We start from the raw sequence: 72089 nt of genomic DNA, 5'->3' as shown, positions 1-72089 counted from the left end.
TCCTTCTAAGTGTACAACCATAAAGTTATTTTGCCCAATATTTTATTCTTTTTTAATCCATATAATTCAACCCTAAGCCCTAGTTGAAACACTATAAAAGGAACATGATACTCTCACTCATCCAACTAATGTCAACTTGACTATTCTTCAACCTAGATGAGAGAGCTCATTCCTTAGTGATTTCAAACCTCCTTCATTGTTCTTCCATATTCGAAACCTTGAGTGAATGAGTGTTGTGCCAACTCATAGCAAGTCAAGTACTCAATCATAGTGAGTAAGACGGTGGTAACCAAACATGAAGGAGAGAAAGAGATCCAACTTCAAATCTTAATAATGCTTTGCTACAGAAAGGAATCAAGGGCTAGAGATCTTGAACGGAAGGAGTCATTATATTTCGCTACAATCAATGTAAGGTTTTCTTAAACCCTTATGTGTTTATTTTCATTGTTTTAGAGAATTCATATTTAGGATGTTAATTCAACATACTTGTTAGTAAATCTAGATCCTGGTAAAATATTCCCAACAAAGGTAACCCTAGAACTTATAGTTTTGTATTTTTGAAGCTTTATCTACAGTTAGTTATGCATATTAGAGATTTAAGGGCTGTTAGGGTTGGATTTATGTGTGGTTCGAATTCTAAGCTTAAATTGAGTTGGAAATAGGCTCTTGCTGCTGTTTGTGATGATTGTTTATGTGGTTTTTAGAGTTCTATTGGTTGGAATATATTGTGTATGCTCATTATAAGTGTTATGGAAAGTTTGGTGGCATTTGGGCATGTTTTGAGCAGGTTGTGAATTGTTTGTGGAAACCTAATGAAAACCGGTTAACCGGTTTGCCAGGACCTGTAAAACCGGTTAACCAGTTTTTGGCATATTCTCAAAACAACTCATTTCCTCAATTCATGTACATTTCAGTGCCTCGTTTGGGTGCTTCCCTATTTGCTAGGATATTGTAGTTCCAGTTAGTAATAGCACAACCTTAAGTTGTAGGTTCAGGCTTCTAGGATTAGGGTTTTGGCGTGTGATTTATGTGATATATATGCAAATGTATGTATATGTGAAATATTGGATTAAATTTTACCAGGATCTAGATTTACTAACAAGTATGTTTTTAACATCCTAATATGAATTTCTAAAACGATGAAAATAAACACATAAAAGGTATGAGAAACCTTACAGTGGTTGCAGTGGAATTAAATGACTCCTTCCGCTTAGATCTCTAACCCTTGTATCCTTTCTGTAGTAGAGTATCACCCAGATCTGAGCCCGATTCTCCTTCTTGTTGTTTGGATTCTTCACAGTCTTACATATTTTGATTGAGGACCAACTGGTTATGTGTGGGCATGCACTCAATCACTAATGGCTGAATTTTAGTTTGTGAAGAAGGTGTTGGAAATTAATTTTACGAGGATCTAGATTTACTAACAAGTATGTTGAATTAACAACCTAATATGAATTCTAAAACAATGAAAATAAACACATATATAAAGTTTAGAAAACCTTACAGTGGGTGCAGCGGAATAATATGACTCCTTCCATTCAGATCTCTAGCCCTTGATTCTTTTCTGTAGCAGAGCATAATCAAGATCTGAATCAGGATCTTCTTTTCTCCTTCTTTGATGCAGAATTTCCATAGTCTTACATACTATGATTGAGATACCACTTGATATGTGTGGGCACTACTCATCCCTCAAAGGAATTCGAAATTTTCTCTCTTCTTTCTCTCTCAAATTCGTGTGATCTGAAGCATGAAGAGAAGAGAACAAGGGCTGCTATATATAGGGAAAAGGGAGAGCACAACTTTCCAAATATGCAGTTTCCTCTTTTACTGTGTAATTGATTAACTGCCTTATTTAGTGTAATCCACCACTTTCCTATTATTGCTAGGCTTTGATTAGTAATTACATGGCAATTAAAATTGAAAATCATAATTGGGAAACACACAAAGAGGTGGCCGGCCATAGGGTGAAATGGGCCTCACTTGGATTTTGAAGTTTCCTCAATTTGATTTCTATTTCTCCAAAAATGCTATTTTTCCAATTCTAATAATTTAAATGCCAAAACTAATTATTTAATAACTAAAATAGATTATTAAATAATATTGTCATTTAAAATAATTATTAATTAGACATACAAAGTCTCTTAATTAATAATTAAACCTAGAAACCCTTTTATTTACGATTTCATCCTTACTAAGTGAGAATTCATAAAGTAGACATAGTCTAACTTTTAGAATTATAATTGATTAATTAAAATCAATTAACTGAGTCTTACAAGCAGTATGGTCTCAACTAATATGGGGACCATGGGTCTATATAACCGAGCTTCCAATAAGTTGAACCGAATTTACCAAGTAAATTCCCTAACTTATTAATTCCTCATTGAATCCACACTTAGAACTTGGAATTGCACTCTCAGTTATATAGAACGCTCTATATGTTCCATGATATAGACACGTCATTAGTTATCCATTGTTATAACCCTAATGTGATCAATGATCCTCTATATAGATGATTTACACTGTAAAGGGATTAAATTACCGTAACACACTACAATGTATTTTATCCTTAAAACACTTAACCCTGTATAAATGATATCTCAGCTAAGTGAAATGAGATCTCCACCATTTATTTTTCGTTTGGTTAAGCTCGAAGGAAATCATCCTTTACTTTCTATTTGCCAGATACAAGCTATAGATTCCATATTTATGTTAGCGCTCCCACTCAATTGCACTACCGTGTTCCCAAAATGTACGTATCACCCTGACCCAAAAGTAGGCTTAACTAACAAATCAAAGAACACGGATAACACTCTTGAGATTGAACCTAACCATATCAGGATTAAGATCATTTGATCTAGGATCAACAGGTGATATTGAATTGAATAGATATTGCGGTAAGTTTTAATATATCTAATCAAAGTTCAATATCGGTCCCTTCCAATGTATACTCCATACATCCGATACTGGTAAACTTTGTCAATGTCCTGGAAAGGACATAACACTTTTCCAAGGTGTAAGAAGACCTATCGCTGATTATACCATGTCAGTTTAAATCCAGTGTTCTGACAAATCAGGGAATAAACTTTTAAACATATAATTAAGATTATATTCCACTGTGCTGACAACACTATAATCTTTAACAAATTCATATGTTCTGGACTTAAAAAGAATTCATACATTGTATACATATAATCATGAAATAAATCATGTGAACCATGCAACATAAAATGTTATTTCTGATCTTTATTAATAAGTTTGATTATATTGAAATGAATTTTATTTAGGGCACAAAACCCAACAGAAGGGCTATGGTATTTTCGAATAGAAGAAGAAGAAAGGAAGAGGTCTCATCAACCTAGAGAGAAAACTAGGTTTTTAGCTTTGGAGGCATTAGTTGGATAATGAGACCATTGCTTTCCTTTTATACTAATTTCCATAGGGTTAGGGTTGATTTATTTAGATAAAAAATTGATAAAAATGGAGCAAAATAAGCACATATGGCAGGCCACTTAATGGGCCCCATACAAATTGTGTTTTTGCCATTTTTCTAAACTATTTTATTTTTTTTACAAATACCACTTTTGCAACTTCAACCCTAACCCTATGAATGTCAAAACTATTTACTCAATAATTAAAATAATTATCAAATAGAATTGTCATTTATAATATTTATTAATTAGACTCCACAAAGTCTCTTAATTAATAAATTAACTATAAAATACCATTTCTTCACAATCAAGCCATAACATAGTGAAAATTCATAAACTAGACATAGTCTAATTTTAGAATTAAAATTGATTAATCAAAATCAATTAACTGAGTCTTACAAGTAGTTTGTCTCAACTAGTATGGGGACCATGAGCCTATATAACCGAGCTTCCAATAAGCAGATCTAGAATTTTCCAAGTAAATTCTCTAACTTATTAATTCCTTGTTGAACCACTACAGAACTTGGAATTGCACTCTCAGTTATATAGAGCGCTCCATATGTTCCACGGTATAGATACGCTATTAATTATCCATTGTTATTGTAACACCCTAACTAACATAGGCGTATTACGTGATTTTTAAACATGCTGTGCAGCTCGTTGCTAATCAACGAGGTTTATGGAAAAACGTGATTAATTAAAATTTTTGCTTTTTAATTAAACTTATAAAATAATATTACAAAAGACTCGGGATCCCGATTATAAAATCATTTACAAAAAGATTTAACTGTTTATGCAAAATAATGTCGCCTAGCGACTAGTTACAAAATCAGCCTCGCTGTCCCGATGATCGTACGCTCCAGGCCTAACCGCCCCGACATGTACAATCTTCACAAGCTCGCTCACGGTCCATCAGCTTTAGCCTTGCCTTTACCTACACATAAACGTAGAACTGTGAGTCGACAGACTCAGTAAGAAAAGCATAATAATACTCATACATAAACCCGGTCATGATCAGACGTCCATACCCCTGATCATAACCCTAACTGCCGTGTCCAACACGATACTGAGTCCCGCTACTGTCGTGTCCAACACGATACTGAGTCCCGCTACTGCCGTGTCCAACACGGTACTGAGCCACTACTGCCATGTCCAACATGGTACTGAGTTCTGAACGTTCATAGGGACGGTACTATTGACACGTAACAGCCTGATCGGTCGAACCGGTCATACTCCGCTCTTGGTCATACTCCAGCCTGTACCGACGTGTTACTATATCCGCCTGATCGGTCGAACCGGTCATACTGCGGCTGTTGGTCATACTCCAGCCTGTACCGACAAGATACGTCAATAGTACGGAACCACCAACCAAGTGTCAGCCTGATCGGTCGAACCGGTCATACTCCAGCCTGTACCGACGTGACAGGGTTGGATGGTTCGAAGCCAACATACATAACTAATGTAAACTAACAGGCTTCCTACATGCACGCTAAACATGTAATCTACATATGCATACTGTTATACTAATCTTACCTAGATTCCGAATTCAGGTGTGCCGGTCAACCTGACTAGAACTTTAGCTGAGCGGCGGATTATAGGCTCCTAAACCATAAAAATCACAACACTATAAGTGACACACTAAATCACTTCCCGGGGACTTAAGCTAGGAACTAAAAGTTTCCCTATCGATAAAAAGCATGGCAATACCCCCTAAAACATAAAAACGAGGAAAACTAGGGTCCCTGAATTTTCCCCAACCAGTAGACCGGTTGCCCAACCGGAATTCCGGTTCTGGAAAATTCAGAACCCTCATCCGGAATTCCGGATGCACGGCGGAGTAGGTTCCTCGCAGGTAGCAAACCCAAATTTTCATAACTTGCACAAATCAACCCCAAATCACATGAAACCTTCCAGACCTGTTCTATACCTCTCCTAGAACATTTCCAAGGCATTAAAACAACCCAGAAACCACAGATACGAAAAATGCCATTGGAGCTCAAGCTTTGAGTTCTAAACTCAAACTTGAGCAAAACCCCTTAAACATGCATTCAAACCTGATTAAATCTACTTAAATAAGCAAAACTAAGCCTCTGAAAACAACTAGAAACATCAAGCAACAACCCAGCAACAGAATATACAATTTCTTTCAAAAATCACATTTTTGCATAGAAAAACTATAACTTGCTCAACCTAAGAATCATGCTTTATAAACAGCTCATTTAACTTCAATTAAACATGCTTAAATCACAAAATTCAACAACAACATCACAGCAGCAACATACTAAAATAATCATGCATGCAACATCATATTTTCATCAAAATTCAACAATTTTAAAGAAGAAAACAAGAGAAGCTAACCTAGCTTGGATTAAACACACAAAATCCTTGAATCCACAAGAAAAGAAGAGCAAGAATCCAGCTGCTCCTAGGGCCGAAAAAGAGAGAGGAAAAGAGAAAGCTTTTCTTGAAAATTTCTATTTTTTGACTAAGTGTAGAAAATGAGAAGAAAATGATTTTTAAGGCAAAAATACACTTAACATAAAACAATATTATTTCAGCCAATAAATCATAAATAACATTTATTTTTCATTTAATAAAAATCACTAAAAGACAAAATCTCATTGGGGCAAAAAGACCATTTTGCCCCTCCACACTAAAATCACATAAAACACACTAAAGGGGTATTTTTGGGAACTTCTAAATTCCCGGCCATTCCTGACATTCCCAATGTCTAATAAACCGCCCCAAACTACTAACATGCTAAGTTGTGATTTCTACTGAGCCAAACACCGAGTTCCAAAATACCGGGCACCGGAAATGCAAAATATGAAAACTACTGAATGACATAACAATGCATTTCTGAATTCCATAAATAACAGTATAATAAATTATTTAAATAGCTATAAATAATTTCATAATTAAACATAATTAACTGCTATTTTCGAAATTAACTAAGCGGGCTTTACAACTATCCCCCCCTTAAAAGGATTTCGTCCCCGAAATCTAACCTGAATAACTCTTGATATTGAGCTCTCATATCTGACTCTAGCTCCCAGGTGGCTTCCTCCACCTTGTTGTTTCTCCAGAGAACCTTGACCAATGCTATGGTCTTGTTTCGAAGGACTTTATCCTTTCTATCCAGGATCTGCACTGGTTGTTCCTCATAAGTCATGTCTGGCTGTAGCTCAAGGCTCTCATAACTGAGTATATGAGAGGGATCTGAAACGTATTTTCTCAACATCGAGACATGGAATACGTTGTGAACTGCTGATAAGGCTGGAGGCAATGCTAACCGATATGCCACTTGACCTATTTTCTCGAGAATCTCGAAAGGTCCTGTAAATCTAGGGCATAACTTGCCTCTTTTCCCGAAACGTTTGATCCCCTTCATTAGAGATACTCGTAAAAACACATGGTCCCCTACTTGGAACTCAACATCTCAGTGTTTCGGATCTGCGTAACTCTTCTGTCTGCTCTGTGAGGCAAGCATTCTAGCTTTTATCTTCTCTATTGCCTCATTGGTCCGCTGCACTGACTCTGGACCTAGGTATTTCCTCTCCCCTGTCTCATCCCAGTGGATATGAGATCTACATTTCCTACCGTATAACATTTCATAGGGAGCCATCCCTATCGTACTCTGATAACTGTTGTTGTAAGAAAATTCTATCAACGGTAGATACTTATTCCATGAGCCTTCAAAGTCCATAACACAAGCTCTCAACATGTCCTCCAATATCTGAATTGTCCTTTCGGACTGACCATCTGTCTGAGGATGGAATGCGGTACTAAATTTCAACCTTGTACCCATTGCTCGCTGCAAACTTTGCCAAAATTTGGAGGTGAATTTCGGAACCCTGTCTGAAACTATAGACTTCGGTACCCCGTGAAGTCTCACTATCTCTCTGACATACAACTCTGCCAACTGATCCACTGTAAATGTTGTTCTAACCGGCAGAAAATGAGCAGATTTCGTAAATCGATCCACCACTACCCAGATGGAATCAAATAAACCCGTGGTCTTAGGTGACCCGACCACAAAATCCATCGTGATATCTTCCCATTTCCATTCTGGTAGGGTTAAAGGCTGCAACAACCCTGCTGGTCTCTGATGTTCCGCCTTAATCTGCTGACAAGTGAGGCATCTCGATACGAATTCTGCCAAATTCTTCTTCATACCGCTCCACCAGAAGTACGGTTTCAAATCTTGGTACATCTTAGTGGTGTCGGGATGCAGAGAATACGGGGTAGAATGAGCCTCCTCAAAGATCTCATTCCTAAGTTCCACACTATTCGGAACACAAACCCTAGCTTTATACAAAAGCATCCCACTGTCCGACACTGAAAAGTCCTTGGCTTGACCAGCCAACACCTCATCTTGGATCTTCACTAACTCTGGATCCGTCATCTGAGCGACTTTTATTATTTCCAACAGATCAGATTATAGCGTTAAGTTGTGAAGCTGACCTACCACAAACTCAATGTTGGATCTAACCATATCCTCTGCTAGCTGAGGTGAGATTTGAACCATACTAGCTACTTGCCCGGGACCCTTTCTGCTCAGGGCATCGGCCACTACATTGGCTTTTCCGGGGTGATAGAGGATCTCACAATCGTAATCTTTCACTAATTCCAACCAACGCCTCTGTCTCATATTCAAATCCTTCTGAGTAAAGAAATACTTGAGACTTTTATGGTCGGTATAGATCTCACACTTTTCCCCGTAAAGGTAATGCCGCCAAATCTTCAATGCAAAAACCACTGCGGCCAACTCTAGATCATGAGTCGGGTATCGCTGTTCATAATCCTTTAACTGACGGGAGGCATAAGCGATGACCCGATCGGCTTGCATCAACACACACCCCAAACCCTGTTTGGATGCGTCACAATAAACTACGAACTTCTCGCTGTCTGAAGGCAAAGCTAGCACCGGAGCGGTAATTAACCTCTGTTTCAGCTCCTGAAAACTAGCTTCGCATTTGTCTGACCAAATAAATCGCTGATTCTTCTTTGTAAGTTCGGTTAGGGGCATAGAAATTTTAGAAAACCCTTCCACGAACCTACGGTAGTACCCAGCTAAACCCAAGAAGCTTCTGATCTCTGTCACTGTCTTCGGTCTCGGCCAATCCCTGACGGATTCAATCTTCCCGGGATCCACCTTGATCCCATCTTTGCTCACAATGTGTCCTAGGAAGGACACCTGAGATAGCCAGAACTCACATTTCTTGAACTTGGCATAAAGCTTATGTTCTCGAAGCCGTTGCAGTACCATCTGAAGATGTAACTCATGCGCCTCTTTTGATTGAGAGTACACGAGGATGTCGTCGATAAACACAATCACACAGATATCGAGGAAATCCTTGAATACTCTATTCATCAAGTCCATGAATGCTGCAGGAGCATTGGTTAGTCCGAATGACATAACCAGAAATTTGTAATGTCCATACCTAGTGCGGAAAGCCGTCTTCGGAATGTCCTCCTCTCGGATTCTCAACTGATGATAACCCGAACGGAGATCAATCTTAGAAAAGACCGTTTTCCCCTGAAGCTGATCGAACAAATCATCGATCCTAGGTAATAGATATTTATTCTTCACCGTCAGCTTGTTCAATTCCCTGTAGTCGATGCACATCCTCATAGATCCATCCTTCTTCTTGACGAATAAAACCGGGGCTCCCCACGGTGACACACTGGGCCGAATAAACCCTATGTCAAGCAACCCTTGGAGCTGAATCTTTAATTCCTTAAGTTCAGCTGTAGCCATTCTATACGGGGCTTTGGAAACCGGTTCCACCCCTAGTGCCAAGTCTATCATGAAGTCAATCTCTCGCTAAGGTGGTAACCCTGGAAGTTCTTCGGGAAAAACAACTAAAAATTCCCGAACCACCTTGATGTCCTTTGGCTGAATGGTATCTGGCCGAGTGGTGTCCACCACCACGGCCAGAAACCCTAAACAACCGCCATGCAATAAATCTCTAGCTGACATGGCCGAAATCACCGGGATCCGGGATCCCTGAACTGAACCAACAAACACAAATGGTTCCTTACTTTCCGGTTGGAAGATCACCATCTTCCTTTTACAATCAATACTCGCCGAATATTTAGATAGGAAATCCATTCCTAAAATAATATCGAATTCGACTAAACTCATCTCTATCAGATCAGCACTTAACTCTCTACCATCTATCCTGATCGGCATAGACCTAATCCACCTATTGGAGATAACCAATTCTCCGCCAGGCAAAAGGGTTCCAAACCCTGATTCATATCTATCGTACGGTCTATCCAACTTACTAAAGACTCTGGCCGCCACATAAGAATGTGTAGCCCCAGAATCAAACAGCACTGAATATAGCGAGTTATTAATAGAAAGCTGAACTGTGACAACTGATGGGCTGGCATTTGCATCAGCCTGAGTGATAGCGAACACCCTGGCTGGAGTGGGTATCGCTGGAGCTTTCGGTGCCTCTGATCGGAGCTGGGGACAGTCCCTCTTGAAGTGTCCGGGCATGCCACAGTGAAAGCATCCCTGACCTTTGCACTCACCCCGATGGTGCCTCTTGCAGCTAGGGCACTCGGGATAGGAGAATCGGGTCTCAGTACCACCAGGACGACTCCCTCTGTTCTGGTTCCCCCGGAACCTCTTGTTCTGACTCGAGCCACCGAAAGCAGTGGGTGCTCTCTTCCTCTGATCAATGGCCGAACCACTACTCCCCCTGCTAAAACCTGATGCAGGAGGGGTAGGAGCCCCGCCACTCACCGGAGTACTAGCTGAATCCGACATACACCCAACTGCGCCCTCAGCTCGCAGTGCCTTCTCCACCATCTGAGCATAGGTGGTGCTGTCGTCCGTGGTAATCATCAAGTCATGCCTGATCTTGGCAATCAACCCGTCCAGATACTTCTCCTTCTTGCTGAAGTCGGTCGACACAATTCCCGAGGCTAACCTCGCCAACCGGTCAAACTGAGTAGTATACTCGGTGACGCTCATATTCTCACGCTGGGTCAGGTGAGCGAACTCTTTCCTCTTGGCGCTTCTGACTGCCTCGTTGTAGTACTTCGCGTTGAAGAGTTCTCGAAACCTTTCCCAGGTCATGGTGGTGACGTCATGGATCTGAGACACCATGTACCACCAGACCAGAGCGTCCTCCTGGAACTGGAAAGTGGCACACACCACTCTGTCGTTACCGGTGACACCCATGAAGTTCAAGATCTTGGTAATCACCGTCAGCCATTGCTCGGCTTTCATCACGTCCGGACCTCCCAGGAAAACTGGAGGTGCTTGCTTCCGGAACCGTTCGTACAGAGGTTCCAATCTATTGGCCGCCACCACTATCTCGGCCTGGGCAGCAGGGGCAGGTGCCACTAGAACTACGGGCACTAGAACTGCAGGAGCACCCTGCTGTCTCAACCTCTGAATCTCGAGGTCTTGCTCTTCAATACGGGCTTGCATCTCCGCAAACCGTAACTCCCAGTCGGGCTCCACGATCGGCCGGGGAGCTCAGGCGCCTGTGGCGGGTTCTTATCACCCCGGCCACGAGCCCTGCCTCGGGGACCTCTACCTCGGCCCCTAACAGGTGGGGGAAACTGAGCTCCTTGTCCTTGGTTCGACCCCACTGAGTTGCCCTGACTCCTGGTAGTCCGCCTGGCGTCCATCTGATTAGAACCGCCTGCGAAACCAAGAGTTGGCATATCAGGTCGTATTCAAGGAGAGCTTACTAATGCCGCTTAATTTGGAAATTAAAATGAAACATGCGCCTATTCTACTATCAGGCTACTAACATGCTTCCTAACAGGCTTTTCTTTTTCATAACTGAATAAAATAAACTACTAAAGCAATAAAGGCTTACTGAACCGTTAAACGAGCTAACTGCTGATGATGATTGTACATGTCGTGACGATCTTCGAAAGACAACCTGGCGGCTCTGATACCAAATTGTAACACCCTAACTAACATAGGCGTATTACGTGATTTTTAAACATGCTGTGGAGCTCGTTGCTAATCAACGAGGTTTATGGAAAAACGTGATTAATTAAAATTTTTGCTTTTTAATTAAACTTATAAAATAATATTACAAAAGACTCGGGATCCCGATTATAAAATCATTTACAAAAAGATTTAATTGTTTATGCCAAATAATGTCGCCTAGCGACTAGTTACAAAATTAGCCTCGCTGTCCCGATGATCGTACGCTCCAGGCCTAACCGCCCCGACATGTACAATCTTCACAAGCTCGCTCACGGTCCATCAGCTTTAGCCTTGCCTTTACCTACACATAAATGTAGAACTGTGAGTCGACAGACTCAGTAAGAAAAGCATAATAATACTCATACATAAACCCGGTCATGATCAGACGTCCATACCCCTGATCATAACCCTAACTGCCGTGTCCAACACGATACTGAGTCCTGCTACTGTCGTGTCCAACATGATACTGAGTCCCGCTACTGCCGTGTCCAACACGGTACTGAGCCACTACTGCCATGTCCAACATGGTACTGAGTTCTGAACGTTCATAGGGACGGTACTATTGACACGTAACAGCCTGATCGGTCGAACCGGTCATACTCGGGCTGCTAGTCATACTCCAGCCTGTACCGATGTGTTACTATATCCGCCTGATCGGTCGAACCGGCCGGTCATCCGCGGCCGTTGGTCATACTCCGGCTGTACCGACGGGATACGTCAATAGTACGGAACCACCAACCAAGTGTCGGCTGATCGGTCGGGCCGGGTCATACTCATTCTTGGTCATACTCCGGCTGTACCGACGTGACGGGGTTGGATGGTTCGAAGCCAACATACATAACTAATGTAATCTAACGGGCTTCTTACATGCACGCTAAACATGTAATCTACATATGCATCTTTGTTATACTAATCTTACGGATTCCTAATTCGGGTGTCTTGGTCAACCCGTTGGAACTTTAGCTGAGCGGCGGATTACAGGCTCCTAAACCATAAAAATCACAACACTATAAGTGACACACTAAATCACTTCCCGGGGACTTAAGCTAGGAACTAAAAGTTTCCCTATCGATAAAAAGCATGGCAATACCCCCTAAAACATAAAAACGAGGAAAACTAGGGTCCCTGAATTTTCCCCAACCAGTAGACCGGTTGCCCAACCGGAATTCCGGTTCTGGAAAATTCAGAACCCTCATCTGGAATTCCGAATGCACAACCGGAATTCCAGTTCCTCGCAGGCAGCAAACCCAAATTTTCATAACTTGCACAAATCAACCCCAAATCACATGAAACCTTCCAGACCTGTTCTATACCTCTCCTAGAACATTTCCAAGGCATTAAAACAACCCAGAAACCACAGATACGAAAAATGCCATTGGAGCTCAAGCTTTGAGTTCTAAACTCAAACTTGAGCAAAACCCCTCAAACATGCATTCAAACCTGATTAAATCTACTTAAATAAGCAAAACTAAGCCTCTGAAAACAACTAGAAACATCAAGCAACAACCCAGCAACAGATTATACAATTTCTTTCAAAAATCACATTTTTGCATAGAAAAACTATAACTTGCTCAACCTAAGAATCATGCTTTATAAACAGCTCATTTAACTTCAATTAAACATGCTTAAATCACAAAATTCAACAACAACATCACAGCAGCAACATACTCAAATAATCATGCATGCAACATCATATTTTCATCAAAATTCAACAATTTTAAAGAAGAAAACAAGAGAAGCTAACCTAGCTTGGATTAAACACACAAAATCCTTGAATCCACAAGAAAAGAAGAGCAAGAATCCAGCTGCTCCTAGGGCCGAAAAAGAGAGAGGAAAAGAGAAAGCTTTTCTTGAAAATTTCTATTTTTTGACTAAGTGTAGAAAATGAGAAGAAAATGATTTTTAAGGCAAAAATACACTTAACATAAAACAATATTATTTCAGCCAATAAATCATAAATAACATTTATTTTTCATTTAATAAAAATCACTAAAAGACAAAATCTCATTGGGGCAAAAAGACCATTTTGCCCCTCCACACTAAAATCACATAAAACACACTACAGGGGTATTTTTGGGAACTTCTAAATTCCGGTCATTCCCGACATTCCCAATGTCTAATAAACCGCCCCAAACTACTAACATGCTAAGTTGTGATTTCTACTGAGCCAAACACCGAGTTCCAAAATACCGGGCACCGGAAATGCAAAATATGAAAACTACTGAATGACATAACAATGCATTTCTGAATTCCATAAATAACAGTATAATAAATTATTTAAATAGCTATAAATAATTTCATAATTAAACATAATTAACTGCTAATTTCCAAATTAACTAAGCGGGCTTTACAGTTATAATCCCAATAATCAATGATCCTCTATAGATGATTTACATTATATAGGGACAAAATTACTGTTACACCCTTTCAATGTATTTTATCCTTAAAACACTTAGCCACCTATAAATGATATTTTAGTGAACTAATATAATCACTAAAATGAGCGCTCTATCATTTATCTCTATTTAGCCAAGCTCGAAGGAAATCATCGTTTCACTTCTATGTCTAGATGGAAGCTATAGATTCCATATATATGATTAGCGCTCCCACTCAATTGTACTACCGTATTTCCAAAATATACGTATCACCCGGACCAAAAGGTAGGCTTAACTAACAAATCAAAGAACACAAATAACACTCTTGAGATCGAACCTAACCATGTCAGGATTAAGATCATTTGATCTAGGATCAACTAGGTGATATTGAATTGAATATATATTATGGTAAGATTATCATATCTAATTCAAGTTCAATATCGGTCCCTTCCGATGCATACTCCATACATTCAACCAAAGCTTACTTTAACCAATGCCCTGGAAAGGACATAGCACTTATCTAAGGTGCAAGTAAACTACATTGTAGATTACCATATCAGTTGAACCATGTGTACTGATAAATCTAGGAATACATTTAATCACACAATCTTGTTTACTTTCCACTGTGTTGACAGCACAATAAACAAGAATATCAATGTGATAAGGGTTTGGATGAATTTATTAATCAAATAAGTAAATAAATGATCACATGAACCAAATAACACATTAAACAAGTAATGAAATTAAATCTGTTTCTTTATTGATATTTGAATAGAAAAGATTACATTGAAATAAAGTTTTATTTAGGGCACAAAGCCCAACATGAAATGTATATGCATGCTTGTTATGGATGGTACACTACCAACACTTGTACGGAAATAGTACAGAGTGCATTGGTATAGTGTATATTGTTTAAAGAGTATATTACAGTGTTACCAGTACAAGTATGGGGAAGTACAGGGTGTGTGTGTGTGGTATAACACTTAGTGGTACTCAGGGTACGAAACAAATCCTACCAATACTCGTACAATGTTGGTAGGAAGTGTATGTGGTACAGTGGCTGTACCCTAGCATGGAACGCTCTTAATTATTTGTTAAGCCTTGTAAATAGGTGTATGGGCACCTAGATACAAGTTGGTATTATGTGATATGTTATATGCTTTTCTTACTGAGTCTGTCGACTCACAGTTCTACTCTCATGTGTAGGTAAAGAAAAGGCGAAGGCTGAACAGGAGTGAGCTTGAGCTAGAATGAGGTTGTACATGTCATGGCGGCGCGACCTGGGGTGTTCGGTCTTGGGACATCTGGGGTTATCATTTTGTTGTCGCTGTGCGACCTAACTTTTGTATTTGGAGTATTTTGTAAAAGTTTAACAACGGGATCCCAACACTTGTAAATATTTTATTAAAGTTTATAAAGTTTCATAGTTAATATTAAAAGTTTTAATTTGACATGATTTTTGAGAGAATTCTTCGATTAGCAAAGATAACACTTCTATTGAAAAATTACTGTAGCGTGCCTTAGCATTAGGGCATTACAGATGGTTACTTGGCAGTTATGTATTTTATCACACTTTATAAATATTATATGAAACGTGAGGATTATTCACGTTTCATGAATAGTTATTAAGATAAGTCCAAAAAAAATAACTGCCATGAGAGAAACCTATAAATAGGAGGATTAATCACTGTGCAAAGGAGATCCAATTTTTGATCATCACTTTAAAATAAATTTATATTCGATTCTTTGTATTTCTTTTCATTCTATACTATGTAAACAAAAATATTAGAATTAAGAAAAACTCGTGGTCTATGTAGATTTAACTACAAAACTACGTAAATATGTATCTTGTGTTTATTATTATATTATTGATTATTCTTCAAAAGTTTTATTGAAATTATTTTATTAAATTCATAAAAAGGTCTTATTGTTAACAAAATTCTGAGTTAATAAAAATGATTATAGTAGTTGTTTCCTTAAAATTCTTATATAAAAATTATAACTTTAAAATAATTTTTCTTATTTAAAATTTAATTATATATTTTGTTTTTTTAGTAGTTTGTATTATTATTGTTTAGGCTAATTGGGATTTTTGCTCCGTAAACTTTGACATGTACCAAATCATGTCTCTCAAACTTTTCAGGTCATTAAAATTTTTTCCTGAACTAGTGACACTAATGGATTCAAGGACTTTGGTCAAATTTCTTTTAATTTTACTAAGCCAACGATTGTCTATGAACTAAAAGTGCCTCTTGAAGTTTGATATCAACCAAATAGTACCCCTAAACTTTGATATGTACCAAATTGTGCCTTCTAAACTTTCATCCACGTTCGATTTCCGTTAGTAAAATTGAATTAAAATCCTTGAGTCCAACGATCTCAATAGTTCAAAGAAAATTTTTAACGGCTTGAAAACTTCAAGAAGTATAATTTGGTATAAGTCAATGTTAGAGGCAGAAATCATAAATATTCTACTATTATTATTTATGTGCTAATTAAAAAATCATAAAAAAATAATTATATATTTTGTTGATAAGATAGAAAACATATATTAAGTATTAAGCACTAATTTTATATTTTATTTATTTTCTACTTACATTTTGTTATAGAGTATTGTTATTAGGTATTAGTGGTGCTTATCACTATCTAGGTGTGTAAGTCTTATGATTGGTTAGTGATACTCTCTAAAAATTATTAATCAAATTATATGATACATGATACTTAATTGTGCCAATAGCAATATGACACCTAAGAAAATACTAAACATCAATAACAATTTTAGCATTACTCTAATTTTTTTTAATTAAAATGTATATTATATTAATACAAAATTATTATTAATATGTTTACGTTTTTTAAGATAAATTATAATTAATAAAATATTATAATATATATAATTTTTATTTTAAAAATCAAAAGAGTTAAGAAATTATTCATTATTTGTCTATAAAATTGGAAAAAAAAGATTAATGATTTAATATATATATTTGATTAGCATATAAATATTTTTTTTTGTAAGAACTTTCTTTTCATTATAAATACATTAATGTATTTTCAAAAAAAAAAAAAAAATTACATTACTAAAAAAAATAATATATAGAATAACTCCTTTAAAAAATAATAATGTATTTTTCTTCTATAGAAAAAATTATTTATAGAAAAATATATTAAGAAATTACATTATTAGAGTTATCTTTTTTTGTAATAACTATTTGCTTTATTTATTAATGAGGTGCTAGTTTAGTGCCACATGCTCAATATGTGCTTCGCAAGGAATTTAATATCCTTTCTATTTTTTCAAAAAGACAAAATTAATAAAACACTTTTCCAATTTATATAATGCATATATTATTACATCATAAATATTTTAAATCTTCAAAAATTAACATAATCAATGGCTAATAAATTCTCACCATGCTATGAGAATAAATGGAGTGTTCTTATTATTGTAAAATTTTCCTACTTTTTTATTACCATATCATGTTTGAACAGGTATAGAACAAAACATATGATCCAACAATATTATTGGTGATCCTAAAAATCATTTTAGTGTGATTAATTCTAAATAAATTATTCTAATAATGACCAATTGACCATTGTTTCATAACAAAACAAAACGAAAATAAATATTTTTTAAAAATATTAAATAATAAATAAAAGAAAAATTAAACAAAATAAAAAATAAATATATTTTTTTAAAAAAATATTCAATAATAAGTAAAAGAAAAATTAAAAAACGAAAAATTAAATAATGACCTTACTGTGAATCACTTAGAAGTAAAACAAAACTGAAAAAGAAGCTGATGAATCGCAAAAGGGGCTCGGGGGGTTTGCTGGTTCACGCGCTTGAGAGATAAAAGAGGAGAAGAAGAAGGGCTTGGAAGTTAATGGAGTTTTTTGGTTTAGAATTAAAAAAAACAATATATAGGGATATTGATGAATCGCGAAAAAAGGTTTGCTATTGGTTTGCATGCCTGCAAGAGAGGAAAGCTAGGGGACGATGAATAAGGTTGAGAGATTTTAATGTAGATTTTTAGTTCTTTATTAGGAGGGTATATGGGGATAAGCAATGAGTGTATGCAAAAGTGTGTACCGGCTCACACTGCGCATCGCTAAATTCATGCGCTTGACACGTAGCTTTAGCGATGCGCAAACAAAGCGTGTCATTACACACTTTTACGTACGCGTATGGCACATATCTATAGGTCATGGTCTTTTTATTATATAAAATTATAAATTTTTGGTTATATTAGCTCGTGACCCTCTATATTTTTAGTTACCTACATTCTTAATGATAAATATCGAACATTTTGGGTTTAATTGTGCGGTTCACTAAAACTTACTCCTAACTCTTTAGTGACCCACACTTTTATACAAATCATTATATAGAGTCACTTAAAGCCTAAATTGTAGTACCCATACCTGAGTTGGAGAAAATTGTTGAACATCCTAGAGAAGAAAAGTCATACAAGGCAGTTTATGAAGAGCCATTTCATATAAAAACAACGAATTTACATAATAAAAAGTATCAACGCTAATATTACCTCTAAACTATTTCTTATCCGAGTGAAGTGATTATTCTCCTTTGGCGTTTGTACTAGACCATTCCGAAAAGCCATCAACGTTAGAATCTGATTCTGATTTGATCGACGAAATCACATAACAACGTTGTACAAGTCCTATTATGGCTATTTTGTCGAAGTCGATTTTGATCCCTCAAATAAAAAGTTCACACTCGAAGCCGAAGCTGAAGCTGCCTTTACAACTCTCCTAAAATCGTCTCCTCTTGTGGCTTATCCTCCTCCACCTTCTTCTCTGGTGACTTAGACAGAGGTGTCGACGGCTCCAATTTTGGAGATTTGACATATTTGGTCTTTGGAATTGTTTTGGGTTACATTTCCTATTTCTTTTATTTTTTTAATATTTTAAAAAAATTTATTAAATATGATATAAAAGAAAATAATGTGAAAATTTAAAATATAATATTCTTAATTTTCATTACAAAAATACGCTATAAAAACCCATAAAAATGAAAAAGAAAAAACAAAAATTTTATAACCCAAAACATCATTTAATTCTGATATGTACAAAAGTTAACTCTTAAAATTTTTTTTTTTTCATGTAATTTGTACTAGACTTAGATTAATTAGCTAAGTAATATGAAAAAAATTTGTCCCTAATTTCCTATTCCTACCATGTGCCACCAATAATTTCAAGTCATTTAATCAAAGTAGTTAACAGATTCATTAACTCTTGTCTAACGTTAACATTCATTAATAATTACTCAATTCTCTCTCTAACTAGTTAATACCATTCTATTTCTCCAATAAAAATAAATTAATAACCAAAATATTATTGGGTAAATACCATTTTGAACCCTATGTTTTACAAAAGTTACCAATTGGACCTTCTGTTTTGTTAAATGACAAAATAGATCCTGTATTTTCTAAAATAGTACAAATAAGACCCTAAATTGATTTTTTGTCAAAATAAAGTTTAATTATAATTCGATCTAAAAGTGCTATGACAAAATTGTTTATATTTTTTGTATCTGTTCGTATTAAGTATTGTCTTCAAGTTGGTTGTATTAAAAAAAAAATTGTCAAAAATTAAGTTCAGGGTCCCATTTTTACTATTTTAAAAAATACAGGGTCCATTTTGTCATTTAACAAAATACAGGGTCCAATTTGTAACTTTTGCAAAACACAGGGTCCAAAATGGTATTTACCCAATATTATTCTCTCTCCAATTGTTTAACTTTATATTTTTTTTAAAAAAACTTGGTATTTTTAATTTAACAATAATATCAACTATTAGCCTTTTATATTTCCGATTAAACTGACATTTTTTTTTCGATTCCTTTTTCAAATAAAAAAAATCACGTGTACTTATATAATTATATATTAATTAAGGTGGCGTTTGGTAACACTTTTTTAATCAGTTTTCTGTTTTTGAAAGTGGAAAAGTAAAAATATTTTTAAAAAACATGTTCTATAAAATTGTTTTTACTTTTCAATTTTATAATTAGAAATCAAAATTTTAAAAACAAAAAAAAAAATCACTTTCAATATTTTTTTAAACAGTTTTTTTTTTCTTAATCAATCTTTTGGATTATGACTAGACCCGGACCCAAATCCTCTCCCTACGGCCCTGGCGCTGAACCCGGCTTCTGACTTGAACCCGAATCCGACCGCGGACCTAGACCCGACTTAAATAAAATCAAAAAATAAAAATAAAAATGAACTTTATAGAATACACTTTTATTTTTTATTTTTAAAATTGAAAAACAAAAGTGGTTATAGAACGCATTTTTGTTTTTTAAAAATAAATTTTTTAAAAACAAAAATTTTACTTTCATTTTGTGATTAAAAAATTAAAAAAACATAAGTGTTACCAAACGGCACCTAAATTAATATTATATACTAATTAAATTGCTTAGGTGTCTAGAGTATAGTAATTTTTTTTATCAATTCTTTTTTAGTAAAACAACTAAATTTCACAACTAATTTAACATAGGGCAATTTACATTAATGTATACATTATATAATTTTATTACAATATATGTGCATAATAATTTATTTTCATATAATCATACATTTTATCTATTATGAAGAAAATTATTTTCAATTTATTATACAATATATAAATGGTAAGTATTTGATTATTTGATTTATTGTCACTCATTATTATAGTTATTGAATGATGATATATAATAATTATATATTTTTATATAATTTTAAATAATTTTAAAAATCAACCATTATTACAAATATAAAAAGTTTGTATTTAGATTTAATCACTATTTAATTCTTCCCTATAAAACTATTATCCAAATACAATATACTCAAATTTTAAACATTTATGTTTATAAAAAGTATAATAAGAAGATTAGTTTTTTTTTTTTATTATTTACAAGTGTTTTCTTTTGATTTGTATTTTTTTTATTATTATTTTTGTTATAAATGTATGTAAATTTTTTTGTTTATATTTTGTTGATATATTATCACATTTTTATTTATTGTAAAATATATGATTCTCAATATTGATTTTTTCATAAATAATTTTGTGTCCATTAGGTAAATTATATACATATATACTTATCTACAATTTATATTTTATTTTTTCTAATTAAATAATGTTTGAAGTTTATAAAGTTATGTTTGTTTATTTATTTTTTGATGTAAGAATTATTTTTTAATAGATAAATTCGTTCACTAACTTATTAGAAAATAATCAACATATTGAAACAATAGAAAAAAAAATATTTATTTTAGTATAGTATAAATATTAGCTATGTCTATTTTTATGTTTACAATTATAATAAACATACCAATAATATAAATTTTTTTGTATTTATAATGTGTTTATTTTATTTTCTATTAATTAAACATGTTAATTTAATAAACAAAATAATAATATTCACATAGGTTTATTATATCACTCTATGTGTGTCATGTTTATTTTTTAATAATTTTTTAGAAAATAAATAATATACATAAAAAAATTATTTATTTATTTTTTGTTTTTTGTGTTAGTTTAGTTTTTCTAATTAAATAATATTTGGAGTTTATAAAGTTATGTTTGTTTGTTTATTTATTTTTTGATGTAAGAATTGTATTTTGATAGAAAATTCGTTAACTAACTCATTAGAAAATAATAAATATATGGAAACAATAGAAAGAAAATATATTTATTTTAGTATAGTATAAATTGGCTATGTCTATTTTTATATTAACAATTATAATAAACATACTAATAATATAAAATACTTTGTATATATATGTTTATTTTGTTTTCTATTTATTAAACAAACTAATTTAATAAACAAAATAATAATATTCACATATGTTTATTATATCACTCTATGTGTGTCATGTTTATTTTTAGTAATTTTAAACATTGATTTATATTTATATACATTAATATCTATAATTTTTATATTGTATTTTATTGAAAAAAAACTTATTAAATTATAATAATGCATACTAACATAGATAATAAACATTTATTCTCTAATAAAATAAATATTTAATTTGTTTATTTTTATAAAATTATTTATTATTTATTTAATTAATTTTACGAATTATTTATTTTGAATTTTAATAAACATATTTTATTATTAATAATTTTTAAAATATTAATATAATAAACATAAAGATAATATATTATAAAATAATATTACAAATATTAATTACATTAATCTATTTATGGTAATTAGTTTAATCATTAATGATTTATATTATTTAATAATTAAAATGTATGGTTTTATGTAATAAGTTTTCAAAATGTATATATTTTTCAAATAATTTTTTTTTGCACATTTTTTTGTAATTATTTTATTTTTGTTGTACATTTATGAAAAAAACCCTTTAACATATATAGCTTTTAGAAAAATTTACATTTGGAGCCTTTATTTTGATTTAATTTCCTTATTTGTCGTGATCTACTATTTTAGGTAAGTTTACCGTTTTTTATTACCGTATTATATTTAATTATCATTTATTGAGCCACGCGTTTCACAGGTGACGTCAGACCATGTGTTGTCACTTCTTATCCATCAGCCCACGTCTTGCACCTCACGCGCGTCAGGGGTATCACGTTTTTTGATATTCATGATAACTGCTCCCTATTTTGTAGACTTGTAAGTATATTGTCTAGTTAGAGGGAGGGAGCGGTTTATAGGGTTTTTTAGTGGGTTTCATTTTTTCAAGTTGAGAAGACGTTTCTAGTGTGGGTATTTTTTAGAGAGAGTTTTGAAATTCAAAATTTCTCTCTATTTAGTGTGACAGTTTCACATAGGGTTATTCATTTGAAACTTTTCTAGTGTGGGAATTCAAGAAAATCGGGTTTTAGTGACACACATTGAGTAACTCTAAAAGTGTATAGTGACACTTCAACGCGCGTCACTAATGAGGCTGACTGGAAAGGCAGTTTATAGTGACACTCCACATGTGTCACTGAAACCTTTTCCACTCATTTTCTGCGCGTCACTATAGGCATATAGTGTCAGGTTTTGTCAGACTAAAAAAGGTAACAGCCACACACATGGAGTGTCACTATATCCTATTTTTCTTTTTTTTTTTCCTTTTTTTATTAATATTTTTAGAGATATAGTGACACACCAAAAGTGCCACTATATTAAATATTTTTTTAAAAAATATAATAATTAATTATTTTAATTCAAATTTTATATATTATAAATAATAATTTATAATAATTATATACAAATACAATTAAATATAACAATAATAATTTTAATTGAATAAATGTAAATTTATAAATTGGACTATTATAATAATTCACATCAACAAAACTAATAAATATTACATATTAATTCATTATACCAATAAATCCATAACTATAAAATTATATAATAATTATTGGTCTATTAAAATAAAAAATAACTAACATGAGTAAGTTTGAATAACCGATAACCTCTCACTTGCACATTGGTCTATTAAAACAAAAAACAACTAACGTCGGTAAGTTTGAATAACCGATAACATCTCACTTGCCCAATGCTCTTTCACTTCATCAATTTCTTCTTATGTATACTTTGCATCACTTAACTACAAAATTTAAAGATAAATAATATATTAAGTAAAGTTATCATCATATGCATTCTTAATAATAATAATAATAATAATGTATGACATATTTATATAGTTTGTATGTTATGTACCTCGGCCAAAAAGTATTTCCGGTTCGAAGCTTGAAATGCCAATGTGACCGTGTCTCTAATATCAGGTCGATTACTCAAGTGTGAGTTTTTAGTATCCATGAAACGTAACCAATAAGAGTCGGGCACCAATAATATAAACATCCAATGCTCACTATATAATCCAAAAAAAAAAAAATACAAAAGTTAAATTCAACTTAAATTCCATTGACTATACCAAATATTATAGCTTTAGTCAATCCCATTGAAAAACAAATGTTCCTTGACCTTACTTAAATTCAACTTTTTTACATTTCCACACTTAACACATGGACAAAAAGTACCATTTGGGTTAACCATATTTTCCATACAAAATCTTATGAAGAATTCGACCCCATTTCTATACTCCTCAGATAACCTATTTGTTGACATCTATTTTTTATCCATATTTTTCTTCCTACATCATCCGTATGAAATTATAAAAAAAAAAATGAAGCACATATAATTTCATTGACAATACGATCAAATCAAACAAGCAAACATTTATCAATACTAACAAATAAAATTCTAAAAAAGATTGAACAACATTTCCCCTATAATATTAACCTAACCATATGTTATAGAAAACAAATAATTAAACTAATTCAACAAACATACAATAAGTTTTCATCCTTATACCACCGCAACACAATCAAATTTTCGCAGAACCTACTTCACTAAGACACACAAGTTAGAAACCTTCCGTTATCACCGCAACACATAATTAATATCAAAACTTACTTCACTATGGATGCATATTTAGGATATTCAAACTCTTCTAACATTAGTATAATATTAATTAACAAACAAAATTAATATGCACACGTACCTCTTCTAATTTAAAATGACCACGCTAACTTTACAACGATCCTTGCTAGTAACTAAAACACTTATAGTAACATTAAAAAAAAAAAAAAAACTATTAAAATAAGTAGTGAAAATGACAATCATCATGATCAAGCTAATAATAAAAAAAAAAATCTAGTGTTCTTTGCTTATTACTTCTCTTTCTTATGTTTGAGATTTGAAAATGTCACAATAAAGTTACTATTTACGAATAGAGTAATGATTTAAGAGAGCATAGAGTTTGAATAGGTATTAGTTTACAAACATATAATTTTTTGAATTTTGTAATTGGGATTTTTGACCCTTTTGCTTTTTCCTTTTTTTTTTTTAAAAAAAAAATAAAACAAATGCATAACCTACTAGTACTTATATTTGTCTCCCTATTCTTAACCGTATTACTTCCCAAATAAATATTTACAAATTACAAACCCACATAAATCAGATGGTAATTACATAAATGCAATGTGAGCAACACTTGATTTCTTAGAATTTTCTTCATCATTTCATTATATATAGTATCTAGCTATACATACAAATTCTACCAACTTTGAAGGCCCAAACATTCAAATTCCATTAGGGCAATCATAATTAAGAAAATATTTAATTTATCCTTTTCGCCTCTGAGATCTTCTTAACCTCATGTTCTCATTTGTATTAATAATGAGTACCTTCTTCTCTTTTATGATATGAAAATTTAATAATTTTATTACTCTTTTAGAATATTCTTAATGAGTACTTTCTCCTCTTTTATGATATGAAAATCAATAATATGTGTTTTTTTTTTTTCTATAAAATTAGTTGTATTATTATTCTAAAAAAAATGTTAGTTTTCAATTATTGTTGTAAAACTAAAATTATAACCTACATTATTTGTTTCTTTTATTTTAAAAGATTTTTATCATATGCTGAAAAATGTTTTAGTCTTTTAGTGTATACCCAAATTTTGAAATTTAAATTTGTTCATTCATTTTGCTCTGTAAAATTTTTACATGAAATGAAAATTTTGAAAGATGAAAAGACTTTGATTTTTACCATTTTCTCACCTTTACAGTGCCAAAATACACTTGCTCTTGATTTCCCATATGGACTACTAGTACTATGAACTAATAATCCATACATGTCAAAATTTTAAAAAAGGGTATACCAAATTTTAATTAATTTTTTAGTGGTTCAATTTTTTTGAGCTTGTACTCAACAAATTTTATTCTCAAATAATCTGAAATGAACAAAAAAAAAAAAATTAAAAAAAAAAATTTATTACCTGCGCCTGAGATGGAGGAGCACGGGTCTGCTGCGCCTGAGATGGAGGATCACAGTTTGGTGCGCCTGAGATGGAGGAGCACAGAGGACTGGTGCGCAGAGGGATCGAAAGGAGGCAGTTCAATGAATATGAAGAAATTAAAAAACCTAAATAATTTATAAAACAAATTAAACAAAAATTAAAGAAAAAATAAAAATAAAATACCTTACATAATACTTTCGATCAGCTAGCAGCTCCTTTGTGGGCAATTAAAAAAAATATAAATATATATATAAGAGGTATAGCGCAGAGAGAAGAAGAAATGGCCGTTTGTGTGTATTTGGTCTGTGTGTGGTATGTGGGCACGATGAAAGCAGTATAATTAGGGCTGATATATTAATTTTTTTTTTAAAAAAAATAAAAGGGTGTATAGTGACACGCCACGCGTGTGGCTAAAACTATTTGCCAACACATTATGCGTGTCGCTAAAGCCACATGATTAACACTTGGCTTTAGCGACACGCATAACGCGTTGGCAAATAGTTTTGGCCACACGCGTGGCGTGTCACTATAGGCCATGTTTTTTTATTTTTATAAAATTATGAATTTTGGATTTTAGTATTTAGTGACACTCCATATTTTTAGTGACACACATTTCGGGTGGTAAACACCGAATATTTAGAGTCTCATAGTGTGTGTCACTAAAACTTACTCCTAATTTTTTAGTGACCCACATTTTTATGCGTGTCACTATATAGTGTCACTAAAAACCTAATTTCTAGTAGTGGTTCTTCCCTTTCTCCATCTGGTTCATTGAAGCTTCTTCTTGACAAGTTGAAAATGAAGAAAACGATTTCTGAAGATGACAATGAAGATCTTTCTGGTGGTTCTGAGGGCTCTGGTGATGTTTCTGTTAAGGAAGTGAAGAGGAAGCAATATAATCGTGGAAACAAGAAGGTTACTGACGATCGGCCTTTGAAAAAATTGAAACAAGTTGTTGAATATGATGAGAATTTCTACGACAGTGAAGTTGAGAACAATGAATCGATGAAGGTATGTGTTCTTATTTTTGTTTATTTTTCAGTTTTTTATTTATTTATTATGTGATTTTTTGGATTAGATATTCTATATAACTTTTCTATTATCAATTTAGGTTTTGTTGTTATTTTTAAATTTTTTATTGATTTTTACTTTTCATTTTGGTAGTTGTTTCTTGTTTTATGAGTAGGGTGACATATATATATCTATATTTTGTTTTCATTTTAGGTTTGTTGTTTGAGATTCTTTTGTTTCCTTTTCATATACTTTGTTGATGCTCTTTCATCTTTAATTTTTAGGCATCTTCATTTGTTAATTTGATGTTGCATATCTATGTGTGGATTTTCTTTTCTTTTTTCGTTTTTTAAGTTTCATCTTAGTGTTAATAGTGTTGTTTGGGTTCGTATATTTAAGTTTTAGTTAGTTTTTTTTTTTTTTTGTATTTTTAGTTTTTTTATTTTTGAAGTTTTTTAGGTGTTTATTATGTTTATATATTTTTTTTTGGTATATGATTTAGTTTATTTGGTTTGTTATTATGTTATTGTATACTTTACTATTCGTACAATTTTTTAATTCACACTTACAAATCAAGCACAATACATACAAATGATTGGCATAGTTGTTGGGGACATTGGTTCCGTCGTGTTTGTTTTTGTTTATTTTTTTAATTACATTTATCTTAACAAATCAAGCACAATTTACACAAATGATTGCCGTTATTGTTAGGTGGTTAATATTTTTGTATATGATTTAGTTTACTTTTTTAATATTAATGTATTTTTGTATACTTTACTATTTTCACGAGTAAACAGTAATGTTCTGTTTTTTTCATTATTGTTGGTATGTTAACTGTTTTGTTTACATAGTTTTCTTTGTTATTTAATACAATACGACTTTTGTATATCAAAGCCGCTAAATATTAATAATAAAAGATGGTTGAATAAAAATGTTACACATTTAGTACTTTAACACATTTTTTACTCTCTTACTGCCATAACTTAAGTTGGAATTCTAATAAAATTGAGAACACTCATACATATTAATAAGTTTACCGTGATCTATTTTTACGTTAGGTTGTTTTTTATTTTTTTTTTATTTTTTTATTTTGAAGTCTTTTTAGGTGTTTATTATGTTTTATATTTTTTGTTGTATATGATTTAGTTTATTTTTTGATGTCATTGTTTTGTATCTTTTATTCATGCTATATAGCCTTGTCCATTTATCATATCCAACTTCATTGGCTAAGAAATCTCTTATTCTTAAGTCAATGTTGTCCAAATCTTGCATGCATTTCTCAAATTCTTCTATAGTGTAAGCTTTCGAAGCTCCATCAAATGCATGTTTGAGCTCATCTTCTCCTTTTTTGAATTTCATTTTTAGATTTTTGAGCAAGTGATAGCAACATACCCCGTGCATTAGGAGTGGAAAGTTTGACTTTGTTGCTTTGTATATACTCTCATGCCTATTCGAAATTATGCATTGTCCTTCTCTTTCTCCATATGTTTCTTTTATTTTTTGCATGAACCAATTCCAAGAGTTGTCATTTTCAGAATCCACTATTGCGAATGCAAGTGGAAATATATGCCGATTTGCATTTTGTGCATTTGCAGTCAATAGAGTACCTCCATATTGGTTTGTCAAGAATGTACCATCTGTGACTATTATTGGGGTGCAATGTTGCCAACCTTTGATTGAAGCTCCTATAGCGAAGTATAGATACTTGAATTTACCATCTTCATCAGTTTCAAGATCTTCGATTGCTCCTGTTACATAAGTAACTTTTTAGTTTATTATATTATTGAATATTTTTGTATACTATTTTGAATATATTTTGATGGTTTATGTTAAATTATTAATTTTTTTTCTATATTAGTATACTATTAAGTTTTTTGATTTACGATATGCAAGAGTATAAATAGAATACCTGGATTGGATATTTGCATCAGGTATAATATTGATGGTATTTCGCCATACGATTCTTGTGGGCAGCGTCTAGCATCCACCATAGCTTTTTCTCTTGTTGTCCATGCTTTTTGGTAGGATATTGAGACACTATAGTCATCTGTAATGTCTTCTACAATTTCATTTGGAGTGTAGTTTCTTTTTGGGTTGACAAATTTGTTTTTTATCACATGCCCAACTAGGTTGCTTGTGGCTTGAGGATGGTTTCCGGAGGTGATATCTAACGAGCATGTATGGTCATATTTTATCTTCCTAACTTTGAACATTTCTGTTTTTCCATGTTTTGAAGCTAGGAAACTCCACTTGCAATTTTCATCAACACAAACGATTTTATAGTCAAGAGTTGATGATCTCTTCACCTTGAATGGCTGGTTTTGTCTAATTGAGTATAGGCTGATTGCATTCTTCAGTGTTTCCTTGTTTGAAAAGACTTGGCCAACATGTATTCTGTCAATTTGAGGATTTGTAATTACTTGGTTTATCTCTGAACTTGTTTGCAGTGCTTGTTGTGCATGCTCATAAGCATAATCTGCTACCAATTGTGCATATTCTGTTCTTGTTGGTAACTGTTCAGTACACTGCATACTTGTTTCTCCAATTTCTAAATAATTGTTGCTGGCAAGACATTTAGGTAATGTTGATGATTCAAATGTGTTTACCATCAAAGGGTATCTTGTTTCGTCATCATTTTTCTTCCTTATTTGATGGTAGAACTTGCAGCCATTGTCATCTTTGATGGTTATAGGTGGTATCCCTTCTTTAATTTAAAATTTCACTGTAATTCCATACTTGTTTCTGTCTATTGATAAGCTTTAATAGATCTCCTGTGCAAGAACATTATACGAACATTTTATTGGGATTAGTATACCTGCCACTTCATAATCATTGTATGTTGTTCTGTCTACCCATGTTCCATTGTAGAAAAAGATGATTGTCATGGGGTCCATTGGTTCCTGTGTGTTATCATATACATATTAGTTTATTTATTATTTTTTTTAATGAAATTTTAAGTATTTGTGCAAAATAATGTAGATATTTTTTGCACAGTAATTATGTTTTTCTTCGGAAAAAAAAATCGATGAATTGCATTTAGCATAAACATGAAGAAATTGCACTGTGTATAGGAAAATTTATGATCATGTTATTTGTAATGATATTTTTTAACAATGTAATATTACAACAAAGTTTTGGATTACCTTTTTCTGTTCGATGATTATTTCTGGTTGCGCGAAGAACAGAGCACGGTCAACAAATTTTTCTGCAGGTAACGATTTTTCTCCATTGTTTTATTTTTTGGCCAGTAACATCTCTGCAATCTGTATTGTATTGAGGATCGTTTTCTGTTGTTGAGAAACAGCTTCGATTCTTCTTTTTCGATTGAAATTCTGAAGATTGTTGCCGAAGCTTTTTTCTTCGTCAATGGTGTTTTCTGTTTTCAGGATCTAATAAGACTTGTCTCTGTTTTTTACTTACAGTAACACAGAATCGAAATTGTAGACAGATTCGAAATCGTTTTTTGATTTCGATTTGTTGATTATTGGATTTCAGGTTGTATTCGAAGGTTTTTTTGGTCGTTAATGGTTTTTTTTTTTTTTTTTTTTTTTTTTTTGTAAAAATGATTCAAATTGATATGAAAACTTAGCAAATCGTGAATTTATATGTTCTTGTATGTGCGTTTGTATTTCACGCACTGTTTGTAAGATTCATATTCCGTTTTTTGTTAATTAGTTGGCGCATATGGTCGATCGTGTTTTTTTTTTGTTTCCGTTATTATTTTTTTTTTCAGTTCAGGTAGGAGAAGCCTACGTGTCACGGTATTAGGTGTACATTTTTTTAATTAAGGTTATTACTGTTAATTGATTATATTATAGGTATAATACTAAAAATTTCCCTAGCTTTTAATGCACCATAAATATCAACTATTAATCTCTTATATTTCTTTTTAAAACATTCAACTTTTTAAAAACTTATTTTTGACTATAATATAACATTTTAAATTGATATTTTTTTTTTCTATTTCTTTGCTCACCGATGATTTAGCTAAATTATTGGTAATTATTTCTTGTAGAAATAAAAGAAAAAAATCATGTGTAGTTATACTATTATAGATTAATTAAATCAATATTATAGACTTCTTAAATTACTTATTTTCACAGTATAATTATTATTATTTTTTATCAATTCTTTCTTAGTAAAATAATTAAATTTCTCAACTAATTTATTACATAATGTCACCACTAATTAGAATCATTATTGTATTAGAGAAACTAGGAAATTAAGCCGCGTTTCGTGCAGTGTTGCTTAATTTTTATAATTTTTATGTATTTATATTAAGTAGTATAATTTAAAATATAACATTTTAGTGTGAATATTGTAAACAAATTAATAGTGTTGAAATTAAAAATATAATTTGCAATTTTAAAATATATAGAAAAGTGAAGATTTTGTGATAAATATTATTGCCATAATTACTAAAAAAAATTATTTTATGATTATTTTTTCGTATTCTTTATTTCATAAATTTATATTCTAATAAATAATTATAAATGTTTTTACTAAATAAGTAAAATATTATAAATCATGACCCTTTGTTATTTTCTAATTATTTTTAAATTTAAATAAAATATTTTTTTAATTCCTATTCTCTCAGCTTAATTTTCTTATTGTTTCATTTAATTATTATAATATATTATAATTAATTACTATAAAAAATTAATTATATATATATATTCATTAATTTTATCATAATTAGGGTGTATTATATCATTATTTATGCTTTATTGTTGTACATAATTTTTTTAGTAAGTATATCAAACATCACTTAAAAAAAAGAATAAAAAATATGTAAAAGAAAAAAGAATCCTAGAATAATAGGATGCTGCATTTAAAAAAAATAATAAATAATTGGATGGTGTCTCATATTTTTTGGCTTATAAATATATAGATATATTAGATAAATATATAAATTAATATAAGAATACTTTGTTAGAATAATTTATATATTTTTTGTACATATGTTTTCGGACAAAAATTAGTGTAAGAATACTTTATTTATATTTTAGAAGTATACCAATCTTATAGTTCTTAATCCATGTGAGATTTTTACATATAATAATAATAATAATAATAATAATAATAATAATAATAATAATAATAATAATAATAATAAATCTTAGAAGTCATATTTCTCAACATTTACAAATATCACTAAAAGCATAAAAAATATAAAAAAAAAATGAGAAAACAAAGAAAAAGAGAGGAAACTCATATAAGATGTCATCTCATTCTCTTATTTTTCTTTATTAGATGAAAAATAAAAACTTATTAGGTAAGATATTAATCAATCACTCATAAAAAAATATTGTTTTTTAGATAAAGAAAAGTAATGTACAAAGAATATTTGTATATATGGTTTGGTTTTCAAACAAAATAGGAAAATGTGTTAGAAAATAGGAAAAATGTGAAGAAAAATTATAAAAAGACACATAGACACTTCTTGTGCTTTCCTTTATATATATATATTAGGGAACTAAACCGCGCTTCGCGCGGATTTGGCCCTAGTTTTGTATTCTTTTTTTACTAATTTAATTGTATTATAAAAATATAATATTTTGATGTGGGTATTATAAATAAAGGAAAAAAAAATATTGAAATTAGAAATGTTATTAACTATTGTGAAAATTATATTAAGTTTGCAAAATTATAAAAATTTAAAAAAAAAATATTGGATGTCTTTACAATAAAATAAATTAAAAATAAAAGTTTATTAAACGGAGCGTGTAAACAAAAGTTGAATGCCTTCTCACAAATATAAATATAGGATAAGAGTTGTAAAAGGGACCACACGCAACATTTCTGCTTTTGAAAACTTAAAATAAGAATTATACAAAAATGTTAGTGTTTGAATTTTTTTTAATATAAATATGTACATAAAAAGATTATGTCGAACAAATTATGATGATAGGAATTGTGTACCTTAAATTGTAATTTTGAAAGGGAGCTCATGATTCATGAACTACTTTTTTCCACGATGAATTTTTTTTTGTGTTACTGTTTTTCCTGTTGATTAAGCAAATAGATAATTAAAATGATAAGTAGAGTATGAAGTTGAGTTTGTCTTTGTAATAAAAATAAAAGTGTGAAATTGTGATACCTTTCTTTTGCGGGATGATGAGAAGTACTTTGAAATACTTCTTTATACACGATATTTTTTATGAATGTTGGGTCTTCCACCTCATTATCAGCATTTATTGTTAATCCTTCTCTTGTAGTGACTCGAGACACTGTGACATATAATTGGCCATGAGTGAATACATGCTTAGGAAGATATAATCTGACATGTTTGAGCGATTGTCCTTGACTTTTATTTATAGTCATGGCAAAGCATGGTGCCAACATGAGTTGTCTTCTATTAAGCTTAAAATGGCCACTTCGATTCATTCGAGGACATGATTATTCTTGGAATTGTACATTTTGACCAATGTTTGTTCTTGAGATGATATCACCTCTAATTGACCATTTACCAAGACGAGTGACAATCAGTCTTGTGTCATTGCATAAACCTTTTGTTTGATTTAGATTTCTGAGGAGCATTACTGGAGCACCTTCCTTTAGGTTTATGTAATGATTTGAGATGCCATTAAATTTCAAACTATGCAAAAACTCAGTTGGATACAAAAGATCCTCTTCATTTGTGTTTATGCTTGCTTTGCATATACTGTCTGAGCTTAAATAAGTCCTCCCTTCTCCTAGTATCATATTCATAATCATCTCATTCAACTCATGGACCACTTCATTTTTTGAAGTTAGTATTGCTCTTTCTTTCAAATAGGTTGGGTCATTATAATTATGCAATAATGAAGGGTAGATAGCTTCGCAACAGAATTCATGGGATCATCAGATGGGTATTTATGGATATCAGATGGAATTTTAATAAGTTCTTTATCAATGTCATCATATAATGAACCATCCCCAATCTGCAACAACCATTTGTCGAAAGAGGCTATTTTAGCAACCTCATATTCATCGACACTTCCATTATAGAGCCTCATATTTTGGTGCAGCTCATATATTTTAAAAAATGGCCATAGGTAGGATAAATTAAGAGATGCGTCAACAATATATGCTCTTGTATCCTTTGGCACAACTAGCAATATTTGCCAAAAATCTCCTCCGCATATTATTGTAAGTCCTCCAAAAGGTTTGGTAGTGCTATTCTCATACCTTATTCTTAGAATATCTCTTAAGGTCTTATCTAAAGCTTCAAAGTAGTACTTATTTGCCATGGGTGCTTCATCCTAAATGATCAATGAAGTCTTCATCAAGAGTTCAGATAGTAGGGTGCCATGTCGAATTTCACAAGTTGACTCAGCTGAAACCTCCAAGGGAATATGAAACCTTGAATGAGCGGTCCTGCCATTAGGCAATAACAAAGATGCTATGCCTGAAGTTGCAACTGGCAAGACTATTTTCGATTCTGATATGAGTTTTGCAATAAGTGTATTCCATAGAAATATTTTGCCTATACCACCATGTCCACTGATGAAAAATAATTGACCTTCTTCATTCTCTACAGATTGTAGTATTGCTTCATAAGCTGATTTTTGGGAAGGATTTAGAACAACAAATGATTTGTCATGGAGGATTTTTAATTTCTCTCTATCATAAGCCAACTCTTCATTTACCAATCTATTACCTGATTCTCTCATCAAAGACGAATTAGGCAAGGGCATTCCTTCTAAGTCTTTCAAACCTTTTCCCATCTTTTGCATGATACTTTTAATTTCAAACAATGTGTATGCTTCAACTTGTTGATCATTTAGTTGAAGATCCTTAATTCTAAATCTTTTTCTTTGTAATATAACAATGTCTTCTGACAATGTAGTGTAGTTTGATTGCCAAAGTTTTGTCGCATCAGAAACTTGCCAATGAATGAATGAGGATTATTACAAAAAGATGCCTTAATTCATTTCCAGTAACCCAAATTGCAGCTTCAGTCAAGCAGTCAATCCATTCTTTGTCATCATCTAATAATCCCAAAGCATAACATGCACCCTTGAAAGTTGAATATGTCACTCCATTCACCGTTCTAATACTTTCATACGAAGTGTATCCTTTAACAAAATTTAATAGCATTCTCATGTAGAAGCATTCTCCTATTGAAAGGTGTGCAAAGTATATTCTTCCAATTGCAACTCCATAGTTTCTTCTTGTCCATATTTTATCTTTCGAATTCCAAACCCAAAATGTAGGGAAATCAGAATAAGCTAGCTCTCGGGCATCCTCGTTATTTTTATTTGTCTCTAACCATTCAGTAAACTTTATTTTATCTACTCCAGGTGTGACCAAGACATCTTCTGTGCACTTATCTTCTCCAAATATTACTGTATCCTCTCCAGGTAAATGGAACGACAATCTTTCAACTGATGGCTTTCGATAATGTATGTCGAATTGGAAGATTCTCCAGCAGGCTTCAATTGTTGATATGTTATCTTCTCCAAATATTACTGAATGCTTTCCAGGTAAATGGAACGACAATCTTTTAGCCGATGGCTTTCGATAATGTATGTCGAATTGGAAGATTCTCCAGCAAGCTTCAATTGTTGATATGTTATCTTCTCCAAATATTACTGAATGCTCTCCAGGTAAATGGAACGACAATCTTTTAGCCGATGGCTTTCGATAATGTATGTCGAATTGGAAGATTCTCCAGCAAGCTTCAATTGTTGATATGTATCTGCAGTCAAGATATATTTTAATCTTGTCTATCTCTTCAGTGGTGTCGATAGATTCCATTGTTGTAGTTGTTATGTCAGACCCTTTATGGACATACTTGAAAAGATATTTGATGGATCTTGAGTAATTCCAAAGCTCGACATTAATATGTGTATCGAATTTGACTATTAAGTTTCTACGATAAGGGACCACGTAACGATTATCTAATAAGATATGTTTCTTTTCAACATGAATACCTCTATAAAAGAATTTGAATTTTTTAAATGAATTGATGAAAATAAGTATAGTATTTCTAAAGAATATTAATATTATAGCGTATCTCATGAATTTTTAAAATCACAATTGTTAAAATGGTATATAATTAACTAAATGTGAATTCTAAATTTTGTAATTACAATTTTTGAGTACCTGTATTTCTCTTTTTGTAGATTGGAAAGTCATCTATGTCGATTGTAGTTTGATCATTGAATTTTTTGGGGAAATGTTTCGTGCACTTGTCATTCATCATACATGGAGAATTTGCATTGAGCTTTCCACATGGTCTATGAATCATAAACTTTTTTACTACATTATAGTCACCAGGGTCGACATTGATGTCTGGGATTTCTGCACTTACTATTTTGTCAATATGGGCTGCTGAAGGATTTTTTGTTGTTCGATCCAAGAAAAGTAGTATGTGTGCATGAGGTAAACCTCTTTTTTGGAACTCAATTGTGTAGACACCTGTGAAAATTTGTAAAAAAGAAAAATAACTTTTTAGTGATTTTGTTAAAAGTTGTAAATAAATATTGTGTATAATAAATTTATTTTAGGAGGATATGATAACTAAGAAAACTAACATGCAATTATTTTTCCAAACTGTTGTTCTTGTTTGAGGTCTTGCATAAGCTGAAATAACTTTATCTGAAAGACTTTGCATATGATATCAACCCGATTCTCATCATCTTTCTGTCCAATTAAATTGAGCATATCATTTATTTATGGCCATTTTGGGTTGCAAATGAAAGTTAAGAACAAATTGGGATATCCTGCCCATTTACAAATGGCCATTGCATCTTGATAATTTTGTGCTCTATATCGTGGTCCCCCTGTATGTGATGAAGGCAAGATTATTGTTTTTTCGACTTTTGTGCAATCTGAATCACCTCGACGAATAGCATCCATTAAACCAGAGTAAAGGTGAGTTCTTAATTTATTTTGGTACTTTCGTACATGCAAAATCTTTCTTCTTCAATTGCCATGTAAGAATCAACTATGTATTGTTGCAATAGTCTACCCGCTCGATGTAGGGTGTGTCCCTCATTTAATCTTTGTTGGAACCTAAATGAATAGTATTGCAACATTGTCAATTGTTTCCTTTTGGAAGTTGTTTCTATTACGGCTCTGAAAGGTATGTGAAGTCTGTATCCATCTTCACCGTAAGGGTGTATCAATGGATATGTCATAAAACATGAAGCTTGGGTGTAAATCTGTTATTCTTTGAAGTCCATGAGTTCGACGCTCTACAATAACATCACGTTCATAGTTTGCTTCACTGAAATCACCCACTATTAACCTTGCTACTTCAGAAACTGTTGGCATATTGTATTGACGACCATCGATAGTCATGCTTTGTAGGAGCCGTAAACGGAATGTAGATTCTGGTTGTTCTTTGTATCTAATCCTCACCATTCTAAATGATTTGACCAAATTATTATTTTGGTCTAACATTTTAGATAATTCAACAACTACTTCATGATCAATTTCTGTCTTCCTTTCATGGTTGAACATTGTGTTTATTCTATTTCTGATCTCATTGTCAGTATCATATATAAAGCTGAGCAAATTGTGGTCTTTTCCCTTCTTCTGGAAATAATGAACCAATGTGATGATAATTTTGGCCGTTCATCCAAAAAACATAAGGGCATTTTGATTGATTGATTGACCTACCAATTCGGCCTCCCATTGATGTGAATGCAAACATCGAGTTGTAAATCCTTATGTTTTTCCTGAATTTGACTCTTTTTTGTCCAGAGTCGTCTTGAAGGACATATTTGAGAAAAGGGGGTGCTTCTTTCAACAATGGTATTTGTACGCATCCTTCCATACAACATAATGAGAATTGGGGATTTCAAATCTTTTAAAATTTCTTAGTTCGTTCTTCATACCATAGAATGGCATCACAATATTTGCATGTGTGAGTAGGAGGTCTAAAATTCCATGTTGTTGTCCAATTAGATGTTTAAAGAATAAATACAACTATTATTAGAAATAAAATATTGAATTTTATAAAGTGAATATTGTAATTTAATAAAATCATTACAATACCGTGATTCTCGTGGCTTTGGATATTTTGAAGGACATAGTTGTTAATTCTATCAATTTCGTAATCATAGTTATAAGGAATACTACCTATTTTATAGATATTTAAATTGTTAAATAAGCCTTCATAGTTATATTAGTTTCATAATTGTGGAGACATGTAGTTTCACATAAAATACCTATTTTTGGGTTAAAACTATTTAATGAAATACTTATGGAGCTTTGTATGTTTTCATTGACAGAGGGGCAATGTGTTTTTACTTCTCCACTATCTTCTGTATTATTTGTTGGACATTTATTGTTATTTAAAAATTATAAAATAAATTAGTAGTTGTAAATTTAGAAAGATGAACATTAACGAACAATAACAAATTTTGATGTGAATATACCTATTGGAAGAAGGTACTTTTCGACACTTGATGAAGTGTGGGTATTAATTCCTTCATTTGATTGTAAAGATTGGCAACTAAAACATAGTAGAAACACATTGTTATGTTACTACTATAATGAAATATTTTGATTGATATATATGAATAAAAGTTGTTGTATTGATAATGTTAATAATACTATTTGATTGAAGCAATTGGGTGTGACGTAGAATCTTCTCCAATTTCATAGATTTTGCGAAAAATATTACTATTTCTAGGATCAAAGTAATTTTCTTTGTTAAATCATATTTGTATCTACTATAGATAGTAGTCACTTTTCGCTTGAATCTGGCATGCTTGCATATCTTCTTTTGCAGAGCAACAAAGTTATTGTTTATTGTGGGAGATTGGATCCTTAATGAATGTTTCTTAACTTGCAATTTTAATTTCTTCTCTTGCCGAGATAAAGATGCGAGTTGTTGACGCAAGTAAGAAAAGTGATGGGGAATATTCTTTGAATCACTAAATTCTTTGATAGTTGCATAAATCATATCCATTGAGTCTGTACAATAATATAACATAATAGATTATATTAGGGAAATTTCATATTTTGGCCTTAATAATACAACCCACATCAAAATTTATACCCTCCATTAATTTGTACAAATTTAGTCTAGTTATTACATGAACTTCCCATTTTACCCTTTTTTTTAAAAAAAAAATTGTTAAGAACTGAATTGGTCTTTTTCTCTCTTCCCTCTCTCTCGTGCACCACACACTCTCTCTAGAAAAAACTGAAAAAACTTCTCAAAAATTTCCCTCTTTCTCGTCCGTCCCACTCTCTCGTCCCTCTCTCTCTTCCCTCTTGAATGGTTGTTTGTCGGTGGGTGTTGGTGGAAAACCGAAGCACACCCCAATATCACTTAAGAATTTTACATCATTACAATGGGTAAGTTGTGTTTTAAGCATTTTGTTAGACTTTATGTAGTTTAAAATTATTATCTGTGTCGTATTTGATGAAACTGCTGTTTTTTGGTCTGAAATGGTTGAGATCTGACAGATCTAGTTTTCAGTCGAAATCTGGGTTTTCAAGTTGTTATCGATGATATATCGATAACTTATCGATGGTTTGTCGATGGTTTTGCGAGGAAAGGTCAGTGATGACCATTATCGACGTGTTGTCGACGGTGTGTCGATAGCATGTCGACGAAAAGCAATCAACCTATTATTTATAAGTTGTCGATATTTTGTCGACTGTTTTTCGATAGAATGTCGACCAAAAGCAATCAACCTATTATTTAGAAGTTGTCGAAATTTTGTCGACTGTTTGTCGATAGCATGTCGACGTAAAAAACAATCAACCTATTGTTTAGAACTTGTCGACACTATGTCGACAATATATCGATGCAAATGAAAAAAGCCATAAATAAAACATAAAATAGCATTAAAATATCATTAAAAATAACATAAAATAACATTAAAAATAACAGAAAATAAAGTTCATAAAAAAAAAAACAAACAAACATTAAATAAAACTCACCAAAAGCCATAACATAACAAATTATTAAAATTGTTTGGCTTGTGGGTGAGACTTGCAATACTTGCATAATGTTCCAGGCTTCACCGGTTTACCGTTAAAGATGCCTAGTTTGCAACGACGGCATCCTTCGGGGAACCCTGGTGGCGGAGCCGGCCATACACCAGTTTTGCTAAATTGAGCTTCAAGTTGTATCGACCTTAACTCGTTCCGATTTCGTTCTTTTTCGAAAGCTCTATCGGCGTCAAAAACTTTCTGCATTTCAGGAGTAATTAGCCATCATCCTCCTGCTTCAGCTCTTCAGGAGTTAAGATTGGGAATTTTCCCTTGTTCTTTCTAGGCGCCATATTTAGAACTTAAGAATAAGAGAAATTTTTAAGTGTAAGAGAAGTAGAAGACAAGAGCACTTATGAATAAGAAAGGGATTTGCTTTTATAGAGCAGTATACATGTTGGGAATGTAAGAAAATTTAATGGCCATTAAATGTGTAACTGTATAGGTGAAACGCATGAAATGGTGTATTTGTCGACAGAATATCGATACTATGTCGATATGATGTCGACAACATGCCAATTTAATGACACGACAAACTTATTTGTCGATACTATGTCGACGTAATGTCGATAGCTTATCGATAGGACACGTGTCTGACATGCAACATGGCAGTTGGGAAGGGTTGTTGGGAATGTAGGTAAAATTTATTAACATTAAATGTGTAACCGTAAAATATGAAATGCATGCACTGTGTGTTTGTCGAGTGAATGTCGATACTATGTCGATTGTTTGTTGATATAGGAATGGATTTATTACCATTGTACACGCGTCTGACATGCAAATTCCTTTGGGAGTATATGTCGATATGATGTCGATGGTGTGTCGATTATATATCGATGAGGACTGACACCAGCATGCTTGGTAATGTTGTCGACATTATGTCGATATTATGTCGACAAATTGTCGATAATACGTGTCATATTTTCTGCTGTTGTTGTTATCGACATTATGTCGATTGATGTTGATGGGATGTCGATATTTGTTTTTTTTTTGTGTTTTTTCCTTTACTCACCTTGTTTGTTTGGTTTGAAATTGTAGGAGACAAAGTGTTCCTTGTTGTATCGTACGATGGTGTTTGGTTATGTGAGAATTATAATTGGATTTACAAAGCAGATAGCAGCTTGACGTTGACAGTTACAACTGAGACAACCCTACAAGAACTGCGCCAAATTTTATATGAAGAGTTGGAAGTTGATCCTGTAGCGTATGATTTAAAGTTGGAGATTTGTTCCTTGTACATGAAGGGACAAATGGTTGCGCCAGAGGTTATTAAGAGAGAACGCCAACTGAGAACGTTCTTAGAGATGAGGGCAACAATGTCAAATACAGAGTTTATGACATTATTCGTGACCAAGGTGAGAAAAGTTGGGAATTTGGAGCCTACGCCGCCTACTAATCCCCTCCCTCGGAGTGTGGTAGGGTCTTGCATTCCCGAAACAGATGTTGGGATTGGTGTGAATGAGGAGGTTCCGACCAATGTAGAGGTTCCGACCAATGTAGATCAAGAACAAGAAGCGACAGGATTTCATCAGTTTGAAGAGTTCGATACAACCTTCTACAATAACGATCCTATTGTAGATTTGAATATGGACGATGAACATGATTTGACATTCGATAAAGCCGTAGCGGGACCTTCATTGAGGTTAGAGTGTGTACCGAGTAACTTGAATGCGAGACGTTCAGATCACTGTCAAGCAGCACCATGGGTGGTTGACCACCTTATTAAGGGGAAGTACACCCAAGATGGAACTAAGTACAAGGCTAAAGACATATAGAGGGACATGTTTGACAACTATGGTATCCAGATGAGTTATGTGAAGGCGTGGAGGTGCAGGGAGATGGGACTTACGTATGCTAGGGGTACGCCTGAGTTTTCATACATGAAGCTTCCTGGATGCTTGTACATGCTAGAACAGAAGAATCCAGGTACCATTACTGACTTGTATTTGGAGGATGAGCGGTTCAAGTACTGTTTTATATCACTCGGTGCATGTATAAGGGGCTTTTCTTTTTGTCGTCCTGTTTTGAGTATCGATGACACCTTCTTGAAGACGAAGTACGACGGTATAATGTTAGGAGAATTTGGAAAGAAAAAGTAGATAAGGTTGGGCTCATTTCATATGGAATTTTCTTGATTAGATTTACAACTTCTGAGGACAGGGACTCTGTTCTGAATGGGGGCTATACCTTTTTCAACAAAAGGCCAATGATTATGAAGGCTTGGCATCCTGACCTGAATTTCAGAAAGGAGGATATACGCAAAGTCCCTATATGGATTCAGCTTGAAAATCTTGATTTGAAGTATTGGGGACAAAACACTCTATTCAAATTGGTAGGAGAGATTGGTGAACCAATTTTGGTAGATGAAGTAACCAAGCATAGGCAGAAGCTAACCTTCCCAAGAGTGTTAGTTGAAGTGTCTATGACCCAAGAACTTGTGGAAAAGATCGAATTTGAAGATGAGCATGACTTTATTGCTTCTGTGGGAGTTAAATACGAGTGGAAACCAATTTTGTGCACACACTGTAAAGGATTGGGACACACTGCTGAAGCTTGTAGGAAAAAATTTGGGGTGCAAACACAGCAACAATGGGTGATGAAAACGAAAAAAGTAGAGGAGAAAAAGCAATTGGCAGCAGACTCTGATGGTTTCAAACCAGTAACTAATGGATGGAAACCAAAAGAAACTGAACAACAAGAGCAAACTAATTGAGAATACCTTTGATATATTGCAGGAACACACAGAAGAGAATGGGGCTGGGGTTCAAATCCAAAGTCCAGGATTGGATAAGAAAAGAGGAGGGGGAGTACCTCCTCTCCAAAATGGATGGAATCCTAGCGTGGAATGTCTGGGGGGCTAACAACCAACAAAAACAAAACTTAATCAAGCAATTGATTCATTCTCAAAGTGTTGGTCTTGTTGGGCTCCTCGAGACAAGAGTAAAGGCTGCCAAGCTTGGAGCCTTGTACTCTAATGTTTTTAATGGTTGGTGTTTTACGAGTAATATTGCATGGCATAAAGGTGGGCGAATGATCATTGCTTGGAATCCAAATACCTTCAGAATCAACATACTCAAATGCACAAGTCAATTAATCCATCTCCAAGTCTCTACTTCTGATGGTAAGATTTTCCTTGTAATATTTGTTTATGCTTTTAATGATGAGGAAGGTAGAAAGATACTGTGGACAGATTTAGAAGGCCTAAATACTCAGGAAGCATGGGTTGTATTGGGAGATTTTAATGACATTTTGAATTAAGAGGAAAGAGTTGGGGATCGGGTTAAAGATCAACATTCTCATCTGTTCAAAGACTGTGTTAATTACTGTCAGCTTGAAGATATTAGAAGCAGTGGAAAGTTTTTCACTTGGTGTAATAAGCAACAAGGGAGAGACCGAATATACTCAAAGATAGATAGGATTTTGGCCAATTCGAAATGGTATGATTTGTTTCCTGGTGCAGAAGCAATTTTTATGAACGAAGGGATGTTTGATCACTCACCAGCCCTCCTTACTTTTCACCAGTTATCACAGATGGGGAAGAAGCCTTTCAGATATTTCAGGATGTGGAGTTCACATCCTGACTATGCACAGCAGGTGAATCGTGTTTGGAAGCAGGTTGTTCATGGTACTCTGATGTATCAAATAGTTGCCAAGCTCAAAGCTCTAAAACCTGTGCTAAAACAAATCAATCGAGAAGGTTTTTCTGACCTACATGCAACATCAATTCAAGCACAGGAAATACTTAATGAGTGCCAAAATAAACTCACTATGGAGCCACTAAACCAGCAAGTACAAATTGCAGAAGCAGAAGCTAGAAGTAAATTCATTCAAGCTCACAAGAAGTACCAATCTTTCCTACATCAAAAAGCTAAAATCAATTGGGTCAAGGAGGGTGATGATAACACAGCAATCTTTCACGCGAGTATCAAAGCCAGAAACAACAAAAATAGAATCCTTTCCATATTGGATTCTCAGGGGAATAGAGTCAATGAACCAAGCAGAATATCTGAGATTTTTTCAGATTATTACAAACATTTGCTAGGCACAAGCATGCCAAACAGAAGGAGAGTTATAGCAGGAGTAATGGAAAATGGGCCAACAATTTCTAATCAACAAAGAGAAAGCTTGCTACAGCCTATCACTGATGAAGAGATAAAAAAAGCTATGTTTGACATACCTGGAGCTAAAGCACCAGGTCCGGATGGATACTCTAGCTACTTCTTCCAAGATAATTGGAATTTAGTTGGAGAGGACATATGCAATGCAGTAAGGTCTTTTCTCCATTCTGGGAAGATATTAAGGGAAATCAACTGCACAGCTCTCACTATCATCCCCAAAGTCAGATTCCCCAACAATCCAAGTGACTATAGACCAATTGCATGCTGCAATGTGATCTATAAAGTTGCAACTAAAGTAATTTGCTCCAGATTAAAGCATATCCTTCCTGACATTGTGGCCCAAAATCAGGGAGGATTTGTCCAAGGAAGATTTATTGCGCACAATATCATGATCTGTCGAGACTTGGTTAGACACTATGGAAGACATTCAAAAAAGGCTAATTGCATAATCAAACTTGATTTGCAAAAAGCGTACGACACTATTGAGTGGGATTTCCTTGAAGAAGTCCTAAAAGGATTACTCTTCCCTGATCAATTCATTTCCCTCATAATGAATTGTATCAGAACACCAAAATTTTCTCTTTTTTTCAATGGTTCCCTCCATGGGTTTTTGAATCAAAGAGAGGATTAAGACAAGGAGACCCACTATCCCCTCTCCTTTTTGTAATTGGAATGGAATATTTGACAAGAATCATGAAGAAAGTGGGATGCAAGAAGGATTTTGCCTTCCATGAGAGATGTGATGGTCTCAAGCTTAACCATTTATGTTTTGCAGATGATGTACTACTTTTCTGCAGAGGAGATTTCAAGAGTATTATCCTTTTGCTACAAGGATTGAAACTCTTCTCAGCAACCTCTGGATTGCAGCCTAATAAAGCTAAATCGGCCATTTACTGTAGCAACATGGAAGAATATGAGATAGGAAGAGTCTTAGAAGCTTCTGGATTCACAAGGCAACAAACTCCATTCAGATATCTTGGTGTTCCTATCTGCACCAAAAAAATTTCAAAACAGGAATGCAATGTTCTAATTGAAAAGATGATTGCAAGAATTCGAACATGGAGCACCAGACATATCTCCTTTGCAGGTAGAGCAGTACTCATCAATTCAGTACTTTCAGCTATACACTCTTATTGGTGCCAAATACTCAAGCTCCCAAAGAAGGTAATACACGAGATAGAAGCTATTTGTAGAGCTTTTTTATGGAAAGGCCAATTCATGATGCAAGGAGCAGGTTTACTAGCCTGGGATAAGGTATGCCAATCAAGAACAGAAGGAGGCTCGGGGATTAAAAAGATTGCTGAATGGAATATGGCTGCCCTCTTCAAATATGTGTGGGCCCTTGCTAATAAAGAGGATAACTTGTGGGTCAAATGGATACACAATGTGTATCTTAAAGAGGAAGAATGGTGGGAATACCAAGCTCCTAGTAATGGGAGCTGGTATTGGAAGCAAATAGTGGCAGCAAAGAATCAATTAAGCAACTTGGTGGACACACAGAATTTCTCCCAAACCAGGTACACAATTTCACTTGGTTATGAACTGCTATGTCCCATTCAAAATAGGGTGACTTGGAGTAACGAAGTATGGAATAGGTTTAACACACCTAAACATAGTTTTATACTATGGTTTGCCATACAAGATAGACTGAAAACTAAGGAAAGACTACAAAAATTCCAAGTACTAACTGTCGCGGATTGCAGCTTCTGCTCACACAAGTTGGAGACTACAAAGCATCTGTTCTTCACCTGCTTATTTTCTCTTGAGTGCTTACAGAAAATCAAAGATTGGCTGAATTGGGGGGCTCGAACCAATGAGCTAACACAGCTGTTAAAATGGATTCACAAAGCAAAAATCAGCAAGTTTAAGAAGCAAGTTTTGGCAGCAGCAACAGCAAGCTTAGTTTACTTGATTTGGTTTGCTAGAAATGAAAAATTGTGGAATAATCAAGTAGAAAACATTGATGTAACTGTACAGAAAGTTAAACATAGTGTTAAACATAGAATAGAGTTGTTTTGGCCTAAAAAGGTAGGACAACAAGATAGAGATTGGTTTCACATGTTGTGAATACCTTTACTGTTTTCGGGAAATCTTTTGATTAAAAGATGCTCAGATAATTGTATTTGATTGTAAATGATTGTGGAATATCAATAAACTTGCTGATTTATCAAAAAAATTATTGTCGGTTGCTTATGGTATCGTTAACAGTGAGAATAACGACTCTTGGACGTATTTCTTACAGAAGTTTAGGGTAGCAATTGGCGTGGTTGAGAACTTAGTGTTTGTGTCAGATAGGCATCAAAGCATTGATCATTCTGTTGAACTCGTTTTTCCCGAAGCAGTCCACTGTGCATGCTATCACCACATTGTTATGAACGTGAACGCCAAGTTCAAGACTGATGCTTTTCACAACCAAATATATAATGTTGCTTACGCATGGTCGAAGACTGAATGTGATAGAGAGTTCGAGAAGCTTAGAAAGATGAATCCGGCCATTGCTGCATATGTGGAGAGTATAGGGTTTGAGAAGTGGGCTCACCCTTATTGTTTGGGCGATAGACACAACATCATGACGAGCAACGCTGCTGAAAGCTTCAATAGTGTTACAGAAGAGTTCAAGAAATATCCAATAACTACTTTGGTTGAATTTATCAGGTTCACACTGCAATCGTGGTTCGCTGATCGCCTCGAAATGCTGACAAATGTACCACCCCTTTGGCCACGCTCTTTGAAAAAAACTTGGCAAAAATTCATGAAAATGCAAGGTACAGGCGTGTCCAACGAAATGGAGCCAATTTGTATAACGTTGGTAGGGAACCTAACGGTGAAAGAGGTGGTGATGTGAACCTAGTTGAAAGAACATGCACCTGCGGCGTGTTCACGTTATTGAAACTCCCTTGCCTTCATGCATGTGTCGCGGCATTGAAAACAAACACAAGTGTGTACACGCTTTGCTCACCTTATTATTCAAAAGAAACGTGGAAGAAGATTTACGATGATACCATCAATCTTGCTGGTGATGAGGATGATTGGGTTCTCCCATAACACATCAAGAATATGAAAGTTGGGGTACCTGTGGAAAGAAGCCTGTAAGTCGTCCAAGAAAAAGCAACGCTGGAAGAAGACGGGAGAACCGTTTCCCGTCTGGTGATAAAAAAGGTTTTGTACCTCGAAACTGCAGCCGCTGTGGCAGTTCAGGCCACAACAGAGCAACATGCAAAGCCCGCATTTGAGGGGTAGTGTACTTATTCGTTGTAATAACATGTTTTCTATTTCAGGTTTGAAACTGCTTTAAAATAATGTCGATGTTGAATATTTTTTGAATATTTTAATTATTTTAGGTTTAATAGTTATTTTTGTTGAATAATATCGATATTTTATATTTGAAACCACGAATAATTATCAAAATTTGAACGAAGAGAAAGTCTATATATACATAACTGTAATGTTAATTACAAAAAATATACAATGTCACCATAATTACACATATAATCAGCCGACATTCTGGTAAAATAAATCAACACACCACCGTTCACGAAACAACTTGATCCGGCCTTGCGTGACATCGGTCAATCCACGTTGCATCATGAGATGCTCCACATACTCAATGCAATAAACGCCACAATCACCACTAAATGCAAAATAAAATATAAAGTTAGTCTAACGTAAAACATATTTTAATACTATAGTACTTTTTTATCGCTATGTACCTGCTAATTGCCTTCGGAACTAAGTCGTGAGTGGCTCGACTCGCATGTATATTGGGAAGCACCGTGATATCCTTGTTAGTTAACGCCATGATCTGGTTGTTGCGAGGAAAATCCCCGGTTGCATGGATTAGCGAGGGCAGCAGTTCTTCCCAAGTCTTCAAGACGGGTGCCATGGCGGTCCAATGACAGACGCTGGAATCACAGTCGTAGACATTAATTTTCCACAGCTCTATGTCAACTTCAACTGTGACCCAATGCCTTTGGTTCGGAAGATGCAAAATGAAGTAAATGAAGTCATTACCCATCCATCTCAGAAAGAACTGGTTCTGTAATTACGGAGAACATCGAAACAATTAACAAACCATAATAATCCTCCCAAATAATTAACAATTAAACTTATAATCATAGTTCAACATTTAAAATCTTACTAAAACAATACCTTATGAACCCCTCTGCAGTACTCCAGGATATAACCCTCCCATACAAAGTTTCTCCTTGCACCCCTGTGGTTCGTCCATGCACTGCTGATCATGGTGGTCACGAATGTGGAGAGAATGATACCGTTCTGAGGAAAGGTCAATGGATAGTCGGCGCGTCGCCTCCTCAGCATGTGCATTGCTGCATCTATATGCTGCATATAAAGGGAAATGTCAGCTAGACAACAAAATATATCAATTGCACATAAAGTTGTAGAGTAAAGTAATATTATAAAATACTTTACTTACGTCATCTGTAAGCCATTCCTGTGGTATCAGCAGCTTCCAAAAGAATGATGGACCGTAATCACCAATTCTCAAATCCCGAAGTCGGTGGTTCGGAATGAGTCCACAACACAACTTTCGTGAAGTATCTAACAATTGCTGATTCGGTGGCGCCAGGGGATCAAACGTCGAAGAAGGCCTCTGTCTTTTCTTCATCTTCGTGTAGTCACGGAACCATACAGGAGGATTTCCCTTCCTCTTTCGACTCTTAACCCCTGCAGGTTGTGCCTCTATCGACAGAATGTCACCCTGGGACTCGCTGTCATGTACATGGATAACACCTGTATCGACGGGAGTCGCTGGGGCTCCCTCATAAGGACCGTACCTGTCAGGGAAGACCTCCTCCTCTTCTAATGGGGGTGATGCAGCTGGTAGTGGGGTAGATGGATCTGCTGGGGCCTCCGATGCTGAAGCTGTCGTTGGCGGACGATTCAACATGGCCAATATATTTTGGAGCAGCTCCATAATCACATTCTGACCACCCTTCAGCTCTACATGGCTGGTCTCTTATGTCTTCTTCAGCTCGGTATGACAAACGTACATACCCTTCTGGTCAGCCTCGATCCTTTTAAACCTCCCCACTAAATCACCGTACTCGGCACCACGAACGCGTGATGAAGATGGTGCACTGGGCGGAGGGTCTGAACCAGTGGCCTGAAAAAATATATACCAAAAAAATACGGTAAGCATACGATAATTCCACAATGTAACAAATATCACAAAACAAAAACAATAAAACAATCATAAAAAAAAAAAGTTCCAAAAATTTGTACCTGAGTGTCTGTTTCCTGAGTGTCTGGTACCTGAGTATCTGCCTCAGCCTCTGTGTCATCCACACCATCATCAACCAAGTTTTCCACACCATCGTAAGATATGGTCCTCACAAATGCCTCCTCCTTTGTCCGTGGAAGTAGCCCCTTCACCACTTCAAGATTCTGTTTATGGTTCAAAAAATATTAGAATAAAACCATTTAGCATTTATTACAAGCATTTATGTTAAATAATTACTCTAAACATAAGTGAAATTCATACCCGTCTAGAAAATAATGCACTGACTTCTTTCTTCCCAATATCACCCTTGCTCGTCTAGCTAAGCATCCTAGGAAACCGAATCCCGTGATTCGTGCCATACCTCTTCCCTACCTCCAAAATGGCCTCATACGCCCAATATTGTACTGCAGGTGCGAAGCCATATGCTGTGTATTTGCACTCATGCTGAACATCCAAACTCAGCTTCTTCTCGTAGTTCGCCTTCATGTCTTTTTGAAGCGAGTGCATGAGTCTTGCGAATGAGTGCTTCCCCCAAGGAATTCGGAAGAAGAACTCGAGATCTTCGACATATCTAAGTATGTCAGGCGTAATCAGTGCGTTAGCCTCGCGACCCAGAAGCACTGACTTAACAAACAAGCACAAGCTGAGGTTGTACAAGTCTTTCGGGTTCTGACAGTTTGTGAACCTATCTTGGAGTGCTTCTGTCTTCACACTACCAGAACGGTTGAAATATTTGTTGATCAATCGGTCTGAGCCTTCGCGAGCAACCTGCACAGCCTTCTCCTCTTCTGTTGGCCCGGTGGAGAAGTCCAGGCCTGTAATGAGTGCAAACTCAAGCACTCCGAATCTGAGCTCCTTTTGACCAACGTAAAACTGCATCCTCAACTCCTCCTGAGCATCAACCTTCATCTTATGCAGCATCAGCTGGTGAAATAATACTAAGGAGAATGCCAGGGGTAAGACATTCCAAAAATTGCCGAAACGGCTTTCCTTCGCCGTGTTATTCAAATGGAACTCCTCAAACCGAGCCTTGATTTTTGCAAAAGTCCCGGTGCCTCTGTAAGTAACGCGGCCAGTAAAATGCTTGGATGCTGGAATTATGAGTCTGGGAGCCATTTGAAAAAATAAAAACAAAAAAAATATTACTGTCAAAAAATTTAAGAAAGGTCGACATCATGTCGATATTCAGTCGACATCATCCAAAAGTAAACAACAACACAACTTGTTCGACAACATATCGACATACTGTCGACATGTAATCGATATTCCAATAAAATCAACGCAACACATCATCACACAATATTATCGACATTGTGTCGACATCATGTCGACATGGGGTCGATACATCACACAGAACATAACAGTATAACGTGTCGACAACATATCGACATACCATCGATATGCTGTCAACATTCTAATAAAATAAACACAACACATTATCACACAATATTATCGACATTGCGTCGACATCATGTTGACATGGGGTCGATATATCACATAGAAAATAACAGCATAAAGTGTCGACAACATATCAACATACAATCGACATGCTGTCGACAACGAAATAATATCAATGAATTTACATTGTGTCGACAATGTATCGACATACAATCGACATGTGGTCGACAAATAAATTTAAACACTAAATTCAGTTCAAAAATTTTTCACTCAACATATGTCGACATTCTATCGACACACAATCGACATCCTATCGATACACTTTATCACACAGACATTTCTAATGGTCATTTTGTCGATATTATATCGATATCCTATCGATATCGCATCGATAAAATTGTTTCAAAAAATAGACACAACTGATGAACATGCAGAAAACCATCCAAATTCGAATACACAATCTAAAACAATCTAATATGAAGAACATACACAAATTCGCATCCAAATCTATGAAAATTCTAATTTTTAATGAGAAAAGAACTTACGGTTATAATTCGGGTTCCCTCGGTGGTTCGTGGTCGTGGTCGTGGGTGGCCGTGGGTCGTCGTGGATCAATGTGGATCTGTGTGGGACGTTGTGGGTGGTTCGGTCGCATCGTGGGGGTGAGTCGTCGTCCTCGGTCGCGTCTGTGGGTTTAGTCGTGGGGGTGGGTCGTCGTCGTCGGCGTCTGGGTTTAGTTGTGGTCGTGGTCGGGTAGGGTTGTTGGTTGTTTTGTTTCGTGGGCAGGGACGAAGAGGAGAGGGAAAGACGGAGAGAGAAACGGAAAGAAGAGAAAGAGAGAGAGGGAAAGAGAGAGTGGGAAAATTAAATGTAAGGGGTATTTTGGGTAGAATTTAAAAATAGTGGAATTGTTTTGTACAAATTAGTAAGGGGTATAAAATTTGATATGTGTTGTATTATTAAGGCCAAAAAGTGAAATTTTCCTTATGTTATCAATTATAATGAACATCGTATTAATTTATATGATTAAATATAATTATAATTCAAAGTATGAGATTCCATCAATTTCTAAAAGTCTTGTCCTGTGACATGGTTGTGTACTCTTTCCTCTAGAGAGATTTTATTCTGTGTGTTCTGTTCTTGTTGAAAAGTTCTATTTTGTCATCTTTTGTGAGTACTTGTGTTTATCATGGCTTCCAGTAGTCGGCAAGGACTAGTTGAAGAGGAGGATGGATACAATATTTGGCTTGATGAAGAATCAGAGGCTGTCTTGGATTATGACACTAATGACCAAACTGAGAAAGACTATGACGATCGGTGGTGTCTTGTAGGAAGGTTTTTAACAGAGAGATAAATTGATTTTGATGCTATGCAACACTTATTGGCTTCGCTATGGCAGCCTGGAAAAGGTATGTTTGTCAAGGAGTTGGATACAAATCGTTTCTTGTTTCAGTTTTACCACGAAATTGACACTCAAAGCGTTATTGATCGGAGTCCGTGAACTTTCAATAAGTTTCTTCTGGTGTTTACAAGATTGAAGCCTGGTGAGAATCCCAGATTAGTTGCACTGAATGAGGTGGATTTTTGGGTTCAACTGCATGACTTACGGTCAGGGTTTCGAACAGTCACGTTGGCTAAAGATGTAGCGAACTACATTGGTAAATTTGTGGAATCTGATGAGAAGAATTTTTTGGGCCTTTGGAGGGACTTCCTTCGAGTTAGAGTCACTATAAATGTCAATAAGCCTCTCAAAAGACGTATGAGGCTTCGGAATATTGCTGGGGTTGAGTTTTGGACGAATTTCAAATATGAACATCTTCCTACTTTTTGTTTCATATGCGGGATTATGGGGCACTCTGAAAATTTTTGCCCACGATGTTTTGATACAACAACCGGGTCGTTGGTTAAACCTTATGGGGACTGGATGAGAGTTAAACCAAAACGTACCAGCCATATGATTGGAAAGAAATGGCTAAAACAATTTAGAGTTGTAATGGAGGAATGCCAGACGGATGCAGACCAGCCGAATTGAGATCAAGTTTCTAGACCAGCTCCGGTGAGACAATTAATGTCGTATCCTCATCCTAATCAAGCAGCTGTGATGAAGGAGAAAATTGTGGGACACGAATCAAGCAATAATGAGGCAGCTAATAGACAGAAAGGTGAATCAACAATTGAAGTAATTGGAGGGCTGACTGACACTGATTGTGGGGAACATAATGACATTAATGTTGAGGAAGATTGCTTGATGGTAATTGATTCAAAAAGGCGTAGAACTGAGATGGGCGGTGGTGTTAATTCTGAAGACAATTTGGAAGTGAAGAATAAGGCCCAAGTTCAAATGGATTCAAAAAATGTGGATTTGGTGGGCTCTGGTTTCCTTAAGGATATTGTGGTCCAAAAGAAGCCCAACTTTGTATTTCATTGTGAAACACTTTGTAGACAAGACCAAGTGGAAAAGGTTCGAATTTCTCTGGGATTTGATGGAATGTTTGCTGTTGATGTGAAGGGCAGAAGTGGAGGTATAGCTCTCTTATGGAGACATGAAGAAGAAGCTTCTCTTATTCGGTTTGCTGACAATTATATTGATATGGAAGTTAATGTAGTGGGACAAAGTAAATGGAGGTTCACTGACCTCTATGGTGAGCCAAATCCCAGCAAAAGAAAGGCTACTTGGGACTTACTTCGTTCACTTTCTACTAGTTCCAATCTTCCTTGGTGTGTAATGGGGGACCTCAACAATGTGAGTTCTTATGAAGATAAACAAGGCGGCAATTGCTACCCTGATTTTCTGATTCAGGGGTTTCAACAGGCCCTTACAGATAGTGGACTGCAAGACATGGACTTATGTGGCTATCCCTTCACTTGGGAGAGGGGTAGAGGAACGGATAACTGGATCGAAGTGCGACTTGACAGGGGCTTGGTTAACCAAGCTTGGCTTGATATGTTCTCTGTTGCCAAACTTTATAATCTTGAAGTCTCAACATCGGACCATTGTCCGATTTTTATGGATTTGACTACTGAGCTATCAAATTCTACAATGGGAAGGTTCAAATTCAAGAATGCTTGGTTGCGGGAACCCATGTGTATTCAGCTGGTTAAGGATAGTTGGGAGGGCTGTATTGAGCGTGATATTCAAAGTAAGGTGGCTGCTTGTAGTGCTCAATTTCAAGGCTGGGGAAAGGAATACACTGGAAATTTTAAAGAAAGAATCTTGCGTTGGAAGAAGGAGATGAAACGCTGGAAGTTTGGGCGAGATGATATTTCCATTACGAATTTCAAACAAGCGAAACTGAACTTGGTTGAAACTTATGCCTAGTGGGAAGTATTTTGGTGCCAAAGATCAAAGCAGTTGTGGCTCCAAGATGGGGATAATAACAGCAAGTTCTTTCACGCTTCGGCTTCAGCTCGTCGTCGAAATAATTCCATTCAGAGACTTCAAAATGAGTCAGGTTTGTGGGTGGATTGGAAAATGGGATTACCTGATGTGATGATGAACTACTTCTCAAATCTTTTCACCTCGGCTCAAACGAATTGGCGAGAAGTTACTGCTGCTGTTCAATCACGAGTTATTCATGACCAAAATGCATCTTTGATGCAACCTGTTTCTTGTGAGGAGGTTCGTAAGGCTTTATTCCAAATGCACCCCAACAAATCTCCGGGACCCGACGGTATGACTCCGGCTTTCTTTCAGAAATGTTGGTATGTGGTTGGTAATGATGTCTTTAATTTTGTCAATTCTTTTTTCGAATCTGGCCATTTTCCTACTGGTATCAATGCAACCAATTTGGTTTTGATTCCTAAAAAAAAACAACCTCTTGATATGGGAGATTTCCGTCTGATTGCACTGTGTAATGTCCTCTATAAAATAATTTCCAAGGTCATTGCTAATAGACTTAAGCATGTCCTGCCTACAATTATTTCGGAGACACAAAGTGCTTTTTCGCAAGGTCGATTAATTTCCGATAATATAATGATCTCTTATGAGATTATGCATTTTTTTGAAAAGGAAAAGAAGAGGACGAGAGGGGTTCATGGCTCTTAAATTAGATATGAGCAAAGCTTATGATAGATTGGAGTGGGGTTACATTAGAGCTATGCTTGAAAGGATGGGTTTCGATGGAAGGTGGATTAACTTAGTCATGTATTGTACTAGTTCTGTGTCCTTCTCTATTGTTCATGGTGGACATGAAATAGGCCCTATTGGAGCGTCTCGTGGAATTAGACAAGGAGATCCTTTGTCTCCTTATCTCTTTATTCTTTGTGCGGAAGGTCTTGCGTGTCTTTTGAAAAGTTATGAGCAAAGTGGACTACTCACGGGGTGTAAAATTTCTCGTCAAGCTCCAATAATTTCTCATATGTTATTTGCGGATGACAGCTATATTTATTGTAGAGCAATGGAAGAAGAAACCTTTAATGTCAAGGAGTTATTGCATACTTTCGAATTGGCTTCTGGGCAAAAAATAAGCTTTTCAAAATCATCTGTTTTTTATAGCAGCAATACTGTTGTTGGCCAAAGAGATACCATATGTGATTTGCTGGGAATATTTGAAGCAGGTGAAAATGGTACCTACTTGGGACTTCCATACTCTATTGGAAGAAACAAAAATTCTATCCTGGGTTTTCTTAAAGATAAACTTAGGAAAAGAATAAATGGCTGGGAAGGGAGGATGCTTTCAAGGGCTGGAAAAGAAGTGTTATTAAAATCAGTTGCCCAAGCATTACCAAACTATGCTATGTGTGTTTTACTACTGCCTGTTGATACTTGTAAAGAGCTTGAGAGGCTCATGGCAAAGTTCTGGTGGAATACGGGCAAAACTCAATCAAGGGGTACTAGTTGGATGAGTTGGAGACGCATGTGTCGACACAAGCATGCTCGGGGTTTGGGATTTCGTGACTTGCGTGATTTTAATATCGCTCTCCTTGGAAAACAGGCGTGGCGATTATTGACTCGTGATTCATCTCTGGTTGGGCGGGTGTTTAAAGCTCGATACTACCCTGCAGCAAATTTCCTACAGTCTGAATTGGGTGACAACCCAAGTTTTGTTTGGCGCAGTGTTTTCGAAGCTAAGGATCTGTTGCTTTCTGGTGTTAGTAGATCGACTGGGGCTGGAGAAACTGTCTCTGTTATGAATGATCCATGGTTGCCTGACACTAATCCTTTTGTAATTTCCACTCATCCTGCTTTAATGCATCAGTCCGTTAGTAGCCTAATGAGAGTTGATTCTCGTAGTTGGGATGATGACATTATCCAGGATCTTTTTGAGGAAAGAGATCAGGCCCTCATTTATTCTATTCAGCTAAGCGATACTACTGTGGAGGATAAATGGTACTGGAAGTATGACAACCATGGAGGGTATACGGTTAATAGTGCATACAAGCACATGCAGGTTTTGAAGGGGGCTTGGCCTACTGACCAGTCAACAAATATCTGGCGTGTTCTCTGGAATATTAAGGTGCCTCCTAAGGTCTGCAATTTTTTGTGGAGAGCGGTTTCGGGATGTTTGCCTACTTGTGTTAAATTGTAGCAGAGACATATTCCAGTGAATGCAACCTGTCCCGCCTGCAATGAGGATTATGAAACAATTTTTCATGTCCTTGTCACTTGTCCCATAGCTTTATCATGTTGGAACAGATCTCGGGTGGATGTGGGAAATGTTGCTGATGGTGATATAGACTTTTATAACTGGTTTCTGCTGGCTGTTAACCGTGGTAGAGATGCTGAATTGGAGGAATTGGCAATGATAGCTTGGGCAATATGGAAGGCTCGTAATGAAGTTGTATGGCAGCAAAAGAGTTCTAATGCAGCAAGTATAGTAGCATCAGCAAGATCAAACCTTGATCAATTTAAGTTTGCTCAGGACAGAAGAGGTTACTCTCTCTCTCATCTGGTGGTAGATGGGAATAAATCTGAGCAATGGTCTAAACCCAATGGGAATCAGATTAAGGTAAATGTGGATGGTGCTTTGTTTGCTCAAGAAGGACGATTTGGTTTGGGTTGTTTAGCCAGAGACAACAATGGTAGAATGATTGAAGCCTATACTTTGGGGAAGATGGGACGGGTTGATCCTGAAATGGCGAAAATCATTGGTATCAAAGAGGCGTTAAGTTGGATTGACAAACATCATTGGCAAAATGTTGTTCTGGAATCTGATAGTTTATTGTGTGTTCAAGCTATTAAGAGCAACATTCCTATGTTGTCTCAATTTGGTTTATTTGTAATCGATGTGCGTCAATTATTATTGTCTTTGAATTCTGTGGACATTTGTTTTGTTAAACGATCTGCAAACAACGCAGCTCACTGTCTTGCCAGGAGCTCTTGTTTCTCTTCAGGTCGTGCACTTCAGTTTGAGGATTGTTCTTCTGAAGTGCGTTCAGTTATTTTGAATGATTGCTATTCTTAATAAAAGGTTACTACTTTTATTCAAAAAATATAATTATAATTCTAAAATAATTACTTATTTGAAATAAATGATAAATGTTTTTAAAAAAAAATTAAAGAAAGATGGAACAAAACTGTAAGGAGGTTGAAAAAATAAATTACGAATAGGAACTAATTTTTTTTGCAATAATCTTATTGGTAAATACATACTATTTATTTTTGTGAATTTTGAGAGTATTAGTCATTTGAAACCTTATTACGATTATGTTTAAATTTGTCTTAAATAGTAAAAATTTTAAAATATATATTTTATACATATATATATATATGATCATCTTATTTAAGACAATTAAGAATGTAGAATAAAGTATCTGAACACACTTATTTTAAAACTAGGTGAATGTTACGTGGCGAGCCACGTATTGTTAGTTTTATTTAAGGTTTTATCTTTTTTTTTTTAGATTTTTGTAAGTAGAGTGATATGATTATTTAAGGTTTCTCTTTCTTTACATTTTAAATTTTTGAAATTTGAGGCCCCACAAAGCTAATTTATCTTTTTAAAACTTTAATAAACAGTTTTATACATGTTGGCACTTGGCACCAAATGATACAATGCTTTTAACGAAATCTTTATCAGCCAAATTTTGCGACAGTGATGGCTATTTGTATTCTAGGATATATAATCACATTATGTGAAACTACTTGCATAGTAAATGTAATGTACAAGCTGCACTCTATTACTATAAAAGACCATTAGCATTATGCATATTATCAATATTCCTAAGTGGGATTCAAAGATATTCAAGTACATAGAAAAATTAGTGTTTTGTGGAATGAGGTTCTTTCTATCTCTCTTGTAAGGGGATAATTTTTATTGTAACTTGTTCATCAAACGGCCATTGCTTGGATGATATAGTTCCCTCCAATCCTAAAGAAAACTCTATCAACAAATGTGTTCCTTACGTGTTGCCTATCCCCTGAAACATAAAGGCAAGCAAAAACATCAAAATCCCCAAGCTTTATTGCACCATGTGCACCGACCTACAAAATCATGTATATCAATCAAAATAATAATGAGCATTAGATTATACGCATTTGATGCAGGAAAAGAAAGTTTGGAAAAAAACTAACAATGAATTGTGACAAAAACATGAATAATGACCAATGAGGAATAATAATAAGGGACTAACTTTGACATCTCTATGTATGTGGCGCCCATGAAGATGTAGATATATGCTCAACCATTCAATATCTCACGCAGTATTGTAGCTATAACCACTTCATCAAAACCATTTGGGTGTGCAACTTTCAATATGTGAAGACAAGATCCTCCAGCCATGAAAGGCATGACTACCCAAAGAAATTGACCATTCACAAAAGAGTAGTAAGACTTCCGTACATTAGGATTTTCCACCAGTGTCATAGTCTGTGCTTCACGAAAAATGTTATCCTGTAAGATGATAGGATTCAAATAAAGAAAATAAAATATAAGAAATAACCAATTTGAGCTCCATATATTCCTTAAGTCGTCTCTGCAGCAGGCTTCACCATTGTCGATTCCTTCACATCGATCACAAGCTTTTCCATATTTTTCTTCCTTCATTGAGCCCAAATAGACAATCATAATAGGAAAACAACATAATTAAATAAAGGTATGCTTTTTGTTATCGTTTTTAAGATTTAAGTTATAAAGCAAATGAATATTAAGCTATCAAACTGAAATTAAGCTAGTGATGAAATGTTATTTGTTTTCAAGAGACTCACGAACAGTTTCCTTGAAACATACCATCAAATTAAACAGTCCAATTCAAAAACTTCAATTGGGTCTCATGTTATTCGACGTGATGAGCTTTAGAATTTGTATAAGTTGGCAATAAAGGTGAGTGTGGCCCACTTTTAGTAAAGTACAAATTCATGAAAGTTGAATCATTTTTACAAAATCACTATCCAAAATAGCTAAGCTGCTTCTTTATTTTAAAACCCCAGAAAGTATTTGCACAAATTGGTGAATAAGAACGATGTCAACCAACAACTGTTATAAGCAAACAAACCACAAAATAGACAAAACCTAGCGAACCATTGAAAAATCAACAAGGTAACAAATAAAATCAATAAATAAAATAACAATAGAATAGAAATACAAAACAGGGTAACAAATCATAGATAAACCAACATTAATACATATACATATATAGTACCTATATTTGCTAAAGATGACGATGTGGCCTTGGTCGAAAGGGGAAGAGGGAGACACGCGAGAGAGAGGGAAAGTGAGACGTCGGGCTGTTGGTTTCAACGATCTCTGACCAGAGGTGGATACATCGATTATCTGTTGGTTCGTCGGGCGTTGGATAATAAGAGGGCTTACTTTACCATCGACAACATGATAATCGTTAACTTCCTTCGACGATTCCAATGATAAAGCAATCGATTGGGGTTCGTTTCATGAAGATATTTTTAGATGGACTGGTTGTTAGAGTTTCTATAGGAGAAGTTTTAGGGGTTTCAAAGGAAGATGAGATCCGATGGGTAATTTTGTTTATTAAATATATTTATTTATTATTTTATTTATAGGTTAGTCGACGTTAACTTTAACGGAATCAAAAAACCAAGAAATGTTAAACAAGAATTGTCGTTAGATAGGCACTTTTAATAGATAAAGATATAAAATAGTCAAAGTGACAGAATAATGTGTTATTTGTAAAGTATAAAAAAAAACAATAAATATAATTAGGTTGTACAGAAAAGAGATAATTATCTAACATTCATCAATGTTGTGGTTGACTGTTTATTATCTTTGCTTCAATCTTCGTCATTAAGAGGTAAAATACAAAAGTATTTTTAAAAAAAAAAATAGGAAAGAGAATTAAAAGTAGTATATAATACAATTATCATTATAGTGTATCAATTTCAATAGGTATAATATTTAATATTCTATAATTATTAATAAAATTTAGATTGGATTAATTTTGATTTTCACTATTTTTTGTGTGGTATATAAGAAATATTAATTTAAATGTAGAAGTTGATGTTATTTATTTTGGGAAATTTGAAAAACTATACTTTAAAAATCTTAATATTTTATTCTTAAACCAATACATTTCAAAAAAAAAAAAGACACTTTTATCGAAAATCCAAAAATAACCCTCATATAACAACACCCCAACTCTCTCTCTCTTCCACTTAAACTCTCTCTCGGTCCATCTTTGCTTCGCCGGATCCCAGCCGCCTCACACAAGCCCAGTCGACTCCGACTTTGCCCGAACCCCATCCACCTCACACAACCACGAACCGAATGGAACCCCCCACCGCCCCGCCCACCACGAGTCGAGCCCCACCTCCGACCGACACCAGTCCGACGGAGACCCACGCCGCACCATCTCGACCGAACCGAACCATCCACGAACCGAACCCACGCCCATCTCGACCGAACCCACCTCAACCGAACCCACCTCGCCCGTCGGACTGGTTGCAGTTTGGGGAAGATGGGGGTCCGATGCTTGCGAGTTGGGAAAAAAATTGGGTTGTGCCCGACGGGTCCGGTGGGGATCGATGGGGGGTCCGATGGGGGGGTCCGACGGGGCCGATGGGGACCCGATTGGGGGGGGGGGGTACGATGCATGCAAGCTTGGGGGTCTGACGGGTCCGATTGGGGGGGGGGTCCGACGGGTCTGATGGGGGGGTCTGATGCATGTGCGGGTTGGGAAAAAATGGGGTTGAGTTATGAGAGGGGTATTTTTGGGTTTTAGATAAAAGTGTCATATATTTTTTAGTTTGAAATGTATTGGTTTAAGAATAAAATATTAAAGTTTTTAAAGTATAATTTTTCAAATTTCCCAAAATTTTTTCTATATTGTACATATATTTTAAAAGAAATACAACTAAATATATAAAAATGATAATCTAAATAAGTGTATATTTTTAATACTTTGTGTTTTTCCTAAAAAATACGGAATAAAGTAAAGCCACATAATAGAAACAATATAGCATACATTTTCAGACACGTTTTTAGATTTGTAGTATAGGTTGCTTTAAAATTAAAAGGAATTCTGTAATATAAATTAGAAAAAATTGTGAGTGACACATATACTTTTACTTAAAATGGAGATTTTTTAGTTAGTGAAACTTTGTAAATTATTTTTTGTATCATGTTGTTATAACGTGAAATTGTAAAATGAGACCTTATAATAAAAAATTTAAGTAATTTTCAAATAGAAATATTTTTCTTACTTAAAGAACAATATTAGGTATTAAAGTAACTAAGCAAATAAGATAAGTACAATGATTTTAAAATTAAAAAAAATAGTTTACACTAGATCATGAGTACAAATAAAAGTAAAAAAAAAAAGTAATATACATAAAAGTTGGTAGAAAAATTATTTTTACAAATAATAATTAACACATTCATTTATATAGATATAAATATAAATAATAAAAAAAAATGATTAACTCCCCTTTACTACATTAAATAAAACATGATTAATGAATTAAAAATTGATATAGGATACTTAAAAAATTTCATGAAGTATAAATTTTTTCAACTTTCATAATAAAAATAGTTTTTTTTTTTTTTTTTTAAATCACACTAAACTGAGTATGAAAAACTAAATTGAAAAATAAAATAAATTAGATTGGTAAAAATTAAAACAACTTGCTTTCTACAATTTTCTTTACATATAATGATCCTATCATTTACCATTTTATGGATTCTTTAAAAAAAATCATAATTCATAAAAGTATGACAATAAAAGTTCTAATTGTAAATATATACATATAATATGTTATTAATTAATCAAAATTATATACATAAAATATGATTATTATACATAAACATACATAAAATAAAATGTATTCAAGTATTAACATATTTTAAACAATTATAAAAGGCTAATTATGATTTTTGCCCCCTGAACTTTGATATATACCAAATCATGTCCCCTAAACTTTTAAGGTTATTGAAAATGCCCCCTGAACTTTGAAATTGTTGGATTTAAGGACTTTTTTCTAATTTTAGTAAAAAAGTCTAACATGGATGAAAGTTCAGGGGGCATAATTTAGTGCATATCAAAGTTTGAAGGGCATGATTTGGTAGATATCAAAATTTGGGGGAATATGGTTTAGTACATAAACAATCATTGAAATACTAAAATTGAATAAAATTAGACAAAAGTCCTTAAATCCAACAATCTCAATAGTTTAGGGGCATTTTCAATGGCCTTAAAAGTTAAAGGGGCATGACTTGGTACATGTCAAAGTTCAGGGGGCAAAAATCTTAATTAGCCATTATAAAAATAACATATGCTTGTTTCAAAAAGTTAGAAAATTACAAAAGCACTAAAATGAATGAAATAATTTTATTAGTGAATTACATTACTCTATATTATGTAATTGATATTTACCTTCAACTTGCGTGTGATTTGTACTTTTGTAGAAGTAGAACATTCATCAAAGCTACCATGCGCTCTTTAACTTCTTTAGAGATGATGAAATTGTTGATACCTTAGAATATAAAAGCAACAAATAATATTATACTAAAATAATCAAAAAAAAAATAAAATTAAAGAAATATATATAGGGCAAGACTATGGTAGGACTCAACAAAAGTTCCCTACCGGTAGGGTACTTTTTTCAACCATCGATTTTAAATCGTGTGGTTATTATTGTTTAAGATATATATTTTTATCATACACTTAATGTATACAATAAAAATTTTATACTTTTTATAATAACATTTATCTTTAAAAATAAAAAATATTATTACTTAAAAACAAAAACTTCATTTTCTCACTCTCCATTCCAAACCCACACCATCTCTGCAGCCAGCCTAGACGACCCCACGGCGATCCCTCGGCGACACCTCGGCGACCCCACGGCGACCCCTCGGCGACGGCTTACTTAAAATTTGAATCCCTAAATCCATGGTCTTTCAATCGAAACACCTTTCAGATGATTTAAGAACAGCCAAGATGATTTAAGAAAGGTTAGGTTTCTCTCTCGTTTATAGATTTTTCAGATTTAGATTCTTTATAATGTTTGATTTGTTTATCTTCTTTCATTTTTAGTTTTTATTTTTCTGAAAGTGGGGATTTATTTACAATTTTTGTTGAAGATTATTTTTAACTATATATTGTAACAAAATAAGGTTTTAGCAGATGCTTTGTTTGAAATTCGTGGTGCTATATTTGAGTCTTTCTCTTCTACTCTAATAATTACTTCCAGAATCAAACCTATTTTCTGGGAACTAAACATCTTATGAATCATGGTTTCAATTGATTTTGTTTTTTTTTTATCCTCTGTACTTAAAATTCATCTTTAAAATATTAAGTTTTTATACAATGTCATCATAATCATCTTTCATAGGAAAGATCACCTTGTAATTAAATGGATAGGTCCGGTCTGGTTAATATAACTGGTCTCCTTCTCTCTTTAAAAAAAAAAAATCCGAATACAGACGAGGCTGGGGAGGTTTGAAGCTGAGAATGGTCGAGTGTTGTTTAATAATAATTGGTCAAGAATTAAGAATAGAGAGAAAGAAATTATTCGATTATTAGGGAATCAATTACATGGTTTATATATACATCAAGGGGCTGTTTGGTATACATGTTTTGTTAGAAAAATTAATAATATACCCAAGATCTATTTGTATATGACATAGAACACAATAGTAATATATAATAATTAGGTATGTGTACCTGATTGATCCATAGCAATTATCTCTGTTTGATCCACAGCAGTTACTCCAATTTGATAGTGCAATACTATCAACTAAGTCTTCCTCCCTAGATCTCTAAATCAGAAGCAGTTTTATTTATCTGATTATCAAAAGGTATACAATTGTGATGAGACAATATGTATTTATAGAGTTAGGGAGAAGACTTAGCTACAAAATCCTAGTTGGGCCGGGCCTGCTCATCAAAGGCTTCAGTCAACTAGAAAAGCCCACACTTCTGCTTCACCTAGACTTTACACACAGATGCTAAGCCCATTAACAATTGATCACCAACAACATGGGCTAACACAGCAAAGAACTATCCAATCAACCCAAGTTTTAATAAAACCAATAAAATTTAATGTAAGCCCAAATAAAAAGTCTAACATTCTCCCACTTGGGCTACATTAATTTTAATACATATATATTATATATCAAAATAATTTTGTTTAAAAACGACTCATGGGTTGAACAACAGGAAAACATTTGTGGCCACTTTAAAAAATGATAGTTCTCTGATAGCATCTCAACATACCGGTCCAATTTAACCTTTGATAATGAACTATGACAATCATATTGTTTTTAACTCAACAAAAGACATTCATAATCACAAAATACCAAAGTATTAAATCGACATGGTCAATAAGTCTAGTAGTGTGGTAAGGAATTATGTTCAACATGTGATCAATTTAAAATAACATAATATCCTTATCAGTCCTCAATTTCACTGATACCGTGATGCTTAATAAATAAGCCAGTGAAATTAAACATACACTACTTAATAAATAAGTAAGTGTCACTAAACTTGCTTAAAACATTAAGCCAACAAAATATCATTGTCTTTTAGTAAATATACTTAAAATACAATGATCACAACAAGATATGAACTACATGCTTTCAATTCAATTATTCTCGAGAATATAACAAAGCCTAACTGAAAGCATAAACATCCAATAATCAAAAAAAGTATTGGCCCACAAAGTAGTTCATAACATCAACAAGTAAATTACATATAAATGTAATCTCAAAAAATAAAGCAAGAAACTCCCACTAACCCAAAGGAGCAAAAGATTATAAAATGCCCATATCAAAAACATGTTTATCAAACAATATGGCACTTAATCCTTTGGTTAGAGGATCTGCAAACAACAACTTGGTCTTTCAATATTGTATCACAATGTCTCCTTTCTTAACCAAGTCTTTAATAGTGAGATACTTTATTTCCTTATATTTGGAAGCACTACTAATCTCATTATTCTTTGAAAAGAAAACAAAAATATTATTATCACAATAGATTAGTATAGGAGAGGAAATAGGATCAACCACTCGTATCTCCGAAATAAAATTCTTCAGCCACAAAGCTTGCAAAGATGCCCCATAACATGCAACAAACTCAGCATACATAGTAGATGATGTGATCAAAGTCTGTTTAACACTTTTTCAAGAAATAGCAGCACCAACAAAAGTGAAAATATAGCCAGAAGTTGACTTTAAATCATCTACACAACCACCAAAATCTGAATCTGAATAACCAACAACTCGAAGATTGTCAACATGCTTATACACGAGCATAAAACTCTTCGTTCTTTGCAAATATCTCAAAACTTTCTTGGCTGCAACCCAACGATCATGGTCAGGATCAGATAAATATCTCCCAAGAACATCGACCATGAAAGCAATGTCAGGTCTAGTGCAAACCTAAGCATACATCAAACTCCCTATTACATTTGCATATGGGATATTCTTCATTGCTTCTCTTTTTAAGTCGTTCTTGGGACAATGTTGCTTAGTAAATTTGTCCCTTTCAAAATAAGAATGAATCAGCTTTACACAAATCCATGTTGAACCTTTTGAGCACACGATTAATGTAAGCTTCTTGAGGTAAGCCAAGAATTTTTCAATTCTTATCATGATGAATCTCAATCTCCAAAACTAAAGATGCCTCTCCAAGATCTTTCATATCAAAATTGGTAGACAGAAAACTTTTGGTCTCATTTAGTAATGACAAATCACTGCTGGCAAGTAAAATATTATCTACATAAAGAACAAGAAAAAATATGATGACTCCCACTGATCTTCATATAAATACACTAGTCAAACTTGTTCTCGATGAAACCCAACAGTGTCACAACCTTATCAAACTTCAAGTACCACTCGTAGGACAGTAAAAGCGATAGCCTTTTGAGTGCATTGGATAACCAATGAAATAACAAAGATTTGTTCTCGGATCTAACTTTTTCAAATTAGGATCATAAATCTTTACTTCAGCTGGACAACCCCATACACGAAGATGATTCAAACTAGGCTTCCGCCCAGTCCACAACTCAAAAGGGGTCTTGGGAACAGATTTACTGGGAACACGATTTAAAATATAAGTTGCAGTCATGAGTGCTTCACCCCATAAAAACTCTGAAAGATTTGTTCTACTTATCATGTTTCTGATCATATCCATGAGAGTGCGATTTCTCCTTTCAGCAACGCCATTTTTCTCAGTAAACCTGACATATTGTATTGAGAAACTACACAATTTTTTGGAAAATATTCAGCAAAAGGCCTCATGTGTTGTTTAGATTCTATATAACAACCAGAATATTCTCCTCCGCGATCAAAATGAACAAATTTTATGACTCTTCCCAATGATTTCTCAAGAACATTTCGAAAGATTTTGACTTTATCAAAAGCGTTGGATTGTCTCTGATCAGGTAGGTGACGCCATAAGAAGAAAAAACATCGATAAAAGTTATAAGATACTTGTTGCTGCACAACGTGTTGGAATAAGGTTTACTGATGTCAGTGTGGATAATCTCTTATAAAGAGTGACTATAGTGAGCAGTCTGCTTTCATATTTTAGTCAATTTTTCACCAGTACAATCAGCACAAGTATCACAACCAGAAACATCAACAGGAGAAAGAATTTTAGCTAGAAGTAATCGATCAATTCTTTCTTTAGAAATATGACCCGATTTATCGTGCCAGAATAATAAGGATGTTATCTTAATATAAGATTTCTTATCCACAATATTCACAATATTGAAAAAGGAAGCTAAGGAAGTCAATGATAATTTGAAAAGAATATCAGAGTAAAAACAGTTTCCAATTATTCAGAGTCAAACATAATGTCAACACTATAATTGGCAAAACGAAAAGAAAATCATTGTTTAACTAAAAGCGGAAGCGAAACTGAATTACTTTAAAAGTAGGAATCAAGAAATTACTGTTCAAAACAATCTGAACACTAAACTGTAATTCAAGAATAAGTGTGCCAATATAGATAACATCAACTCTAACATAAGTGCCACTTTAAGCTTTGACTCCCTCTCACTTATCTTCTGAGATCCCTTAGCCCCTGGTTGTGGTTGCTTCTTTTCATATTTTCTTTATCCTTTGTTGGGCTTGAGTTGAGAAACAAAGTGAGAAGACTCATTCTTCTCATTTTGTTAGCTTGCTTTGCTTAACTTTATACTGAGAAATAAGGTTACTAACACTTTATATTTTACTATAAGTGTTTAGGTTGTCTTGATAAGGCTGAAAGAGGCAGGAAGTGCATGAAGAACTTGAAGAATAGTGTAAAAGTCGGGAAGAGGAATATTATAATCTTTCAACTTGTACTGAACATTAATAATTTTTAAAATAAAACCTCGCACTCCTTTGATTTATCATACTGAATGGTTGTCATTGCATTCATAAGATGTCCAACTGCAGCGATTTCACTAGTGTGAAATAGTTTTTCTTTGCTTTGAAATATTCATTAGCATTTGTGGTGTTTGGCAAACCACCAAAAGATGTTCAGGAATTAAACGTTTCACAGCAATGAGACTAAGATGATTTGAATTTTTCCAATGTGCATGAAGAATTATTGGGCAACAATTCTGATATTAGAATAAGATCAGCAGATTTTTTTTCTTCTCGAAGGCATAAGTCCAAATCTATTATGCCTAAATTAATTTTCACATCTCGTTTCCATGTCTTAAAGTTGGAAGCATTCAGAATTCAGATGAAAACGTTATTGTTGTTCGTAGAAAGGAGACCGAAAAATCCAAAAAAATAAAACTTGAATAAGCAATATGAGCGATGCATTAGAAAATATTGTAGAGTCAACTGGTCATTATAAACTCCCCTTTGGGGTGAGAATATAACACACACATGATCTACCTTCATGAAGTTAACAACAAAGAAAAAATACATATCATTTAAGAATTTTATTACCTTTGGGCAAATAAATTTCTTAAAAATATGTATTAATTCAAGCAAAAAAATAATAATAAATTTATATATTTAAATTATTACCTTTGGGCAAATAATTAAAATATATACATTTAACATTAACTCACTTCATGGAATGTGAACTAATATATGTAAATACTACCTTTGGGCAAGTAATTACACATATAGTCAACCAAAAGATATAATATTTTCTTCAACATGTGAAATTTGGTGATAAAACAATCATTGAAAATTAATAATTTTCAACCAAATTTCCAAAAGAGATATATTAATTGCTTTTATTATATTGATAATAAAAAAATAAAGTGTCCACCATAACACATTATTTTTACATCAAACAATCAAGTTTTAAAATTTTAGAACAACAAATAATGGAAAAATGTGAAAGAAAGAATATTGGTGGAGATTACATAGTCAAGATAAATCAAATAAGAGAGTGACTATGTCATATGTAACGAGAAGAAACCCAAAAAATTTTCTATGATCGACAGATTTCGAAAAATCATCAAAAATATTTTTAATAATTTTTTAACTACATAATTATCATAATAATAATAATTATTAAACGGAGTCAAAAAATTATTTAAAAATCATAGAAAAATCAGAAATTAAATTCTAATAACGCTAGAAAAAAGAATCGTCAAAAAACGACGTCGGACGGCATCGCACGCGCCCCCACGCGCCGCTGCCGAGAGTGGGCTTCGCTGGCAGGACTTCATCTTCAACCTTGGGCGGGTCTGAAACTGGGTCGCGCGACCCGGTTCTCTCCATTCGGGTCGGGACAAAAAAAATAGGCCAGAAACACGACGAAAACGACGGGAAAGCTAGGGGTTTTGTTTGGAATCGATTTTCTACTCTATTTATGGGTTCAATTTGGGATGAAGCATGTAAAACAATGCTCGATTTTAATGAAACTAATCCGAAAATATAAGAACAAAGGAACCCGATTTGGCTATGTGTGTCATCCAATTCGAAAAAATCAAACGTCTAGAAACATTTTAAATCAATTGGTAATGAGATTTGCACAATCAATATTAGTGTATAAACTATAGAATCAAAAGTCCCAAATTGAATTTCATAAAGAAAAAATATATATATATAAACCCTAAAAATTTAATCTTAAAATTCTCCTAATTTATTCAATTACTTTATGCAAATAATACATCACAAGAAAGAAAATTTAATAATGAATAAAACCCCTAAACTTTTAAGATTGAAAAACAAAAAGTTCAACATAAAATAATAGCGAAATTAATATGTAATTGAAGAAAATTAACTATACATATTAATTGTTATATTAATTATAGGTTCTAAATCATATACAATAGGCAATCTGATACCACATGTTAGAAAAATTAATAATATACCCAAGATCTATTTGTATATAACATAGAACACAATAGTAATATATAATAATTAGGTATGTGTACCTGATTGATCCATAGCAATTATCTCTGTTTGATCCACAGCAGTTACTCCAATTTGATAGTGCAATACTATCAACTAAGTCTTCCTCCCTAGATCTCTAAATCAGAAGCAGTTTTATTTATCTGATTATCAAAAGGTATACAATTGTGATGAGACAATATGTATTTATAGAGTTAGGGAGGGGACTTAGCTACAAAACCCTAGTTGGGCTGGGCCTGCTCATCAAAGGCTTCAGTCAACTAGAAAAGCCCACACTTCTGCTTCACCTAGACTTTACACACAGATGCTAAGCCCATTAACAATTGATCACCAACAACATGGGCTAACACAGCAAAGAACTATCCAATCAACCCAAGTTTTAATAAAACCAATAAAACTTAATGTAAGCCCAAATAAAAAGTCTAACATGTTTGCTTACTCAGGATTGGGAATTTAAAGCTTAACCCATGTTTGGTATTACATTTTTATTTTTGTAGCTGGGGATTCATTTTACTGTGGGCTCAACATGGGCTCAACATTGAGGTAATATCCACCTCTTGATAACACAAGAGTTTCATTTCTCAGGAAAGCTCACCCGACTGGAAGAACAACCAAGCCTAGCCGCCTCTGCTCTTCATCTCCTTCCTTCCATCAACCAATTCTTGCTAAATCAGGTATCTCTCTCTCTCTCTCTCTCTCTCTCTCTCTCTCTCTCTCTCTCTCTCTCTCTCTCTCTCTCTCTCTCATTTTCTGGTTGGGGACGAGGGTTTCGGGAGTGAAAGATTCTAGATGAGATGCTTTTGTTGATTGTTTCATTGAATTGTGATGGTATAATTGTTTATTGAATTGAATCTAAGATTTGTTTTGTGGAATATATTTGTGTTTGTGTGAATTTCATGAATTGAATTGTTATGCTTTAGCTGGAACATCGTATATTCGAAGAAGTGATATAGATCTCCCCTGCTATGAGATTAATTTATGAAAACTTTGATGGGACTGACTGAAGATGTATGTTTTCCCAATCTTAAGATTCAAAACTTCATTTTTTCCATCTCTTAACACGAGATTGTGTGAATTTTTTAAAGTTTGTTGCTGGAAAAGACAATAGTTTAGCTCATATCTTTGTCAATTGGGCTAGGAAGTGTGGTTCTTCCTGTGCTGGTTTGCTTGGGGATCAATTTCGTTACCAATTTCAATTTCAATTAACCCCTAAGCCAGAAGTTTATTCAGAAAAAAAAATTGTAAGGAAGCATTAAATATATGGCTATGACCTATGAATCTAGGCTTGAAATCTTCCAAACTCACCATTTATTAGACAAATAATCAACAAAAATTAACGTTACACGTTAGCAAAAAATACTGTGTATTCAATATTAGCTAAGAATACTGTGTATTCAATTATAAAAACAAAACTTAAAAAACATAAATAAGTAGACTCTTGCACCTTTAGCTTTTATTATTATTATTTTTTCTAGTTGTCTTTCCTAAACTAAAAACATGTGTCTGTTGGAAATTATTTTACCAGGATCTTAGATCTACTCACAAGTATGTTTATTAACATCCTAAATAAGAACTTTCTAAAACGATAAATTAAACACATATAAAGTTTAAGAAACCTTACATTGGGTGCAGCGGAATAATATGACTCCTTCCGTTCAGATATCTAGCCCTTGATTCTTTTCTGTAGCAGAGCATTATCAATATCTGAACCTGGATCTCTTTCTCTGAATCTTTGATGCTGAAACTCTTTTGCTGATGATCTTTCTTCACGATCTTCCTCACTATGATTGAGGTATCACTTGATGTGTGTGGGCACTACTCTAATCACTAAGGATTTCGAAATTCAAAGGAAGAAGAAAGAAGAAGTGGTAGCTAAAGATAGGGAGAGAGAAGGCTCAGTTTTTCTGATTCAGAAAGTCTGAAGAAAAGTGTAATTTTCCTGAAGCCTTCACTATCTATTTATAGCATTCCACTAGGGTTAGATTTGAATTATATGGCATTAAAATAATGAAAAAATCAACTTAAAATACTACAATAGGTGGTCGGCCATACCTTTAATGGATTGGGCCTTGCTTTTTGCAATTTTGCAATTTTAACACATTTTTTATCTAATTTTCTCAAAAATGCCAATTTCCTAATTCAACCATTTAAATGCCAATTCTAACTATTTAATAACTATAAATAATTATTAAATAATATTGTCATTTATCATATTTATTAATTGAACCATACAAAGTATCATAATTAACAAATATGCCCCTATAAACTCTTTCGTTACAATTTCGCCCTTACTTAGTGAAAATTTCACAAATAGACATAGTCTAATTTGTGAATTATAATTGATTAATCAAAACCAATTACATGAGTCTTACAATCAATATTATCTCAACTAGTGGGGGGACCATGGGTCTATATAACCGAGCTTCCAATAAGTAGATCAAGAATTTAGCACTAAAATTCACTAACTTATTAATTCTTCGTTTAATCCACGCATAGAACTTAGAATTGCACTCTCAGTATATAGAATGCTCTATATGTTCCACCATATAGACACATCATTGGTTATCCATTGTTATAATCCTAATGTGATCAATTATCCTCTATATGAATGATCTACACAGTAAAGGGATTAAATTACCGTAACACCCTACTATGTATTTTATCCTTAAAACACTTGACCCCGTATAAATGATATTTCAGCTTATGTGAAATGAGATCTCCACCATTTATTTTCGTTTGGTCAAGCTCGAAGGTGATCATCCTTTGCTTACTATTCGCCAGATAGAAGCTATAGATTCCATGTTTATGCTAGCGCTCCCACTCAATTGCACTACCGTGTTCCCAAAATGTACGTATCACCCTGACCTAAAAGTAGGCTTAACTAACAAATCAAAGAACACGAATAGCCTTTCAAGATTGAGCCTAATCATAACAGGATTAAGATCATTTGATCTAGGATCAACTTGGCGATATTGACTTGAATAGATTCTACGGTAAGTTTAATTAAATCTAAGTCAAAGTTCAATATCGGTCCCTTCCGATGCATACTCCATGCATCCAAC

The 72089-nt window shown here is 34.0% G+C and overlaps 3 protein-coding genes, 1 long non-coding RNA gene and 1 other non-coding gene across 9 annotated transcripts; 2 read left to right on the top strand and 3 right to left on the bottom strand.

The window, feature by feature from the left end:
• Window positions 1-23067: 23067 nt before the first annotated feature.
• On the bottom strand, window positions 23068-25918 carry LOC133035676 (uncharacterized). 4 transcript variants are annotated; one of them, XR_009686808.1, is made up of 5 exons: window positions 25778-25918; window positions 25574-25661; window positions 24296-24347; window positions 23452-23602; window positions 23068-23338 (listed from the first exon to the last, which is right to left on the bottom strand). It is a non-coding gene; the product is annotated as an uncharacterized LOC133035676 (long non-coding RNA). The 4 variants fall into 4 exon arrangements; XR_009686807.1 differs by having other exon boundaries at window positions 24296-24355; window positions 25778-25917; XR_009686806.1 differs by having other exon boundaries at window positions 25783-25877.
• A 7457-nt stretch (window positions 25919-33375) lies between these two features.
• Window positions 33376-33837, bottom strand: LOC133035978 (uncharacterized). The gene has a single exon (XM_061112439.1). It carries the CDS (start codon window positions 33835-33837, stop codon window positions 33376-33378), a length of 462 nt encoding a protein of 153 aa, XP_060968422.1.
• A 7296-nt stretch (window positions 33838-41133) lies between these two features.
• On the top strand, window positions 41134-42260 carry LOC115723622 (uncharacterized). The gene is made up of 2 exons (XM_061112438.1): window positions 41134-41279; window positions 41687-42260. The coding sequence occupies exons 1-2, from the start codon at window positions 41134-41136 to the stop codon at window positions 42258-42260; spliced, it is 720 nt and encodes a 239-aa protein (XP_060968421.1).
• Window positions 42261-44337: 2077 nt separating this feature from the next.
• LOC133035977 (uncharacterized) lies at window positions 44338-45732 on the top strand. Its single transcript, XM_061112437.1, has one exon. The coding sequence runs from the start codon at window positions 44338-44340 to the stop codon at window positions 45730-45732; it is 1395 nt and encodes a 464-aa protein (XP_060968420.1).
• Window positions 45733-57192: 11460 nt separating this feature from the next.
• Window positions 57193-59280, bottom strand: LOC115709093 (uncharacterized). Of its 2 annotated transcripts, none has more exons than XR_009686656.1 (3): window positions 58886-59280; window positions 57878-58284; window positions 57193-57728 (listed from the first exon to the last, which is right to left on the bottom strand). It is a non-coding gene; the product is annotated as an uncharacterized LOC115709093 (transcript). The 2 variants fall into 2 exon arrangements; XR_009686655.1 differs by having other exon boundaries at window positions 57197-57664; window positions 58886-59272.
• Between the last annotated feature and the right edge of the window lie 12809 nt (window positions 59281-72089).

This window comes from Cannabis sativa, chromosome 3, assembly GCF_029168945.1.
Source record: "Cannabis sativa cultivar Pink pepper isolate KNU-18-1 chromosome 3, ASM2916894v1, whole genome shotgun sequence".
Classification (NCBI taxonomy): Eukaryota; Viridiplantae; Streptophyta; class Magnoliopsida; order Rosales; family Cannabaceae; genus Cannabis; species Cannabis sativa.
This window is presented reverse-complemented; position numbering and strand designations above follow the sequence as displayed.

Bases quoted from the DNA above. Each gene is read 5' to 3' on its own strand.
- LOC115723622 (XM_061112438.1), top strand. From the start codon at position 41,134: ATGGACGATGAACATGATTTGACATTCGATAAAGCCGTAGCGGGACCT. The intron at 41,280-41,686 runs GTACACCCAAGA...TTTCTTGATTAG, and splicing joins GACCACCTTATTAAGGGGAA to ATTTACAACTTCTGAGGACA.
- LOC133035978 (XM_061112439.1), bottom strand. From the start codon at position 33,837: ATGGCAAATAAGTACTACTTTGAAGCTTTAGATAAGACCTTAAGAGAT.
- LOC133035977 (XM_061112437.1), top strand. From the start codon at position 44,338: ATGGAATATTTGACAAGAATCATGAAGAAAGTGGGATGCAAGAAGGAT.